Below are 60,948 nucleotides of genomic sequence, written 5' to 3'. Positions count from 1 at the left end.
AGTTCAGCCTGCATTAGCTAACCCTTTTCACTTGTGAGTTGGGTTAGCATTAACAACACTGGTTTCTTGTACAGTTGTAAGGAAAAATGCCTTTACATGAGTCAGCTCTACTTATTTTGGGGTTCATTTGTTTTCCTGGAGGGGAGGGGAAGGGACAATAGTTATCTGGCACATTTTAAAATAGTTATGCTGACACTACCTCTTAGGAAAAAATGAAAATGTTCATTGTACAAATGTGTATATAGTTTTACACAGAGTAGAGGTTAAAAAAAGTTTAATGTAAAACACCAAAATTGAAGCATTTTTGCTTTTAGTTTACAGGCTATTCAACAGATGCCTGCAGATACCTAAGCATCTTTGCAATAGGTGGAATAAACTTGATTTGTGCTCGCCATTCCTCCTTTAATAAACAAGGGCATGGTCCTGCAAACTTTTACTTATGGAAGCTGTCCAAATGTTAGTAAGTAGTGCCATTGTAGTAAATGGGCATGCTCTTTTGAGTAAGTACTTTCATGAATAAAAGTTTATAGGGTCTGGCCCTCGGCCTCCTATAAACACCGAAGAGATCTGTATAATAAGTGCCTTTTTGTAATATTATCCCCTACATTTTTAAAGATTACACAGGGTTTTGGTCTGATTCAGCAAAGTAGTTTTAAGCATATGACTAATTCTATTAACATCAATGTAATTACATGCTTAAAGTTATGCATCTGCTCAAGTATCTTGCTGAATTGAAACCCTACCCATTTATCTTCTCTTGCATGTTCAAATGCATATGAAGAGCTAAAAGTTCCATGGTGGATTCCATAGCTATGGAGTCCTGGCATTCCCAGTAGCTGTCCACCAGATGGCTGGGTTGCACCACACATACAGCATGGAACAGAAGCAAGGGGTTTAATACTGCTTCCAACAGTCTTACCTTGTCAAATGCTTTATCTTTTACCAATTATCTTCATGGCGTGGCATACGACCATCCCTTTTTTGTTGTCATTTGTTTGTTTTTAATCTTTGCATGAAATACTACAAAGAGGCACCCGCGGGTTTTCACTGAATCATATATTTAACACCCCCAAAAAAGAGAAGCTACAAGCTTTTTCCTCGGAGTACAAAGCAACATGCTAATATTTTCTTACATCTTTCTTATGTGATTAACAAGTATAATACAAAAGAAAAGAACATAAGAACCACCATACTGGATCAGACCAAAGGTCTATCTAGTCCAGTATCCTGTCTTCTGACAGTGGCCAATGCCAGTGCCCCAGAGGGAATGAGCAGAACATGTAATTATCGAAGTGATCCATCCCCTAAAACCCATTCCCAGCTTCTGGAAAACAGAGCCTAGGGATACCATCCCTGGCCATCCGGGCCAATAGCCATTGATGGACCTATCCTCCATGAATTTATCTAGTTCTTTTTTGAACCATTATGGTCTTGGCCTTCTCAAATCCTCTGGCAAAGAGTTCCAAAGATGGTGCACTGTGTGAAAAACAAAACAAACAACCCTTTCTTTTGTTTGTTTTAAACCTGCTGCCTATTAATTTCATTTGGTGATTCCTAGTTCTTGTGTTATGAGGAGTAAACACTTCCTTATTTACTTTCTCCACACCAGTCATGATTTTATAGACCTCAGTCATATCCCCCCTTAGTCATCTCTTTTCCTAGCTGAAAAGTCCCAGTCTTAATCTCTCCTCATACGGCAACTGGTCCATACCCCTAGTTATTTTTGTTGCCCTTTTCTGAACCTTTTCCAATTCCACTATATATTTTTTGAGATGGGACAGGAATGGCAGGAGGAGTTAATCTTGAATTATAAGCTAAATCTACACTCAGTGGCCTTCTTGGTGACAGCACAATGACTTGTTACAGCCTCTCTGACATCTTTGGGGGACATAAGCAGGTGCATGTCCTCCTCCTTTTGAGATCTGGATATTCTCAGTTAAATTCCTGATCAAAGGAGATTGGAATTCTTATCCCCTTCAAAACAGGTGTAAGAAGCATCTCATTGTGAGAGATGCTGTCATAACTTAGGCTCTATCTGCATTAAGGAAATGCATTCCATTGTAACAATATTAATATCAATGTACTTATGCCAGCAAACCCCTAAAGCAGACAAGCTGCACTGGTGAAGCTCACTTCAGAGTCACACTGGTATGAATTTTCTTAATATTGACAAAATCCAAATCACAGAAACAAGTTATTAGGCAAAAAACCTTTACAGAAAAGGAATTCTTGATTAAATGAATTGATCCACAGGAGGTCAAATCCAAAGCATGGCCCTTGTACACAGATATTTCTCTCTATGAAGGATGGGCTTACTGCATGCAGGAGTCATTGATAATTAGTATGAAGTTCAATTCTATTATATGCAATCAGAAGAGGAAAGAATCATTCCACATCCAAACAGCTGCGGAGTAGACTAAGCCAGGTAAGTCCATATTACTAGCACATCCAGAAAGGGACCTGCATGAAAAAAAAATATTAAAGGACACAATCGCTGGGACTATTCACAGCATGAGGAACATTTCAGTGTGAATGACGGCATCACCATCTGCCTCTATATTATTTATGACAAAAACTGACGGGGAAATCTTTACATCTGAGAAAATTAAAGAAGAGATCTCTCAGCTTTCTGGTCAATTAGACATGTCAAAATATAACAGCAGAGAGGGTCTCTCTAAACTTTCTGTAATCAAAATTGCTCAATCTACAGCCAACAGGTTTTTTTTTTTTTTTTTTAAATGTTTTGTTGGACAGAAAGACACTTGATAGCTTTGACTAGAAATCTGGATGGAATTTGAACTCTTTCAGAAGTGTGTTGGTTTATAACTAGTTGCTAAGAAATTCTCTTAGTATGTACTAACTTCCCTACTAATGATGAATAGTATTTAGACTTAAATTTTATAAATCCAGACAAATTAAAGTTTGCCAGGGATTTGATATTCTTCCACACCATTTGTATGGAATCTTACCATACTCTAACAAGTAACAATATTTGTGAATATAATTTTGAATGCATCCGATGAAGTGAATTGTAGCTCACAAAAACTTATGCTCAAATAAATTTGTAAGTCTCTAAGGTGCCACAACTACTCCTTTTCTTTTTGCGAATACAGACTAACACGGCTGCTACTTTGAAACCTGTCAAGTAACAATAGTGGAAGGCCTGGATTTTTCTGACCCACGTTCTCTCTCCATGGCACAGAATTCACTGAGGAAAACAGCACTTGTTCATTTTGTGCTTTCCAGGTCACAGCAGTCTCAAATCCAAGACTACCCAAGCTATGTCCCCAATGTTCAGAACAGAAAAAAAAACAAACAGTTTCCTGCTCTTCATCAACAGTAACCTGTGAAAACTGCTAATGAAACCATCAAAAGGATAAAACTACAAAAGGATGCAACTGTGCCATAACCACTATAAATGCTATTTTGTTAAAATGAGATGGAGTATTTAAAGTGAAGTTGCTGAGATTGACATTCTTGTTCAATGATCTGGTCATATAACATTTGGTCATAAATTTGTTATGAATTTGGCCACTAGTCCTTTCAGGAATTAAAGATAATCTGCCAGTATGGTTTTGTGTGGTGTATGGTTGTTGAACTTACTTTTCATTAGCCTCCCAGGCAGCTCAGGATTTAAGTTCTTCAGATTTTTCACTATGAGTTGTTCTCTCATCAAATCTCACAAGCTAAGCAGGGGCAGAATGACTCCGTACTTGGATAGACCTCCAAGGAAAATCCAGGTAATACAGAAATCATTGTAACGATTCAGTAGCTTTTGCTCTTTTGAATCAGTCTTGAACCAAGACTGACTCATGTTACTGATGCATTATACTATTGAAAGTGGTATCTTTCAGTGGAGACTTCATACAAATCCTGGCCAAAACTATTTCACGGCACTTTCACAAGTGAGGGCAATTTAGCATTGTGTCCATGCCCAGTTTCTGTATGCATAATAAAATCCTTCCAACTTCATTTCCTTCTCTCACTCCAGTTGAGTAAGTTCTCTTCAGCTACCCAACATGGATGTGTAATAGTGTTATGCTCTATTTAACAGTTGCCGGCATTTCACCAGATAGTTGGCTATACGATTCCTGTATATAGTGTGACAGAGTCAGACCTGACAGCTACAGGAGTTAAAGCCCTTTTTTCTATGCACTGATAAGAGGTTACCTCAGGTTAATTAGAGTCACACTGGAGCCCAATTAAGGACTTGCTGGTGACCTTTAAAAACCTCTTCTGTTGGAAAAGAGAGGAGAGCAGGGACAAGAAACAAACTGTGGAAGGATGGCAGGGAGAAAAGGTTCCACCTAGGAGGACAGCAGTTCGCCTCCCTACTGGGGAAATACTGAGTTTACTACTGTTTGAGGAGGGGTTGATGACCAGGAGCCAGCATAAGGATCAGTGCTCTGGTGGGAGCAAGGAAATGAATTTGTGTTGGGAGTTATGCTTAAGGAAGCAATTCAGGCCAACTCTGAGGCCTAGTGTGTGAAAACTGTATATAAACTACTGTTAAGAATTATAAACCTCTAGAGAAGGACTGATTTACTCCAGCCACAATCCCCACCCCCAGCTTGCTGCCGGAGTGAGAACTCCTGAGGCTGACGTGGTGATAGAGAGGTCTTGCCACAATTTTATATAAAGTTTGGAAGAGGCAATATGTAAATAAAGGGACACTGTCAAGGTCCAAATATTCCTTCCACTGCACAAATTTCTTGATGGCCTGTGTTGTTCAGGGTGTGAGAGAGTAGATGATCATATTGATCCCTTCTGGCTTTAAATGAAAATCAATATATGCCTATGGTCACATGTGAAAGTGATGGAATCCCTTAATTTAAATGTCAGAATTCTTAGTCTGTTATCGTGAGACACTGAGTGGTGGGCAATATGCTAGATACACATCGGAGTGAAGGGCAGTATCCACAGAGGAGTAACTCCATCTAGCGATGTTGCCTTGCAGCAACTGTGTGTCTACATAAAGGCTAGGGGAGAAATCTCTGAGCCAAATCTGCAGCGGAGAAAAAACATCAGGCAGTTGGCACTGCAAGTCAGCTCTATCCTCCGACATCTCCTGTAGATGTGTTGGCTTCCAAAATGTCTCAGCCTCCAAGCTTTTGGGCTCAGTCAGTATCACCAAGAGGGGCTTTGGTCCTAAGGCGAGCTTCTGCCTCCTTATTTATTTCTGTCTAGGCATACATGCAGCAGGTTCAGGTACAATGGTCGCCTTCTTTAAACTTGCTTGTTGGAATGTGAGGACAATGTACACAGATATGCCAATGACCCTCTGAAGTCCACCATCACAGACTGCGAGCTGGAGAAGCCTGACATTGATGTAGCCCCTCTATCTGAAACCAGACTAGATAACAGGTTCTCTACACGAGATGAGGTACAATTTTTTCAGGTTTGGAAAAAGCAAACAAGACTGCTATGAGCACAGGATAGATTTGGCAGTTAAAAATTCATTAGCACCCAGGGCCAAACATCTTGTTACAACATCAAAATACATCATAGTATTAAGAATATCTACCACAGATGGCTTTGCTAACATCAGGATATATGCCCCAATACTTTCTTTCATCTGTGAACAGAAGGACTTGCTCTGTCAGCAACTGGAGAGTGTTACCAAAAAGCTTCCACTGGGAGATTTCAACATTAGAGTCAGCTCAGCTCATAAGATGTTGCCACTATGCACTGGCCACCACAGAGAGGGAAAAAATGAACCACAATGGGCAAAGACTACAGGAGCTCTGCACTCACTGGGGGCTGTGCATTACAAACTGTAAGGAACTTATGTAGCCTGTGCAAGGCCAATCACTGAATTGATATGGCTTACCCTGGTTCGTCATCGTCCACAAGAAACCGCCCACACAGGCTATACAAGAACTCAACTAGTGCCAGTCTGTGTCTGCCCAACCCAGCAGCAGCCTGACTCCCTACTTGCTAGGTGCTGTGTTGTGCTTTTTGGAATAAAGTCTGATTCTGCTTCAGTTGAAGCAGAGTCTGTTATGAGTGCTATCTTGTCCAATGACATCAACACCTACTTCCAAGATGGTCGTTGCCAGTGCTGGTCATGGAGACACCCCAGATTTGAACACTGGCACCAACTGGATTTAACTGTCACCTGTAGGAAAAACCTACAGGATGTTCTCCATACTTGCAGTTTTCACAGTGAAGACTGGGCTGTGCTATAAAATAAGGCTTTTACTATGGAAAATCCATTGTACCGAACAACACTGCCAACTATGCAATATTAGCTCAAAAGACCAAGCAAGGTGTCTTCAATTCATTGCAAATCTCAGGGAAGCTATGTCATTGATTCCATTTTCTCTGAATGCTGATGCAGCATGGAACACAGTCAGAATGAATATCCATATAACTGCAACTTTGAATTTGGTAAAAAGATTGTAGAAGATAAAGACTGGTTAGCAGCATACTCTGAGAAATATTTCCAGTTACTGAAACAAAATGCACAGCATATCTTTACCACAAAATGAACCCCTCTCCTGAGATATGTGCTAACCTCAGGCTGGCCAAGAGCGCATTGCAATGAACAGCAAGGCAATGTGCACAATGACACTGGATCAAACCGTGAGAGAAGGTAAAAATGTCCTTTGAAAATGGAGAGCTAAGAGGTATGTATGATGGATTCAACCAAGCAATATGTCCTTCAGCCAAATCTCTTAATGGAAGCATATTGTTGACAGAAGCAAACAGATGCTATGCTGGATGGAACACTATCACAAACTCTATGCATGTGAAATCACTGTTTTGGAAAAAGCACTAAATGTGATCCCCAGATTATCGAAGAGCTAGATATAGAATCATCTATGAATGAGCTTGAAAAGGCAATCACTTCCCAGGAAAGGTGACCAGAAAAGATGGAATTCCAGGTGACATAGTGAAACAAGGACGACAGATTGTGCTTAAACATCTGCCAATGTTCTATTTGTCTGTTGGAGGGAAGGAGGTGTGCCACAAGGCATGAAGAATGCCACCATCACAACATTATAGAAAAACCAAAAGGAGATCAAAGTGATTGCAACAGCTACAGAGAAATCGCTCTCCTTAGAGTTGCTGGCAAGACATTAGCACAGGTCGCTCAAAAGACTGCAAGTTCTTTTGCATCTATGCCGGTAGATCAATTATCTATCACTGTTGCACTAGGCAACTGCCAGAAACACTGACACCACCAACTGGGAAGACACAGCTAGCAACAGATCATACTGTGCCAGGAAGTCAGAGAGACCAAAGAAAGAGAGCAAAGAGGAAAGTGGAACAGGCCTCAAACACTAGTCATGCTCCAGCTTCATTTTCTGGCCATGCCCCTTATGCATACATTATCTGTGGCAATTACTGTTGCTCGAGAATTGGACTTTTTAGCCACTCACGATGCTGCAGGAGTGCACACAGAAACTGAACTGTTTTGATAGTTAAACCATTGTCTTTCAAGACAGACAGTTGCCATTCCATTCCTGTCATAAGACAAGTCAAATCTGTGCCTCCCAACTGCCTTGACTCAAGGCTAATGGAAACTCTTGAGCAAGACGAAGTATTTAGCAGATAATTTAGTATTATAGGGTCTTGCGTCTCAAAAAGCTATATTTAAAGAAAGCATCACATTATTAAAAACAAAATAAAGAGAGCTACAAGTAAAATGTCAGAGTTATTTTTCAACATGATGTGGTCATGCTACTTTCAACCTCAATTAGTCAACCAGCAAATGATTTGAATTTGCTATGGAAGCTGGTTATTAGAAATAAAAAACCAGAATAATGTTAAGAACCCCATCACTACCATAATAAGGTTTCACACACATACACATAAATAACTTACAATAATTTTGGAACAGTTTATTGATTTATGACATCTTGCCATATCAAAAACAGTTTAAAACACGGTATAATGAGTATTACATTGTAAATACATTTTGTTTTACCATAGGATTTTATATTTTACTCTGTGCAGTTTCAGTTTCTTTTTAAAATAGCATCCTCAAAATATGAAGTAAATTAAGGTGGCTTTTAAAATATATAATATTCCTTCATTGTGTTGTTCTGACAGTTGTAGTTTGTTCTTCTAAGTATTACATGTATTTTCCTTAAAGGGCAAAAGCCTTTCTTAAAGGGCAAACCACTAAATGTTATTAAGTTAATAAAAGCCACCTTTAGTTTCCTAATTTGTGTAACTGTAGATTGTTTTTTAAACATCCTCCGAAATGTTTACAAAACAGAAGGACAACAGCATCATCATGGGCCCAATAGTTTCATCACGTCAGCCCAGGAGTCACATGTATGAAGTAAGAAGAGATTTTCAATACAATTGCAAAAAAAACCAAAACAAAACAAAAAAAAACTTTATAAAAAAACAAGGTCACAGTAGGACTATTATGTTTTTTGTCCCTTAAAAAAAATCCATTCCTTTCAGCGCTTCAGGCAGATATTCTTGCTCTACAGGTTCCTTGTATATGGGATTATATTTATAATCTTTACCATAGCCCAAGTCCTTCATGAGCCTGGTTGGAGCATTTCTCAAGTGCAGTGGAACTGGTGGAAGTGGTCCCTGGTGGTTTCTCAAACATGCTTTGACATTGCTGTATGCACTGTACACCTCAACAGACTTGGGTGCTCTAGCAAAGTAGACTACACATTGGGCTAGTATGACCTGCAAAACAGAGGGAGAACAATATTATGTGGCTTTTAGATTGTAAACTCTTTGGAACAAGGACCATCATTTAGTTTGTTGTTTGTACAGCACGTAGCACAAGGTACCATGTCCTCGTCTGGCCTGGAGTTGCGATTGCACTATGACTGTTTAATAACAAAAACAAACAAGCCTCTTCCTCTTGCTTTTCGCTAATTAAGAAGCAAAAGAATAGTTAACTTAGAGTACAAAGTTTTAAATATTATACAAAGAAACCAAAGGTGACAAGACAAAATAAAACTGGTTGAAAATGTGTGTATGGTGATACAAACAAGTTTGTGACAGCTTTACCTCACATTCTGGCATTCCAATAAAATGACAGCCTTGGTATGCAGCAACTGCTTGTGTTAATGCCAAAGGATCTCCCAGTCCTACAACAAAAAGGATCATATGTGAGTAAATTAAAAACAGCAAGTACTGTCTTTCTTCAGCTACACTACAAAGTCATACCTCTGCTACTGAAGCGAAGGTATGCATGTCTATTTTGGGGTGGCTTTTTCAGATAACAGGTCATTTTAGATAATATATGTATATGGTTTCCCCAAGACTGCAACCATCACATCTTTACTAATGTACCATAAGGGAAGTTTTGGTGAATCTGTCAGCTGTGAATAAGCCAGCAAAGTATTTACAACTGGGAAAACAGCTAGCAGGCTTTGAAGTTTGAAGTCAGGGTGATTTAGAGAGTTAGTTTCCTCAATTACCAGAAAATATGGGTGTCCCTAACACCCTCTGGATAATTTACGTTCAAATGAAAATAGATTTTTAATCAAAACAGTTTATTTTATTTACCTATCTACTGAAACTTAAATTCAGGGATCTGTGTTTTTCCTGTTTATCAAATCACTACCACTGAAAGTGGAATACTGAATGCAGTCATCCACTTAATCTGAGGTGTCAATTATATCATCATTTGTTGCAAAAGAAAAAGTTTAGCCCTGAACTCTAGTTATGGCAACAGACTTTGATTTATTGTTTTTTTAAACACACAGATTTTTCCAAAAGTAACTGATGCAAACTGAAGAACGTTTAGATATTATTTTTTAAAATGTTCCAGTACTATTATTGTGATGCCCACCTATATCTTCGCTTGCAAATCTCACCAGCCTTCTTGCCACATACAGTGGATCCTCACCACCTTCGAGCATTCGGGCAAGCCAGTAAAGGGAAGCATTTTCATCGGAGCCTCGCATAGATTTATGAAGTGCAGAAATACAGTTGTAATGCTCTTCACCTATTTAGAGAGGGGGAAGAAATGGTGAGAAATGTTATGTACAGAAACGTAACTGAACAAACCCACAAAACATCTGTTTATTACTTGTGCTTTCACTGGTAAATACATTTTAAGGGATTTTTTTTTAAACTGGATAATAACTAGATATTGGCCAAAGCTCCAGATTCAATACCCTAAATCTGTGCGTGTATATTATGTCTGATATGCAGCAGGCTTTTTTTAAGTTTTTACCTTTTTTCTTTATACACTGAAAAAAGAAAACAAAAAATTGTTTTTGTAGTTCTCCTTTAAAATCTGTCTTCAATAAGAAAAATTAAATACATTTTAGGGCAATTAGGAATCAGGAAAGCCATACAGAATAGCTATTCATGAGGGCCAAGAAAGGGAAAACATATTCCAGTCAATTAGCGAGTATTAATGGGGAAGGATTTAGTCAACAAGCTTACTGTACCACCATTTTTGAATATTCATGGAAAACTGGGGAGGTGACAGAAGACTGGACAAAAAACAAACACTGTGCTACTGATCTAACAAAGAGAAAAGGAGCCTAGCAATTATATTCCCATAAATTGAACAATATCTCTGACAACATACAGCAAAAATTAAGGGAAAGTATTTCACTCCTATCCCAATCTTTTCCGATGCAGACAGGGAGAAACCTGGAAAGATGCAATACTGAAAGAGATCTACAGATGACAGAAGACAGTAAATCAGATGTGAATTTGCAGTATTAGATATCAACAAAGAAACCAATGCAATTTATGATGAATACATAGAGATGTCATATCACAAAGTCTGGAGGAAATAGTTTTTCTCTACAGTGCTGGTGCAACTGCATCCTGAAATACTGGATTCAGTTACAGGCACTTTTTTTTACCAGACAGACACTGACAAATGGATGGGAGCTCAGGAGGGAAGAAAGCAATTACATATGGGACTAGAAGGATTGAAATGCAAAGGAAGTTTAATATATAGAGATTGGCTAACTAACTCTTCCAGGGAGATAACTGAGGAACAGAAATTTGAGCAAAGCAAAAGTGGATACAACTAAGAATAAGAAGGCAGAAATTAAGAAAGGGAAAGTTTCTATTTACATATATTTGTCTGTACTTGATTAGCAAGTTTTTTTAAAAAACTATGTGCACGTTAGCCAAAAAAAAATGCAGATGATAAGGAAAGTTAAGTGTCTGGTGCGCTTTGGTTCACAGATACCATAAATATAACATGCATTATTAAGACAACTGACTGCACATAAAAGCAACTGTTACATTTCTCTTCCTCCTCTGCCCCCAAAAATTCACAACCACAGGGCCATATCTTTAGCATTCATAGGTGTTGTGTAATAAAAGCTGTGCACGTTAGTTTGAGTATGGAGGCCCCAAACCTTCTGCCATTGAACTGAAAAGGAAAACACAGACTTTCATGGGAGCAAGACTGGACCCATGTCCCATATGGTTATTGTAATTATCATATTGTTATTCTATCCGGATTTTAGACTCACAAGTATGGTCTTCTGGAACATACAAGCCTGCAGACAGCTATTTTTAATAGTATTCCACACAGAGTTCACTGGTATGCAGTCATTATCATGCCAACATACGCAGCATATCTGTGCTCCACCATAGCACTCAAGCTTTCAACTTCAGCCGGTAGCAATAAACCCAAGCAGCTGAACTCGTATCATGCTCTCGGAAGAGGCGTCTCTTGGTCTCTTATAAGTAAAGACGAGTAAGTAAGTATAAGTAACTTACTTATAAGTAAACACTTGCCCATCTCTTTCCAATGAAAGTACTTTCGTGTGCTGTTTAGGCTGCTAGATGGGAGTTCACTTTGTAATACAACACCAAATGGGGAGAACCCACAAATATATATATAAGCCCTGAAACACAACAAGGTATGTATTTCACAGCAGATGACTAAGTCCTGTTGGCATAGAAAAGGCCATATTACTATTCTACATTTACATTACAGTCACAGCTAGAGACCTCAACCAGGTCAGCGTCTCATTGTGCTAGGCACTGTACAGACAAAACATGCTTACACCCATATTCTGCCCTTTTCAGCCAGAGAAGAAAGTAGCCAGCCTGTGGATAAGGGATAGCAAGTACACGGTAAAAGGGAGACCACAATAATAGAACACTATATACCTAAAGCATCACTGAACTAACAGTGACTGCTAGCATAGAGGGAAATGGTCAAGCAGCAAACATGACACTTCACAGACTAGGGAGAAGGGAAATATTGGAGGAGGATACAGGAGGGCAAACCGCAACTCTTAAAAAAATGCATCATGGGCTCTTAAAAATTGTTTGCTTGTGTGTTAATCTTTCAAAGGCAATATCTGATAAACTCAAACAGGTAAACCAGTGTATTTACCTCAGGGACGAGCAGCTGACCTAATATGCTTATATTTGAACTAGTGGCTTCAGACAGACACATACTATGGCACCTGGATACATTCTAACTAGACAGACAGACGGAAGACTGGAAGTTGAGGGCACTCAACACCCCACAAGACGTGTTGAGCATTTCTAAGGACTGGGCCATAAAGAGACAGCAAAATGATAAAGGGTGGGGAAAGGTATAACATACTAGTGAATCCCGGAACGTGAAATTTGGCATTTGTCTCCTTACTGCCACAATATCCTCTCCTTTCTATCTCTATCCACTGCTTTTATTTATTTAATTTTTTTTTGGGACTGTCTACCACTGGTCTATTGTCTCTCCCCAATCAAATCAGTTGCTGGCTGGGTGTCCTTTACCCAAAGATTGTTTTCTTAGACAACAGTTTCTCTTTGTAACAGAAACCTTAAAAGCATCATACAAGGTTAAAAAACCCCACACCTACAAATCTCTCATTACAAATTTGGTAAGTGTAATTACAGATAATCCATCACATTTGATCTACTGGAAAATTAAGTCAATCTATTTTCCAAAAACTTTTCTTGGCATAATTTTCAGAAGCTAACATGCAGTGTCATTCACATATTTCCAAAACACTAGCATATAAATCATTAAGTATAAGGTAACTCATCTAATCCTTAATACTCAATCTCTAATTCCCACACCGACGGCATAAAAAAGGTACAAATAGCAGCATTTGAGACACAATGTTGCCAAGTCACTAATTTAGCAAGAGCTGGTATCAAATTAGGAATCCTTACACGCAGTTATACATACATGGCCTGACATCAGCAAACTACAAAATTCATTACCTTATAAAGCAACTCCAAAAATAAAGTGAACCATTCAGATTTTAAAACTGCATTTTGTTGCGAATATGAGCACTGAGACTTTTCAGAACAAATAAAAATGCCACTGAAGCATTCCATCTCTCCCACAAAAATAAACTTTTAATTTAAAAAAAGAATCCTTCTCTCTCAAACACCTACCCAACAAATTAACCAAGCAAAATACATAACATTAGTTGACACTGGCCTGCCTAGAGGTCATTTAGAAACTCTACAATAGTTATATTGTTGCTGGTATATAATGTGTAAAGTGCTTCTGGACAGCAGAAGCTGTATACATATAAAATTTCTAAGTACCCTTTGCTCTGCCATTCCAGGCCTTACACATCACCCTGATACAATGCTTCTCCAGGGCTCAGATGAGACCTAGATTTAGTGGAAAGGAAAGTTTCTCTCACTGGCATTGGAAAGACTCCTAACTCTTGCCTGCCTCTACAAACCAGCACTCTGGGATTAGGCAGGGACTCAGAGCACTGGTGTTTCACAGCTGGCAGCCTCTGCCAGATCGACAATTTGCAGGCACCCACATCAGACATGAGCAGTGGACTATTTCACTGAAACCATGCGCTACAATAGGTGCTGGAACTAGGGGTGCTGGCTTGAAGTGGTTTCCATTATATACATCATTTATAGTTTGGTTCAAAGGCTCTCCGCAACCCCACTACACAAATTGTTCCAGCACCGCTGTGTGACATTCTCTTTTGTGAGACCAGCACACTACTTTAGGTGATGTGATTGGGTCATGTAACCAACCAAATTACATTTAAAAAACTGAGGTTAATAAATGTTAGGCTAAGTCTTAAAGTATTTGAAATGGAATCTGTGCTCTGTGACAAAGATGTGCAAACTGCTCCTTCAATTTCCCAGCAACATTTTAACTACTCACAGGATTTTGTTTATTTGAAACAGCATTTTTGGATGCTTACCAGAAAAAAAAATCCATGCAACCCCTGTCAACCCTGATCAAACCTATATATTACCACCTTGCACCAAAATACATAATGGGCTTCAATGGCTTCCTCTAGGCTCCAGATGGAGGAGAGATTTTAGTCACTTGGCTTTAGTCACTTGACCCTCTCTGGCAAATTTTCCACATTGGGGGCATAGGTTTATGCCAACATAAGCCTCGGTGAACCTCATCTGAATTTGGCCCACATGTGAAATGGAAAGAGCCCAGCTTTACTCAGTTCTCAGGACAAGTTTGTAGGGCTGGCAGTTAAAATAAAGTTGGAAACTGAGCACATTTGATCTGGTCATTAAGAGACATAAGAAACCAGAATATCTTTTTTGCGGAAAGTGGGGGGGGGGGGGAAAAAGAGGGGAAAACATTCCTTTTTTCAGAGTAGAACCACAATTCAAGACTAGTTTTTTAATCAGTGACAGCTGGGAAAAAATAAATAATTCAAAAGATATAAAAGTATATCATCATCAGTCCTTGCTGCATAGCACTACCTTCAGGGTAATCGCTCACCTGCTCGGTCATATAGGATATGAGATCGCTGTAGTCCTTCCTTCACATGGTCTTCCGTTATAAAAACTCCATCCACAGAGCAACCTTGTGTGCTAGCCTGATGAGAGGTCTTCGCTGCAGTTAATCTGGCCTGAACAGCCAACTGGAGTCCATTCAGTCCAGTTCTTGCATCACCGTCACAAAGGTAAGCTAGAGTGCTTACAGCTTTTTCCTCTATGTACACAGGGGACCTGCAATAGAATTAGGTCACATTGTTTTCATATTCACATTACATCCTTTTCACTGCAAATTACTCACAATGTTATGTGTTTGTTTTTGTTTGTTTTTTTTACAGCATTCATTGAGAAGTATCTGGGTTTAAGGAGCTGTCCTTTATTTCATGCCATTGTGCTGAAGTATGGCAGGGACTCTGAGAACCGTATGTGACCTATGTGCCATGTGTGTTATAATGCTTAAGCACAATGGCATGTGTAAAAGCTGGAATGGAAGATTTCAACCATCTCTGAACCTCCTTGTTTTTGCAAGATTAGATTCGACAGGGAAGTTTATTTAATGCTTTAAGGCTTTGGATTCTTTGACCATGGGATGGTGTTCCATGAAGGAGGAGTGCTGGGCAGAGACGGGCTCCATCTTACGAAGAGAGGGAAGAACATCTTTGCCAGCAGGCTGGCTAACCTAGTGAGGAGGGCTTTAAACTAGGTTCACCGGGGGAAGGAGACCAAAGCCCTGAGGTAAGTGGGAAAGCGGGATACCGGGAGGAAGCACAGGCAGGAATGTCTGAGAGGGGAGGGCTCCTGCCTCATACTGGGAATGAGGGGCGATCAACAGGTTATCTCAAGTGCTTATATACAAATGCACAAAGCCTTGGAAACAAGCAGGGAGAACTGGAGGTCCTGGTGATGTCAAGGAATTATGACGTGATTGGAATAACAGAGACTTGGTGGGATAACTCACATGACTGGAGTACAGTCATGGATGGTTATAAACTGTTCAGGAAGGACAGGCAGGGCAGAAAAGGTGGGGGAGTAGCACTGTATGTAAGGGAGCAGTATGACTGCTCAGAGCTCCGGTACGAAACTGTGGAAAAACCTGAGTGTCTCTGGATTAAGTTTAGAAGTGTGTGCAACAAGAGTGATGTCATGGTGGGAGTCTGCTATAGACCACCGGACCAGGGGGATGAGGTGGATGAGGCTTTCTTCTGCAACTCACGGAAGCTACTAGATCGCATGCCCTGATTCTCATGGGTGACTTTAATTTTCCTGATATCTGCTGGGAGAGCAATACAGCGGTGCATAGACAATCCAGGAAGTTTTTGGAAAGCGTAGGGGACAATTTCCTGGTGCAAGTGCTAGGGGAGCCAACTAGGGGGAGCGCTTTTCTTGACCTGCTGCTCACAAACCGGGTAGAATTAGTGGGGGAAGCAAAAGTGGATGGGAATCTGGGAGGCAGTGACCATGAGTTGGTTGAGTTCAGGATCCTGACGCAGGGAAGAAAGGTAAGCAGCAGGATACGGACCCTGGACTTCAGGAAAGCAGACTTTGACTCCCTCAGGGAACAGATGGCCAGGATCCCCTGGGGGACTAACATGAAAGGGAAGGGAGTCCAGGAGAGCTGGCTGTATTTCAAGGAATCCCTGTTGAGGTTACAGGGACAAACCATCCCGATGAGTCGAAAGAATAGTAAATATGGCAGGCGACCAGCTTGGCTTAATGGTGAAATCCTAGCGGATCTTAAACATAAAAAAGAAGCTTACAAGAAGTGGAAGGTTGGACATATGACCAGGGAAGAGTATAAAAATATTGCTCGGGCATGTAGGAAAGATATCAGGAGGGCCAAATCGCACCTGGAGCTGCAGCTAGCAAGAGATGTCAAGAGTAACAAGAAGGGTTTCTTCAGGTATGTTGGCAACAAGAAGAAAGCCAAGGAAAGTGTGGGCCCCTTACTGAATGAGGGAGGCAAGCTAGTGACAGAGGATGTGGAAAAAGCTAATGTACTCAATGCTTTTTTTGCCTCTGTTTTCACTAACAAGGTCAGCTCCCAGACTGCTGTGCTGGGCAACACAAAATGGGGAAGAGATGGCCAGCCCTCTGTAGAGATAGAGGTGGTTAGGGACTATTTAGAAAAGCTGGACGTGCACAAGTCCATGGGGCCGGACGAATTGCATCCGAGAGTGCTGAAGGAATTGGCGGCTGTGATTGCAGAGCCCTTGGCCATTATCTTTGAAAACTCGTGGCGAACGGGGGAAGTCCCGGATGACTGGAAAAAGGCTAATGTAGTGCCCATCTTTAAAAAAGGGAAGAAGGAGGATCCTGGGAACTACAGGCCAGTCAGCCTCACCTCAGTCCCTGGAAAAATCATGGAGCAGGTCCTCAAAGAATCAATCCTGAAGCACTTAGAGGAGAGGAAAGTGATCAGGAACAGTCAGCATGGATTCACCAAGGGAAGGTCATGCCTGACTAATCTAATCGCCTTTTATGATGAGATTACTGGTTCTGTGGATGAAGGGAAAGCAGTGGATGTATTGTTTCTTGACTTTAGCAAAGCTTTTGACACGGTCTCCCACAGCATTCTTGTCAGCAAGTTAAGGAAGTATGGGCTGGATGAATGCACTATAAGGTGGGTAGAAAGCTGGCTAGATTGTCGGGCTCAACGGGTAGTGATCAATGGCTCCATGTCTAGTTGGCAGCCGGTGTCAAGTGGAGTGCCCCAGGGGTCGGTCCTGGGGCCCGTTTTGTTCAATATCTTCATAAATGATCTGGAGGATGGTGTGGATTGCACTCTCAGCAAATTTGCGGATGATACTAAACTGGGAGGAGTGGTAGATACGCTGGAGGGGAGGGATAGGATACAGAAGGACCTAGACAAATTGGAGGATTGGGCCAAAGAAATCTAATGAGGTTCAATAAGGATAAGTGCAGGGTCCTGCACTTAGGATGGAAGAATCCAATGCACCGCTACAGACTAGGGACCGAATGGCTCGGCAGCAGTTCTGCGGAAAAGGACCTAGGGGTGACAGTGGACGAGAAGCTGGATATGAGTCAGCAGTGTGCCCTTGTTGCCAAGAAGGCCAATGGCATTTTGGGATGTATAAGTAGGGGCATAGCGAGCAGATCGAGGGACGTGATCGTTCCCCTCTATTCGACACTGGTGAGGCCTCATCTGGAGTACTGTGTCCAGTTTTGGGCCCCACACTACAGGAAGGATGTGGATAAATTGGAAAGAGTACAACGAAGGGCAACGAAAATGATTAGGGGTCTAGAGCACATGACTTATGAGGAGAGGCTGAGGGAGCTGGGATTGTTTAGTCTGCAGAAGAGAAGAATGAGGGGGATTTGATAGCTGCTTTCAACTACCTGAAAGGGGGTTTCAAAGAGGATGGCTCTAGACTGTTCTCAATGGTAGCAGATGACAGAACAAGGAGTAATGGTCTCAAGTTGCAATGGGGGAGGTTTAGATTGGATATTAGGAAAAACTTTTTCACTAAGAGGGTGGTGAAACACTGGAATGCGTTACCTAGGGAGGTGGTAGAATCTCCTTCCTTAGAGGTTTTTAAGGTCAGGCTTGACAAAGCCCTGGCTGGGATGATTTAACTGGGACTTGGTCCTGCTTTGAGCAGGGGGTTGGACTAGATGACCTTCTGGGGTCCCTTCCAACCCTGATATTCTATGATTCTATGATTCTAATGGTAGATTAGATGATTTTAAAGCTCATCCTGTCTGTCCTGGAACTGTTGTGGACTTCACTCAATCAATATTTAATAATACACTGACACCCTTGGATGGAAGGCACTTCAGAACTATTCTTATGCACAAAAATGTGGTACTTTTAGCATGAAATTATCCAACTGCACATTATAGACTAATGAGGCATTATGTAATCATTATGACCTTTGAAACTACTGTAAACGAGAATTGACACCAGATCACTTTTTTAAAGTTAAAAAGTGTAAAAGTGGTATTTAAAGTTCACTTGAAAGTGTATAAAAGCCTTAGACCATAGAAACCAGATAACAGGCAATTCATCTTGGAGCCAAATCTTCATGGGTGTGCATATAAAACTAAGGAATAAAAAAGTCATTATTATGACCATAATTTGTATTATAGTAATTGTATTAACACTGTACAAACACACAGAAAGACATTCCCAGTCCCAAAGACAATATAAACAGACAAGACAGACCGAGGGTTGGAGGAGAATGAGAAGCATAAAGTAAAGTGACTTGCCCCAGGTCACACAGCAGATCAATGGCAAACTGGAAACAGAGCCCTGTTCTCCTCCTGACTTTCAATCAAGTGTCCTATCCAATACATAGAAGAAGCTACCGTAGTTAAAAGTGCAGTATGAACAATGACTAACTGTGCCATTTCCAGGACTCAACTGAAAATAAATAAGTTCATCAACTGGGGATTAACACACGGAGACAGGAGAGAGAGAGATGCGATTCCACACCGAGAGCCCTGACACTCCAAACAATTTAGGATTCTCCCACAGCTCTGTACTTCATTCACTGAAAGATTTATCGCTATTATCAGAAATGATGCATGATGAGGCCAGCTACCAATGCCAGCGTTTCCAGACACACTGATCTGCTAATCTTTATTATTTGACCTGGGTCTTTATAGGGTTATGATAAATATCTTAGCCGAACGGGTAACAGCTGCAAGGGCTCTGAAATTATAGGTACAAGGGCAGCAGTAACTCCCTCTCGTTTTAGCCTAGTCAGAAGCAGACCTGAATGGCAACACCAGAGATAAAAACTTGAGATATATATATTCCTCTGATACTAAACGCTTGCTGCACACCCCCAAACCAGAGGGCCACTTTTGCTAAGAAAAAGATAACATAACACGCACGCCTTCAGCTGTCAACCTCCTCCGCACTTTAGTACTTTTATCTGGGGGACACAAATACAGAACATTAAACAGGTGTTGCTAATGCCTCAATGGTGTAATCTCCTTTATGTGGTGGATTTGAGGGATTGGGAATGGCCTATGGATCTGCATATTCTTATGTCCACACCATCCCCAGTCTCTCCTCCAATGGTGCCCACAGACCCATGCTTTGCAGTGTGCAGGGAATGCACATTTGCCGCATTGAGAACTTTACTTTTTCCAATAACATTTCGGGGGGGGAGGGGGAGCTGTGGAATGAAGGAAGCACTGTACAGTACATCTCATTGTAATAATGCATCATCACACTCTCTTCAAATATTAAGGTATCAGGATTCATCCTTCAGAGCTACAGGTGGCCACTGGGTTTTGTTACGTTTTGAAACAAATCAGTAGGTGTTAATCAGTCGTAGCTGAATAAAAGGTTATTTTTAAAACATAGCAGGCAGGCAGCAAAAGCACTTGTACTACAAGTGCCTATGTCAATGGACAGCAAGAGCAAACAACATGCTGTATGTTTAAAAAACAAAATACTTTGGCTTTCCCAGTGGGGAAGATTAGAGAGGAGGATTCATAGAATAGTTCCTACAGAGACCAGGCATTTGCCTGATTAAAAAATGGCATGAGGCATTTCAGGCTTCTTGCTTTCAGAATATAGGCTGAAACTGAACCCACATCCAGTGGCTAGGGCATCAGACTGGGAGTCAAGAGAGCTCTTAGGGGCAGGGATTATCACTTACTATGTTTGGATAGGCCCCAACCTTGTTGAGGCCTACCAGTCCTATTGCAATGTAATTGTTAAATAAGAATACATTTGAGTACTATTCTTGGCTCTGCTATTGACTCATTGTATGACCTCAGTCTCTCAGTTTTACTGATAAGGTGTTTATATATCCCACTCCGTTCTAACGACAGGGACAATAACCCTTACCCTTCTTGGTAAAGTGCTTTGAGATCTATGGATGGTATAGAAGTAGTGGTCTTATTTTCATGAAAGCAACATTATACCAAATGTGACCCAATATAGCTATTTTAAATAAAAAGGTTCAGTACTGCATTGTAGAAAATTTAGACTGTATTATACAACAAATTCTTATCAGCTCCATTATTATTTATTAAAAGTCAATAATATGCTTAATGCTGTAATATGATCGAGACAACAGGCTCTCTCCCCAAAAGCTTACTATTTATTAGGCTAAAATCCATCAGGGCAATAAGGAGAACACCTTGATTAATGCCAGAAATATCAGTGACACTGCTCTCTTAGTTTTCAGGTGAAGGTATTTTAGTCAGGCAATAATAGGACTCCACAATAGGTCATTGAGAGCACAGACGAGGATGTAAATAAAAAAATATGCTTCAAAAAGGAGAGAAGATAAAAGACTGAAAAATATTATATTTCACTAGGCACATTTAAAAAAATTATTGCATATTGAACGCGAGATAAAACAGAAATGAATGGAGAAACTGCCATGCATGAAACAGTCATGCTTATAATACAGTGCAGTCAGTGGTTTTAAATAAGATTGGGATTCCTTCCCATCCCCCCAAAATATTTCAGTAGAAGAGAATACCCCTTCATCAGAGAAAAATACTTACAGTAATTCATTCAAATGCATTTCTTCCCTTGAGAATGACTATTTCAGTACAAATTGTAGCTGTGATCCAGAGACTCCAGATTAAGAGTTTCATACACAGTACGTTTGCTAATTTTGCATTAGCAGGCAAGATCCTGATTACAAAGTAGTGTTTAATTATGTCAACACTTAGGTTTCCAAAACCAATATTTCACCTTTTTCACCCTGGCCTGCCATCCTATGCTCAAAAGCTCGAATCCATTCTCTGTGTTTTTACAGACTTGCCCCTTACCCTACATGCCGTAATAATTGCAAGGCAGGAATACTACTCTGACCTCTCAACAGATTCATGCTCATCTTACAAATGGACTATCTAGTATTTAACAGGGAACATACTGGATGCCAAGTCTTGATGTTTGTACCTTGTAACTAGAGATACTTGGAGACAAACATATAAACAAAAACAAACAGGGATACCCCAGGAACTATCACTTACTGACAACAAGCTGGTATATCAACTAAGGTGAAGGAAAACCACAGCTAGATAGTTTTTCCCAGAGTAAATATCTCGCTAGCTTGTCTCCACTACGGAATCCATCTGAATCCCAGCATGAACTAGCCTAAAAAACTGTCATCAGACCGAATCCTGAGGTGATGTGCAAGATGCTATAAGTGAGTGCAAGGGAGTCAAAGTGAGTGTAACCTACTCGTGGAAGGGCTGGAAATACAACAAACAGCAGGGTGCAATATAAAGTAGCCCCTCATTTCTTTATTGTCTACCCTCAAACGTTACAGTCCCACAGCAAGTTACAGTAGCGTAGACTCCCTTCTCAACAGAGACATATAACATCAATTTTGAAGCACAATTTTCAAAGAAACAAGTTATTCATAAAAATAATAAAAATAACTGATGGTACAGTACGTAGCTTCCACCACCTTACAAGGTCACTTCTGAATTTGGCCCTTCATCTCAACTACAATGTCTGCAGGAAAGTTGGAGAGAATATTGCAATAAGAGGGGAACAACTTTCTGAAAGGCTTGAGACCAAAAAGGAGATTTTAATCAAGAGGATTAAGATAAAACGAATAAGTGGAAAAATATTTCATTAATTACAATATACTAATTACTTGACTGAATTGCATGGCATCTAGTGGTTGCTAGTGCAGGGGACTAGAAATCAGGACTTCTACATTTTGCTTGACTCAGATACTACCTTGCTCGGTGACCTTTTTATGTGTTTATATACATGGTTATCTAAACAGACAAATTTGGGAGGATTAAAAATTATATATATATATTTGTAAAGTGATTTGATTTCCTGACAATGTTAAATTCACTTATACAATGTATCACTGTATGTAGAACAAGGCAGGAATGAATACAAATATACAATGTGACAATAAAAAGTAAGACCCCAACAAATGAAAGTGTTGGTAGCCTCTCTTTACATTTCAGAAAGATGTCTAATCTTTGGTATTGACTTTTTTTTTCCTTACTTCTCCCCCTCACATTCTTGTCTCTTTTCCTTTTCCTCCTGGCTCAGGTTTACAGTGGCTGAGATAATGGTGCAAAGTTACAAGGGAGTGCTTTACCTGGAGTAGTTTCTTTGAGCACAGAACTAGGACCATAGAATTTGCAACATTTTTCTTCTTAGTATTTATGTTCACAGCTGGCATAAGCAGGGGCAACTTGGCTACAGTGAATTTGGAGCAAGTGTAACACAGACATTATGCTGCAGAACTTTAATAACTAAATTCAAAGGTTGTTAAAATAACATTACGAATCTAACGTAATAATTGACAAAAATAAGGAAATAAAAATTAGGTGGACAAGCCACTTAGTTGTAATTCCAGGAGCGGTCTCTAAAATGCCAGGTGTTAGACACTAAGGCCAAGGTTTCAAACTTGGGTGCCTGTAGTCAGGCCTCTAAATCCATATTTAGGCACTCACATGTAAGGGGCTTGATTTTGATAGGTCCTTAGTACTCCAATGCCTACAGAAGTTGATGGGATCTGTAGCTGCTTTGCATATTTGAAAAGCATTTTACATATAAGAATCTTAACGTGAATTTAGTAGTGCAACTTCATGCACCCAAGTTTGAAAACCTTGGCCCATACATGCCCACTACACATAAAAGAGAGAGTGACTTCAGCAGAGAATCATGCTGATCACTGAAATCTTTCACTTATGCTTTTTTATGACTAATCCCCAGCTTTGTGCTTTAAACTAGTTGTCCCATCACCAACCTCCTTTGTCACCATATACAACATACTGTATCTTTGCATGCATATGCTCATAATGAAAACAGGAGGGAGGCGGGGAGGGAGAAACAGTATAGATCAGTTGGTAGAGCTCTTACCTCTGGGCCAGAAGAACAAGTTCTACACTAGGACCTGGGCTCCTACCCAATAATAAATATTCTATCCAATGCTAGCAAGAGAACAAAAAGATGTTCCTGAGCTTTAATTACCACCCTCATCTATATCACAACAATTTTATTTCTCGAGGGTCATTTATGGCCCAAAGTGGGTTTTAAGAGTTGTATTAAATAGATAGTTTTGTGGACATGGAATTTGGAGGGAACTCTACTGGGACATCCTTCAAGGAGCTCCAGAGGGCACTTCCATTGATGCAGCAGGAGGCAGCCCATCTCCTGAATACAGAAGACCCTCAGATAGAGCAGGGATCCGAGGCCCCTTGGGGGGCTGCAGACAGGTTTTGGGGGGTCTGCCAAGCATGGCCAGTGTTAGACTTGCTAGGACCCAGGGCAGAAAGCCAAAGCCCTGCTGTGAAGGACTGCAACAGGGGCCCTGAGCCCCACCACCCGGAGCTGAAGCCAAAGCCTGAGCAACTTAGCTTTATGGTCTCCCCTGTGGTGTGGGGCAATTGCCCTGCTTGCTATTCTTTAACACCGGCCCTGGCTTTTATATGCAGAAAAAAAGTTGTGGTACAACTGGGCCAAGGAGTTTTGATAGCTTGTTGGGACATGCCTCAGAAAGAAAAAGGTTGAGAACCCCTGAGCTAGACGGCAAAAGGAAGTCCAGCATATGCTGTTATGCATTCACATCGCACTTCCCGTCAGTTCCCACCCAAGCTGGGGAAGCTAATGATCCAACCAGAGGACCAAATTTGGTGATGAATCCTGGTCACGTGCAACCTGAGGCACTAAGACAATGACCCTTTAATTTATACATCTTTTGTGCACCCTAACTAGTCTGTCACATCACTCAACAGGGGGCATGTACTACTTTGGGAAATTTTGCCTTAATCTAAATATCCCCTTCATCCCTCAATTTCAGGGAAAACTTCATTTTATATGAAAAGAAAAACACCACAGAAAACTTTTTAGGCTTCGGGACTGCATCCAAACTTGTGTGCTTATCTCCCAGTGCAGAGTGATGAATTATCAGCTAGCTGCATCTACTGCTAGATGTATTTTGGGGTTGATTGGATTGCTGATGGAGAAGAATGGCAAGCAGGGATGAGATGAAAGTGGCTGGGGTGGGGGGGGGGGGGGGAAGAGGGAACATGCACTGAGAAGAGAATTAGAAGGACAACAGAAAAGCAAACAGAAGAAAAAAGACAAACCAAAGAGGTAAGAGACAAGATGTATAGAAAAGTATTTTTTTGGACCACTAAGAGCATCATTTGTCAGACAGACAAGAAGCAGGAAGTGCCAGGAAAGAGCTAAAGAAAAATCTTTAAAGTTAGAGTTTCATCTTTACTTTTAAAAAGCTGGGCTCCCATTTTTGTCACTGTTTAGGAACACTGTCCCTGATGGACAAATTCCTGAAACTATGCTAGACAGACTTCTTTTGACTCTTTGTGCTGCTTAATTCATCCAGAGCTAGTGGAAGATTACAGATATGGAGTTGAATGAAACCTAAACCCTCACCAAATGCAACTGAAACTATGCCTTGTTCTTTAATCCCATATACAAAGGAAAGCCTCCAAAACCCAGTCAGGGTGTAGTTGAAAACACAGCTGTGCTGTTACATTAAAGTTGACATGCAGCCCTTCCTCCTCCAAGCTACAATTCACATCCCTGTGTAATATATAAAAGCAACAAATGGGTAAACAATGTCAGGAATGGTGCCCTAAATAATGTAACAGAATTCCCTCATTCGCTGCCCTAAACAGTACAATATAGGAATTCACATTGCTCATGTAATACAACAGAAGGACAAAATACATTCTCTGGGGCTATATCTTTCTCACTTTCTATATCTATATTCCTGCACTATTACTTACTGCCTATGAACACACTAAGTTATTAATTATAACACAGTTAAGCATTATTATGGAAACGAATGAAATAATAACAAGCATGATATTTAAACAGCGCTATGCACTATTTTGAAGTCATTAGTTGCCCATTTTAAAATGATGACTGCGAACAGTTTCTAGTGTGGGGAAGAGGGAGCAAAATAGAGAATTTATTTTCTAAGAAAACATTACACTCCTCTCTACCCTTTTCACCCTCAAGATCACTCAGAAATATGTGTAATCTCCATTGTAACTGGGAAGAAATTGTGATTTTAGTTTTTCAGGTACAATACCAAACTTTTAGCATGGCTTTATTTTAATGCAATTGATTTGGATAATTAGAGGAAGGAAACAGGAACTATTTTTAAACATTTTATTGACTTCACACAATGAAGAGATAAAATCGTATGTGGCATATACCAACTTCATCTGCTGTACAGGTTCACAAAGGTTCCCTCTCCAACTCATTCGAACAAGTTATGCAAAATACAGCAGCTATTTAGCTGGTGGGCTCAAATTTAGTAACATGTGATGCCCTATTTACCACTGCACAGTAACATGATGCTTTTACAACCAACAATAAAAAGGACTGCATGAGGGTATGATAGGACCCAGTTAGAGGCTTCCAAAGCAAAGCCTCAGCTGCAGAACAGATTTACATATCCTTTGGGTGAGTCAGAGGTGACAAATCCAAGTATAAAACTCTGTACTAATTCAGACAGTAGGTTTGGGTTTTTTTGATCCACTGGTAGCTAATGCTTTGTATTCTTTCCTCCCCCCACCTCCCCGCTAGCATCCAACATATGTTGCTACTTCTTTTCTTTACTATTAGGAGTGGTTAAGATTTCCTTTCCCACCTTCAGCTCTCTCTGGCAGCCTGTCAATAGATTCCTCAGGTCGTGTGTGTTAACACATGGCAGTTCATAAAGTACTTACTCAGACTTCTTGCTGCTGCTGCCATTCGCAGAATCAGTGTGTTGCTTGTCTTGGACTAAAACCTGGATCCCCAAGGACCTGATAGCCCGCATCAGAATTGTTTCCATCGCCTCAACGGAGAGCTTCTCGAGAACAATAACTCGACATCGACTCAGAAGAGCGGAATTGACCTGGAAGGAAGGGTTTTCTGTGGTTGCCCCGATCAGCGTCACAGTCCCACACTCAACGTGAGGAAGGAAGGTGTCCTGAACATGGGAGGGAAACAGAAAAAATTGATCTTAATCAACGACAACCTGAACCATCCCAAGTGAGTAGGTTATTAGGCATTTTAAAGTACATTTTTCATGGCTTGCTATTTTCCAGGCTTCCAGTTGATACACCTTACGAGCTCACTGACAAGACCGCTCATCAGCCAGTTGCCTAAATGAATTAATTCCACTCACACAGTACATGACTGGTTATTTCACTTTAATAACCTGTCCTTTCTCCAAGAATGAACTGAGATACTGAAAAGAATGGCATTAGGAAAATGCAAGTCATTACCATTTAGTGCTGTGATTTTGTTTCATTGTTAGGCAGGCAGCAGATACCATGAAAAGCTGCCCTCATGGAAAAGTCTTATAGAATTTAGCAGCCAACAAGGATACTTCCTATAGTTTTTTGGATCAAACTTTAGAATTCTTGGAAGGGATAATAATTCTCTATTAAATTCTACAGAATAGGTCAAAAACTACAGAAAGAATTTATGAGAAACAGCTAACCTACCAGTTTTAAGAATGATTTCTATATATTCCATTTCTGTTAAACCCTATTGGTTTGATGCCTACCAGTTTTTGTAGAACTTTTTCCTAAGGGTATCTGAAGTTTTGAAGCTGTGGTATTAAAGTTTTAAAGAATATGAATAAAGGAAATGATGCTCGAGAAAGAAAAATTCATATTGGCTGTGGTGAGGTACTATTCATAAATACATTTCATGTCTCAGTTCGCTTTCTTTTCTCAGCAGAGAACAGTGGGTATGTACAAACAAGGAATGTCTGCAGGCTTCCTAGTGACATGCTTTTAATTAAAAACCTGAATGTAATATCACTGAAATGAAGGCTCTTCTTAATAAGCAGATATATAGGAGAAGTGAAGTTGTAAGACTGCTATAAAGAAGTAAAATTTCAGGAAAAAAAAAAGTCATATGTGACAATGCATGTAAAATTTCTACAAAATCTGATTTGGTTTTGAATTAAAGTTCTTGAAAGGCCCACAATACACAACTGAGACTCCTAAATTAGAAGCCTAATTTAATTTTTAACTTCTACAATGAAGTTTCTGAAGAGATCAAGCAGTGACTTAAAATATAAAAGTAGAAGAAACATTTATTGTTCAGCACCAAGGTACATACATTTTAGGCAAGTAATATGTTGACAGAAACTTTGTTCCTGACAGTTAGGTGGAGCAGTACCTGCTGAGATTTATTGAAACGGTGAATCTCATCAATAAAGAGGATGGTCTTCCTCTTGAGGAGTCTTTTTTCATTCTCAGCTTGCTTGATAACATCTCGGACATCATTTGTCTTGGCACTTGTTGCTGATAAAGTCACAAATCTTGTACCATTCTTCTTGCTGTTGCTGGCTATGATATGTGCTAGGGTAGTCTGAAACAGAGGAAAGAATTAGCTTTTTGAAATCATTTTGGACATATAAAGTATTTGCCTATAGGAAAGAAGCCAAGAACAGAGCAGCATGTTAACCTACGGAGAGTGTTGACACCTTAGAGAACAGGAAGCTCATGTTGTTCTAACACAGGGAAGATGTGAAAACATTCTGCTAGAGATATGTCTGCCAGCTACCATCCTCCACTTTCCAGAGTTGCATGTTAAGTACCTACTTGGTATCAATATAGAAAGAGCCAGTGCCCCAATTTAGCACAGCTTTTGTGACAGCTGTTTTTTTCGCCCACTGAAGAAAAAGGAACCCCTTCCTCCAAATGTGCTACAGAGGACAGGAGATATGCTGCTCTTCATTGGGGGATATTGCTATAAGTTACCACACAGCACAACAGCTGAGGATACTGAGATGCTTACAAAAAGTTACTTGAAATTAGACAGCATTTGAATATTTTTAAAAATCAAATCACAGCATTTGCTGTTCTCATTGCAAGGAAAATGAAACAATACATGAATAAATATTCAGCAAAAAGTAATTCTCCATATGGCCTCAGCATTTTAATAAAGAGATGTTATAATCATACTAAAAAAACCAACAACCACCTGACTCTTTACAATCTAAATAGGATATTTTCTAGGCAACCAAACCTGGCCTTGATAAATGCAATGCAATTACTACCTGCCAAACAAACTTAACTTGTTTTAAAGGATGGTTTTCTTGTTTTCCGATCCATGATCCTCTCTATACCAACCACTCCTTCAGAGCAATTTTTATTTATAGGAATTTAAATTGTGTTCATTTTAGCATGGGAGCAGCCTGCAATGCTACTTTATAGTCTGCAGTGTTGTTGCAGCTGTGTTGGTCCCAGGACACTAGATACACAAGGTGGGTGCCATAATATCTTTTATTGGACCAACTTCAGGACCTGAAGAAAAGCTCTGTGTAGCTCAAGAGCTTGTCTCTTTCACCAACAGAAGCTGTTCCAATAAAAGGTATTACCTCACCCACCTTGTCTTTTAATTCCACTTTATAGGCAGACACACTCAAGTGAATGTGCACATTTCAGAATTTTTTTTTTTCCCCAGAACCACCTTTGCTTCCTGAGCAAAGGCAGGTATATTGGTGTGTCCCAAGCAGAGCAGGCAGCTCTGTGTTCTGGAACACTGCAACAAAAAGCTGAGAGTTTTTTTCCCTGAGCTGCCTCCTCCTTCACTAATGGTGCAGGGGACAAGTGCCAGCAAGCCAAAGATTGTCTTGAAGATATATTCCAAGGATCAAAATTAGTGTAGCAGGTGCACTGAACCCGATCCTCTTGCAGGGAAAGATGTGGAAACAGAGTCATCTACCAGTGTAAGAGTGACCCATTGCGCCAGCAGAAATCTGTTTGCGGTTCGTTCAGTAACAGCGCTCTCTTCCTTTAAATGGCTCCTCTCCTTGCACCAAGGTGGGTCTAAATCCGACTGTCCTCAAGTAAGAGAGGAATGACTAAAGGGGATAATACACCCTTATTGGGGCAATAAGGTATCTCTTGCTTGCTCTAGTCATTGTGTGCTGATGGAAGGTGCCTTCCCCATTTTCTTTAGATGAGATTTGGTTTCAGTGTGCCTGATGTTCTGAAACCAACACAGAGTAATCTCACATGCTGAGTCCACACCTCTGCCCATCCCCATTGAGCTGGTTCACTAGAGGAGGAGGAAGATGAGGGGAGAAGTATTAATTTCCCTGTTTGAGTGCTCTAGAAGACTATGCTAGAACACTGTAAACTGCCTGTCCTGCTCTGCTCAGGAGATCATCTCCAAAGCTGCCCTCAGACCTGCCTTCAGTCAGGAAGCAAAAACATCCAAACAAACAAAAAACAAAACAGAGACACACGCACATTATCGCCTTAGAAATTAAGTTGCCAAAGTAAAACCAAAGTTGGTGTGTCCCTACAAGTGGGATGATAGATTCACAAAGTGTCGAAGGAGAGTATGCCCACACTTTAAAATGCTGGGTGCACTGACTCATTGGCTCATCCAGTCTAAAGGCTGAAAACAAAAACCGATCTCCCATTTTCTTTGAAAGCAGCAGAAGAAATGGATGACTTGACCAGCTGGCTGTTGACTTTCCTGAATTTGTCCTTTAGCTCCACTCAGCGAGGTATCCCCCACAGTGAATTTAGGCAGTGATTCCACACGTTAATGGGACCACTCACACACTTAAGATTGACATATGCTTAAGAAACTTGCTAAATCAAAGCCTGGCAGAAGAATGCAGGGGAAGCTAGTTTTCATTTCTAACTTCTACAATTGTCAGTCAATGTATCCAGGATTCATAAACGCAGGTCAGATATGCCACTTGTTTGCAAGGGAGGGACATAAATACAACTTTTAAAAAAACATTCATTTTTGGTATAAAAAAAAGTTTGCAATTACTGTATTTTCCTGTGAAGCAAATCTGAGCTAGGTTCCTTGAACATGCCACCTTCAAAACAAAACAATCTTGCCCCATTCCAGGCTCTTCTCCCCTGATATATAAATATTTTTGGATGTTCTGAAAAATTATTTAGATAAAGAAAAACACTTGGGGGGAATAAACTTGAGGGTAACATTAGAGTCACAGATTTCAACTGAGAACTTGGTAACAGTTTTCAAGCTGATGAATCTGGATACTACTCTCTTCCCCCCCAAAGGTCAGAGGTCATGCGATTAGGATAGGGTAAACTGCATTTGAAAATTAATGCTGAAAGCAATCATATTCTTGGCCTCTTCCTTATTATTTTATGCCATCAGTCCTTTAGAATTAAACTGCCAATCACAGAGATGTGGAACGTTTCCTTACTTCCCCATCAGTTTCCTCTGAGTTCACTTCATTTTCATTTATGCATTTTGATCTAATGCCTGTAGCCAGAGCTAACAACATACTATACATTTTTTGTAGTGTATTAAGCTACAATGAAGCCAGGAAATATATACTGTAGTGGAAACATAATAGGAGCCCAAAGTACAACTACTCCCAAGAATGCCGTTGCTTGCACAGACAAGCTCGAGGAAATGTGCCAAACTAGTATGGCATTTTACAACAAATTTAGTTATAGCGTATTCTGGGGATGAGATGAAATCTGACTATTACTAAAAATCCAGTATGGTACAAGGAGAAAAAAGCACCAGATATTATAAGGACATCTGAAATGAAATTAAGTTCCTAGATTTTTACAACATAAGCAGGCTATATTGTTAGTGTTACACTGAAGCTTGCTTTTAGATGAATTAACAGTATTTCCCATCAGAACACAACACAATAAATTAGAGGAGACATTTAAGCAAGGTAATAGTCTGCTTCCTCATACTGGCACAATGTACAAGTACTTCTTGTTTAGATAGTGTTCTTTACTAATAGCCAACATGAGCACTGCTCCCACACCTATTTAATTCAATAGCATTACTTAAGTAAGAAGAGGATTGGTCCCATAGTTCGAAGTCTACAACTTTAGCACAAACGCGAAGCAAGGGGCAGGACTGGGAGCAAATGTTATTATAGACCAAGACAGCCAGCTGGGATGGAGCAGCATAGAAAGGAACTAAATGTGCTCATTTCATAGCCTTGCAACAGATACCTACCCGGCCAACAGCCCTGGGACACCAGCAAGGAGAGCAGTTCCCTGGGATGGGTTTACAAAACCTGTGATCTGCCCCAGATGAACTATGGGTTACCAGATATATTACTGAACTAACCTTGTAGCACCCCATTCTGTCTGGGAGACACAAGGTCAAGTCAGCTTCAGACTAAAGGAAGCTGGCAGGATAGGAGATGAGCATGGCTCAACTGTGGCAATGGCTATCGAAATAATAAAAAATTTAAAAATTGATAACACTTAGCTATGGGGAGATTCCAATATGCTTACTCACCTTGGATGGTATCCAACTCCAAAAATAGCCTACTATGGACTACTTGAGGAGTAAGGTATTATCACTGTGAACAACAGTTTCAGAATCTGGCCGATAGCACCTATAGAACCCAATTCAGATCAGGTGTAAACAGGCACAAGGCCACTGAATTATACTTACCGAAAGCAGAGCTGTGCCTGCTTACATTAGGTCTGAATTTGTCCCTTTATATTGAAACTGCTTTACAAATACAATGGTCCGATTCTGATCTCACTTTCACCCGTATCATTCCATTGACCTCAATGAAGTTACCCCTAATAAGAGCTGGGTATGATTTTTTGTCCAAAATTTTTTTTGGCAAACAGAACACAAAAAACAACAAATCAGATTTGGTGATACCAAAACGCTCTATGAATTTATGTTGGTTTCCCAATTGTTTGTGTCCAGCTCCCGCCCCCCACCTCAAAAAAAAAAGTTATGAAAAAGTTGAAACATTTTCTTTAACATTTTGATTTTTTGTTTCCATATGACTGTTTCAAAATTGCCTTCATTTTAAAAATTCAAAAATGTACAAATTGCTCAAAATCTAAAATGACACATTTCATTTTGACCACAGCATTTCTTTCAACCCCAAATGCAATGTTTTCCAACTTCTCAATTATCCAAAATTTTTGCTTTTGGTCTGACCTTAAATTATTTTTTTTCCCCTGGAATTGCCAGCAAACTGAAAAATCCCTTATTTGCAGAACTCTACTCCTGATTTACACCAGTGCAAGATCAGAATCAAGCCCATTATGTTTGGAGACTGGTTCCTAATGGCAGCAGAGATCATCACTTTTCCATATCTGTTTTTAATTTTAAACTCTGTGCTGTTGTAGAAACCATCTTGATTCTTAGTTAAGATCTGAACTAAAGCTCACTGAAAGACTTTCATTGACTTCAGTGGGCTTTAGCTTAGGCCCCAAAGGATTAGGAAGGGACATAAAATGTAACCAAATATTCAAATAGTTCAGATAACTCAATTGCTAATTAGAAGGGCGAGGGAGGGGGAAAGAGAGGAAATCAGTTACAGCACATTTTACAACCAAGAGACCAGAATCCCTATCTGCAAATATTTTGTGTCTTGTCATGATGAAGTTTTGAATAAAGCACATACAAGGGATTGGTTAAAAATAGATAAAAATAAACCCAATGAAATTTAATACAAATTGCAAGGACAGCTTGCTATGTTTTGATGTTACACGTTCCTGTCAACATTACCTACATTAACCTAGTATAGGATTGCACACACAAACCCAAGCAACAGTGGCTAAATGCTCTCTGCCCTAAAATTCTCTAAGCAACAGTGTCCCAGATACCCACTTACTTACATTTTTCCCCCCATAGGTTAACAGCATGCTTAACCTTCCTTTTTTTTTTTTTTTTTTAAAAACACATTGATGTTTTAATTGTTAATTTAATTTAACACAAAATTGTTCAGGATTTTGCAGCCCCAAAAATCTATCTGTAACAGCAAAGTTATTCTGTGCTTGAGCTACTGGTATGGACGTCCCCCTGCTGTCTCTTTACTAAAATTGGGTGTTCCATGGCAGACAAGCAAAAATCTAAATCCCCACATTAAAGTGTCATAAATCACAGCACAGCTTACTCAACTTGCAAACTTGGATTTAAGCAGCTCGGCCATTATAGACATTCATAAGAGGGTTGTTTTTTTTTTTTTTTTTTTTTTTAATTTTAACAGTCAGGGTCCATTGGTAGAAAATCATGGCATTTCTTTGAAAGGTGCTATTTACATGCTCTCTGCTCATTCTTTGAAGAGCAATGTTATTGAAATATATAAAAGAACATAAGTTACTAGCACACTTGTAAAATATAAATAATACATAATAAAATAAAAGATGAGTTAGCAAGAGAGTCAGTATTTTTTTGTTTATAAAAAAAAACAGAGCAGAAGGACAAAGCTGCAAACACATCCATGACCTTATCAAACCCAACTGAGAGAGCAGGCTTTTAAAGACTGTACTCCTTTTGGAAAGCATGACAAACCTTTCAGTAGCAGGGAAACTTAAAAAAACAATTCATCCTAAAGGTACATTAATTTGGTCCCATCAATTTTGACCACACCCCCTCGAACATAAAAATTCAGTCAAGGCTGAATTCAACATAATTAGTCTAGTCACACACACACACACACCCCACCACCACCATTTGTCAGCAACAGATCCCCCTGAACTGGGACCAAATGTAAATGGGATAAAAACAATTTGAGATCTGAGAGTGGGTGGATATTAACTATCCTTCTGGGTACTCCCTTTTTCTTGTTGATAAGAAAAATAATGGGATAAGACTCTTTATGGAATGTTTTTCATATACCTTAATTGTGTGTATGCTCATATTATTCAACTTCAGTTGAATGACATGATTGGGGTTTTCATGAGGATTTTAATATTGTTGCTATTTAGTTGGTTTGGTAGGCTTGAAAAGACTTATTTTTCTTAGCAAGAAGGATATTGAGGCTTTTCTATGAATAGGAGATGTTACAGCCCATTCTGAAGTTTACAATTTCTGTTAAGCATTCTTGATATTGCTAGTTTTAGTTTTAAGGAGGTAATGTAAGACTGCTACCCTATTTCACAGGACTGAAAAAACAATGATGAGGCTTCTTCAGAAAAATTCTTAACTCAAAGTTTCATGACAATTAAGAGGCCTACAGAAATGTTGTAGGATCCTGCAACAACTGCATTCCCTGTTATGACTTACCACGGTAGTGTAGACAACCTATGCAACGCAACTCTAGCTATGTGAATACGTACCTTAGGTTGTGTTACCGCGGTGTCTCCACCGCAGGGGGGTCAACGGGAGAAAATCTCCCATCAATTTACCTTACTCTTCTCATTGGGGGTAGAGTACAGGGGTCGACTGGAGAGTAATCTGCAGTCAATTTGTCGGGTCTTTACTAGACCTGCTGAATCAACCACCAATGGATTGATCTCAGAGCCTCTATTCTGGCTGTAGTGTAGACATGGGTAGAAGTTGTTAATAGGTCTAGGAGTCTAACTTACACCACCTTATGTATCACTTCTGAATTTAGCCTAAGGTACCTGATGCTATTCCTATTTCAACACATGAACACTTGAGATGATTTCTCTGGTATCTAGGGCTTAGAATCAAGATTTGATACACTTGAAGCTAAATTACATATAGCGTCTGTTAATATTTCTCCACTGGAAAACCCAGCTAAGATGGTGGAGCAAAGTCTTAAGGAAACACAAGGAAGTCTGTACTGGAGACAAGACCAAAGGACAAAAAAAAAAGCTTAGTGGAGAATTCTGATTAAAGGCAATTCTCCTCCTCAACTCCCAAAAAGACAGAAATATGTCAAAGCTATATTGAAGTTTTCAATATCCATGTGTTATGTTTTCTTTTGACATTTAAAAAGGGGAACTTTGTGATTTTTACACTCTTTGTTGAGCTTCTTGGACAATTTTGATATTCCTCTCTGGATAATAAAGATTTTCAGGATTATTAATAAAAGAAAAGGTCCTACACTTGTGTCTTTTAATTAATTATTTTTCAGATATGATGATGCAAAAAATCAAACAAGACTGAGAAACCATAATGAGGTCAATTTGAAAAAAAAAAAGGGGAATATTTTCTTCAATAACAGAAAAAGCTAACACCTTTCCTGAAGTTTCAAAGGATACTCAAGCTAGATGAAAAAACTATATTGCTTTGGGATGAATTTATTCCTTTAGTCTTTTCTGCTTTTGTATCCTTTCCAGCCAAAAGAAAGCTAGGGAATAATCAGAAATAAATATGTTAAGAATATGTTAATGGTAAAATGTTGTTTTGTGTTTTACTTAAATTAATAATACCAAGTGTGCCTCTGAAAAATGGGAAATACAATATTATCTGGTTCTTTGCTGCAAAATACACTTTTTGATTTACATTGCTTAGGTTACAAATAAATATTTTAAGATAATCAGTCTTCTTTTTTCTCAAGATGTTTTGAGGTCTTTTAAGCTTTGATAAGATTTTGATGATGTGCCGAATGATTTTACCTTTATCTGCTATATTGTCCAAGTAAACTGATACTGAATTATTTATTAATTTAAATGATTTTTAAAAGCTAGAAAAAGAAACGTTTAATCCTGAAGAGGTGCTTATTGGTAGACAGAGACTTTGAACAACAGAAAGCTTTCACCGTCTGACCAGTCACTGTGTGGTGTGAGCAAACATCTTTCTCCCTAAGGTCTTTTTGATTTTGAATGCTGATTGAGGTTCTCCCTTCCCTTCTCTGAAGAGGTAGTTTTCCCCCATCCGACTAGTTTCTTAAAAGTACTGTATCCACACACAGTAAGATCCCCCATTATTTCTTTATCAAATAATTCTTAGACTATATTTAGGTCTATCAAAGACAAAAAGCCAAGGAGGATGACAGACAGCTGTTTCTCATCATTAGAGTCATCTTGGTTTAGCAGTGTGGACCACCTGAAGTTTACAGACCAGGAATTTAGGGAAGAACATTTAAAAAAAAAAAAAAACACACAAAAATTTTCCAGCAATTTATATGAGAAGTGATTGAGGCATATTTTAAGATAAAGCTGAATTCTACCAATATTCTGGAAATAGCATTAGGCAGATCTGAACACAAGGAAAATGGATGACTTAAAGGTAATGGGGCTTTGTGTGGGTACAGAAAAATGTTGCAAGACTGCAGACGGTCCCAAAGAGTTTACAATTCACATAGCTTTTTGAAATTAATCAGTCAGTGAATAAAAGGGATGGAAGAAGCGTGGAAGCAGGAAGAAAGAGAGAGAGAACAGTGAGACCAGAAAAAGGTGAAAGTTAACTAACTTAGAAATACATCAAATTTATTTACAAACAGAAGGGCTTGAACAAAATCAAAAGAAAACAATCCCACCTCCCAAAAAAACCTCTCTCATCTCAAGATTCATACAGTGCATTTCAGGTCCTATCTCTAATAGAAACTTAATTATTATTCACACAATAAGTACATTTATAAGATGTAAATTTTAATAAGGATAAATTTTTTTATCCACAGGAGCAACTAACCATAGGAAGAATTTACCAAAGGTCATGGTGGATTCTCCGTAACTGCCATTTTTTAAAATCAAGATTGGATTTTTTCTAAACGATACGCTCCAGGAATTATTTTGGGGGAAGTTTTATGGCCTGTTATAAAGGAGGTCAGATTAGATGATCACAATGGTCCCTTCTGGCCTTGGAATCTATAAATTAGAAGCAACTAATTGATCTATTAGGAGACTTTTTGAGGTGAGGGAACATACTGTTGGTTAAGCGCTCAGCTCAGCACCTTACAGAAGGTGAACACAGCCTTTTTCTATAAGATGTCCTACCAGGATCTGATAGAGAGACTCCATCAGGTGTTCTGCTTATTATCACCAGTTGTTCAAGGGAAGGCCATGGAATTACCCTGGTAAGCACTGCCCCATGGCACTGAAGGCAGCACTGAGCCCTAAGGAAATGCACAGAACAATTAGAATAGCTGGAGGAGCTGGACTGCAAGGAACTATTTCTCCCGCAGTTACAGCCCTGTCCATCCCAAGAGAGACAAGGTGCGGGAGACTATCTTTTATTGGACCAACTTCTGTGCTGGTGACAGAGACAAGTTTTGGAGCCAGACACACCTGAAGAGCTCTGTGTGGCTCAAGAGCTTGTCTCTCTCCCCAACAGAAGTTGGTCCAATAAAACATATCACCTCCCTCACTTGGCCTCCCTAGTGCGGCTATTCATTTAGCCAGGTGAGGAGAGAAATTCAGAGCAGGAGCAGAGAATGGGCGGGAAGCTGCGTTTGGGTAAAACCGCCCCCCCCCCCCCGACCTTGCGTGCGGGCCGGGATTTGTGAGGCCCGGGTCAGTGTGCTGGTGCCCCCGGGTGACGCCTGGGGAGGAAGCTGCGCTGCCCTAGTGACATTGGGGCCGGGGCTCCCTTGGGCCGCGCAAGCAGCCCCGGCGCCACTCACCTTGCCGCAGCCAGGGGGCCCCCAGAGGACGAGCGAGGGGATTTCGTCGGCCTCCAGCAGGGACCGCAGCAGGGTCTGTTCTCCCAGCACCTGATCCTGCCCCACGTAGTCCCCCAAGGTGCCCGGCCGCAGCTTATCGGCCAGGGGCTTCCCCTCCAGCTTCTGGGCCACGGTCTCCCCGCTCAGGGCAGCCGGCTCTGGGCAGGCGGGGGCCGGGCTTGCCCCTCGCTCCTGGCCTCGGGCTGCAGCAGCAGCAGCTGCAGGAGGAGCTCCCCTGTGAGCCCCCGCTGCCCCGCCCGGAGTTCCCGGGGGGGCTGCGGCCGTCCGGCCCTTGTGGAACAGGGGGAACACGGGGGTGGCGGGGCCGCTCCCGCCCTCCGGCTCCTCTTCCTCGCTGCTCTCCCCCGGGGTCCCGGAGAGGCGCATTTTCTTGCTGGGGGGCTGCGGGCTCCGCTCCGCCTCCCAGTCCTGCAAGCACCCGTCCAGGTGCGAGTTGATGTGCAGGGCGGGCAGCTCCCACAGGCACACGGGGCAGCGCACCAGCGGCGCGGCCTGCGGCGCCCCGGCCCCCTCCATGCCCCTGCGGCGCCCCGCGCGGGCCGGAGCAGCAGCAGCAGCAGCAGCTGCCGCCGCCGGCCCCACCCACAAGCGGCCTCCCTTGCTAGAAGCCGGTAAATGCTCCCCCCTCGCTCACAGCTACCGGCCCGGGCCGGCAGATTTCTTCCTCCCCCCCGCCGCTGCCCCTGGACGCGGGAAGCGAATGTCACCAGCCCGTGTCCTTCTCGTGTAGGCGGTCGCAGCGTGTAGACCTTCGGGAGCTGTAGTCCTGTGGCTGTGCGGGGGGGGGGGGGGTTCACTTCACTTCACTTCTTTCCTGCTCTAAAAGAGAGATAGAAAGTTGTAACCCACATTCTCCTCTCCCTCCGATTTATTTAGACCTGCTCCCTAGCAAACTTGCTGCATGGGGAGGGTTGTAAAAATTTGTGCAGTGGGGGTGCTGAGAGCCTTGGAACCAAACTGTAAACCCTGCACATGATGGAAGCCACTGCAAGGCGGGCGGAGGGGGTGCCGTTGCACCGGTGGTTCTCTGTGTGTCCTTTCAGGTATCTGCCGGTGAAAGAGACCAGCTTTCCAGCTGCACAGAGCTCTTAGTCTTCTTCAGGGCTGGGCGCTGGGTCAGGGGTGTCCTTGGTATCACACACAGAGCTTCCCCCAAGGGAATATGGCCCAGGGTTTTATAAAGAGGAGGCGGGGGTTTGCTGGGTCTTAAGAATTGTTGGGTTGTGCCCAAAAATCCATACTATTTGAATGTGTTCGAAACATATTTTTATTCCAGATTATTTTGTTTGGGGTTACTTCCGGTGCTAGTCCCTAATGCTACTCAATAGTATTTTGAAAAATTAGGAAGCAGAATCCTTAAAACAAATTCTATTTGTTCCTTTTTTAAAGCGCTCAGTCTTTTAAACTGTCACATATTGAAATATTTCTAGTAGTAATTTGTCTCCGATTTAGGCCCTGATCTGCACAAGTGCACATGCAAGTGGTCTCACTTTTCTTTTTTTCTTTTCATCTCCACTCTTTCCTTTCTTTCATTATGCTATGCACTTCTGAGCAATAACTATTGTTACCACTAATACTTGTACCAATAAAACTCACTATCATACCTCAGCTTCAAACAGTGAAAAATCATAAACTTTATTAAACATCCCTGAGATGTGTAATATCACCATTGAAATTCACCAAAAGCCTGAGTTGTGGCTGCAGGCTTCAGACATTTTAAAAATAAAACCTGACTCCAGGCAAATCATGAAGTGTAACTTCATAGAGTTTCTCTGATTTCACACTGGTGTAAGTGAAATCAGAACTGGGCCCTGTGTGTTTGCTTTGTTAGATTCACAGGCCATTTATCAAAATATCTTGATGTTTGTTTGTTTTTCTTGAGAAGAGTCAGAAATGTTAGTTTTTTTTAAAAAAGTCTTCTCATTATCCAACAGTGTATAAAACATAGCATGATTTTAATATATAGGAAAGTGTAATAACTAGTACAGTTAACATCATAGTTCATCAGCTAAAGTTGACCTAATGGTAAATCTTTCCAGGTTATATTGGTTTTTCCTCCTGTTATACATTTATTAATTATTATATAACTGTTCCTATCTTGTAAATTTCCAGGTCAGTCTAATGTTAAAGATGTACTGTGCTGGGTACTGAAATGTAAACAAGTCTGGCTACTGGCTACAGGTAATAGTACCTGTCTTCTGACTTAAATCTTCAAAGTGTCTGGCAAAATACTAGTATATAGAAAAGGTAACAGATGAAGTTTTGGTTTGAACACATGATGAAGGCTTATAGATTATTATTAATATAGTGCCTAGAAGTTTGCAAGGCACGTTACAGAATATGGAGTAAAGCAAGTCCTATCTGAAGAGCTTACAATCTAAAGAAACAGACTGAGAAAGAAAAAGGATATTCATTTTCTTAGCAGTGCCTGTATGCCTATATTATATTCCTGCCCAGCTCTGAACACTCTCTACCTTATTTCACCTGGGTTATGGATATGTTGCTATTATGCAAATGATAGAGATAACATTATACATGCCCCTTTCCCACATAATCATGCGAGTCTCTGTGGCTCTGTGCAGTTGAAAATAGCTGTGGCCTTTAGGCCTTTGTATCCCATGAAGACAGCAAATGCTAGCTCTGAGGTAAGCTATCCTGGCCAAAGTGGAATGCTGGCCTACTGAGGAAGACTGAAAGGAAAAACCCCTCAGGAATGAGTTGGAGCAACACTTAATTCTAGGTCCATCTTCTCCCTTCTCACCAAGACAGCCCAGCCCACAGAGATTTTTTTTATTTATTTAAATAACATGTATATTTTCTGAATTATTTGACAGTAAAATTATGCAGGACAGACAGATTTTTTTATTGCACATGTTAGCTGTTGGGACAGAGTTACAAGGTAGATTTAGAGCAGATTAAACCTGTTTCTGTGGTAACAGATGGCTTTAGGCCCAGTCTCACAGGTTTCTGCTTTGTCAGATTACCAAAGAGTGCTGGGGATGCTCTGCTGTCTATTTTATCAGTGTTGTAGTGGTGGTCACTCGCTGCTGTTGAATTCCATAATTGAACCCTTGAAGCCTTCCCTTGTTTACCATGTTGTTCTAGGAAGGTGTGAAGATAATAATGGAAAGGAGTGATGTAACGTGGGCAGTGGGGCCCCCCTCTTCTTTTCTTTCCTTGCTACCTGCCTCTCTGTACCAGAAAGATAATGGAGCAAATAATTAAGCAATCAATTTTTAAACAACTAGAAGATAATAAGGTGATAAGTAGCAGTTCTGATAGCTTTCTTGGACAAAGAAAAGGAGTTCTTGGACAGGGTAACAAGCCTTGTTGATGGGGGGAAGCAGTAGATTTTTTAAGAGCAGGTTAGACAAATACCTGTCAGAAATGGTCTAGAGATAATACTTAATCCTGCCATGAGTGCAGGGGACTGGACTAGGTGACCTCTTGAGGTCCCTTCCAGTCCTATGATTCTAAAACACAGCCATGAGGATCACAGCATCTTTAGGCTTGTCACCCCTTTAACATTTTCCCCAGATGATTGAACATCAGTCAACTAGGGAAAAATGTGCCCTTTTCATTAGGACATGTCACTCTCATTAGACAGATTGTTACATTTGGTGATCATGGGCTGGGGAAGGATGTGGTCTTTAAGTGATTACAGAGAGACGTAGGCTTTCTGTTGCCATTGAGGTACTTCTCTCTCACAGTAGGAAGCACTCTTTGCAGCTGTGTAGTCCAAAAGCATTTAAGAGTCTATGAGTAATGGGAACCATGGGATTATTTTTACCTGGATTACAGCCTGTCATTTGTCTAACAGCTTTTAAATATTTTCCTCAAAATATATTGTGGGCTAGATTCAGTCCTGGAATATACCAGCTAACGTAGCTAATCGTAGACTATCAGGGTTGGAAGGGACCTCAGGAGGTCATCTAGTCCAACCCCCTGCTCAAAGCAGTACCAATCCCCAACTAAATCATCCCAGCCAGGGCTTTGTCAAGCCTGACCTTAAAAAACCTCTAAGGAAGGAGATTCCACCACCTCTCTAGGCAACCCATTCCAGCACTTCACCACCCTCCTAGTGAAAAAGTTTTTCCTAATATCCAACCTAAACCTCCCCCACTGTAACTTGAGACCATTAATCCTTGTTCTGTCATCTGCTACCACTGAGAACAGTTTAGATCCATCCTCTTTGGAACCCCCTTTCATGTAGTTGAAAGCAGATATCAAATCCCTCCTCATTCTTCTCTTCTGCAGACTAAATGATCCCAGTTCCCTCAGTCTTTCCTCATTAATCATGTGCTCCTGCCCCCTAATCATTTTTGTTGCCCTCCGCTTGACTCTCCAATTTTTCCACATCCTTCTTGTAGTGTGGGGCCCAAAACTGGACACAGTACTCCAGATCAGGCCTCACCAATGTTGAGTAGAGGGGAATGATCACGTCCCTCGATCTGCTGGCAATGCTCCTACTTGTACAGCCCAAATGCCGTTAGCCTTCTTGGCAACAAGGGCACACTGTTGACTCGTATCCAGCTTCTCGTCCACTGTAACCCCTAGGTCCTCTTCTGCAGAACTTCTGCCTAGACACTCGGTCGCTAGTCTGTGGCAGTGCATGGGATTCTTCCGTCCTTAGTGCAGGATCCTGCACTTGTCCTTATTGAACCTCATCAGATTTCTTTTGGCCCAATCCTCTAATTTGTCTAGGTCCCTCTGTATCCTGTCCCTACCCTCCAGCATATCTACCATTCCTCCCAGTTTAGTGTCATCTGCACACTTGCTGAGGGTGCAATCCATGCCATCCTACAGATCATAAATGAAGATATTGAACAAAACCTGCTTTGGGGCACTCTGCTGGATACGTGCTGCCAACTAGACGTGGAGCCATTGGTCACTACCTGATGATCTAGCCAGCTTTCTATCCACATTATAGTCTAGTCATCCAGCCCATATTTCTTTAACTTGCTGGCAAGAATACTGTGGGAGACCGTATCAAAAGCTTTGTAAAGTCAAGGAATAACACGTCCACTGCTTTCCCCTCATCCACGGAGCCAGTTATCTCATCATAGAAGGCTATTAGGTTAGTCAGACAGGAGTTGCCCTGGGTGAATCCATGCCTGCTGTTCCTGATCACTTTCCTTTCTTCTAAGTGCTTCAAAATTGATTCCTTGAGGACCTGCTCCATGATTTTTCCAGGGACTGAGGTGAGGCTGACTAGCCTGTAGTTCTCCGAATCCTCCTCTTTCCCTTTTTAAAAGATGGGCACTACATTATCCTTTTTCCAGTTATCTGGGACCTCCCCTGATTGCCATAAGTTTTCAAAGATAATGGCTAATGGCTCTGCAATCACATCCGCCAGCTCCTTTAGCACCCTCGGATGCAGTGCAGCCAGCCCCGTGGACTTGTGCTTGTCCAGCTTTTCTAAATATTCCCGAACCACTTCTTTCTCCATAGGGGGCTGGTCACCTCCTCCCCATACTGTGCTGCCCAGTGCAGTAGTCTGGGAGCTGACCTTGTTCATGAAGACAGAGGCAAAAAAAGCATGGAGTACAATAGCTTTTTCCACATCCTCTGTTACTAGTTTGCCTCCCCATTCAGTAAGGGGCCCACACTTTCCCTGACTTTCTTCTTGTTGCTAACATACTTGTAGAAACCCTTCTTGTTACTCTTAACACCCCTTGCTAGCTGCAACTCCAAGTGTGATTTGGCCTTCCTGATTTCACTCCTGCATGCCTGAGCAATATTTTTATACTCCTCCCTGGTCATTTGTCCAAGCTTCCACTTCTTGTAAGCTTCTTTTTTGTGTTTAAGATGAGCAAGGATTTCACTGTTAAGCCAAGCTGGTCGCCTGCCATATTTACTATTCTTTCAACACATCGGGATGGTTTGTTCCTGCAACCTCAATAAGGATTCTTTAAAATACAGGTTTCAGAGTAGCAGCCGTGTTAGTCTGTATTCGCAAAAAGAAAAGGAGTACTTGTGGCACCTTAGAGACTAACAAATTTATTAGAGCATAAGCATGCATCCGATGAAGTGAGCTGTAGCTCACGAAAGCTTATGCTCTAATAAATTTGTTAGTCTCTAAGGTGCCACAAGTACTCCTTTTTTTTTTTTTTTTAAAATACAGCCATCTCTCCTTTTCCCCCTCATGTTATTCTCCCGTCCTGCCCATCAGTTCCCTGAGGGAGTCAAAGTCTGCTTTTCTGAAGTCCAGGATCCATATTCCGCTGCTCTCCTTCCTTCTTTGTGTCAGGATCCTGAACTTGACCATCTCATGGTCACTGCCTCCCAGGTTCCCATCCACTTTTTCTTCCCCTACTAATTCTTCCCGGTTTGTGAGCAGCAGGTCAAGAAGAGCTCTGCCCCTACTTGGTTCCTCCAGCACTTGCACCAGGAAATTGTCCCCCACACTTTCTAAAAACTAACTGGATTGTCTGTGCACTGCTGTATTGCTCTCTCTGCAGATATCAGGGTGATTGAAGCCCCTATGAGAACCAGGGCCTGTGATCTAGTAACTTCTGTTAGTTGCCTGAAGAAAGCTTCGTCCACCTCATCCCCCTGGTCTGGTGGTCTAGAGCAGACTCCCACCACGACATCACCCTTGTTGCTCTCACTTCTAAACTTAATCCAGAGACTCTCAGGTTTTTCTGCAGTTTCATACTGGAGCTCTGAGCAGCCATACTGCTCTCTTACATTCAGTGCAACTCCCCCACCTTTTCTGCCCTGCCTGTCCTTCCTGAACAGTACTCCAGTCATGTGAGTTATCCCACCAAGTCTCTGTTATTCCAATCACGTCATAATTCCTTGACTGTGCCAGGACTTCCATTTCTCCCTGCTTGTTTCCCAGGCTTCTTGAATTTGTATACAGGGCACTTAAGATAACTCGCTGGTTTTCCTGCTTTCTCAGTATGAGGTAGGAGTCCTCCCCCTTGCACTCTCCTGGTCGTGCTTCCTTCTGGTATCCCACTTCCCCACTTACCTCAGGGCTTTGGTCTCCTTCCCCCAATGAATCTAGTTTAAAGCCCTCCTCACTAGGTTAGCCAGCCTGCTTACAAAGATGCTCTTCCCTCTTTTCATTAGGTGGAACCCGTCTCTGCCTAGCAATCCTTCTTGGAGCACCATCCCATGGTCAAAGAATCCAAAGCCTTCTCTCCAGACCACCTGCATAGCCATTCATTGACTTCCACATTTCGATGGTCTCTACCTGGGCTTTTTCCTTCCACAGGGAGGATGGACGAGACCACCATTTGCGCCACAAACTCCTTTATCCGTCTTCCCAGAGCCACATAGTCTGCAGTGAGCCGCTCAAGGTCATTCTTGGCAGTATCATTGGTGCCCACGTGGAGAAGCAGGAAGGAGTAGCAATCTGAGGGCTTGATGAGTCTCGGCAGTCTCTCCGTCACATCATGAATCCTAGCTCCTGGCAATCAGCACACTTCTCGGTTTTCCCGGTCGGGACGGCAGATAAATGACTCAGTCCCCCTTAGGAGGGATGCTAAGGTACATGGATGCTCCTCTTTCTTCTTCTGGAGGTCACATGCTGCTAATTTTCTTTACCGTCCTTTTTTCCCCGCTGTGCAGCCTGCTCTGATTCTTCAGAATGTTGTGCCCATAGAAGCATATCCTGACGTCTGTCCAGGAAATCTTCATTTTCTCTTATGTAACGCAGGGTTGATACTTGTTTCTCCAGACTTTGAACCTTCTCTTCCAATATGGAGACCAGCTTGCACTTTGTACAGACAAAGTCGCTTCTGTCCTGTGAAAGAAAGACAAACATGGCACATCCTGTGCAGGTCACAACAGCTGATCACTCACCATCCATATTACCTTCTAAGAGCGTCTTCAGCTGTTGCAGTAACAACTCAGAGAAGCCTGCAAGATGAAAGCCTCAGTAGGCTCTCCCCAGGCGAAATCCAAGTCAAAATCCCTCTGTTCAACTCTCCGCTGGTTCGCAGCTGGCTGCCTTTTTATAACAATCAGGCCCACTCAAGGCCCACCTGGAACAAAATACTCCCAATTCACACTTTTCAAACAATCAAGCACACGGACAAACTGTCCCTGCAACAGACACTCAGATACTCACCAACACAGCCTCTTAATGCAGCTTTTAGTGTACCTCCTCTCGGACAGATCCCAGTGAAACTCCCTCTGTTAGCCTCGCTGCTGTTCGCAGAGAAAAAAGGCTCCAAGAATCTCTTTCCTGCACTGGGGAGTCACAACACAGCAACAAGGCACTGCTCCAGGAATGAGTGGGGCAAGGTCAACTGGAAGATATGCTGACCTAACACAGCCTAGTTTAAATGTTGTCAAATAAATTTTCTATTAAAGGGAAAGTGTTCACATGAACATCACATATTTAATTTCTTACATAATCCTATATTATACAAAATTACTTATCTATGTTACTAGTAACAGTGAAAGAATAATTAAATTTTAATTCTAATTTAATTTTAATCTAATTTACTTTGTATAATTTATGGTGTTTGTCCAGGTTGAGCAAAATGCAAGCAATAAACAATGCAACTGGATTGGTTTGTTTCGGCTTTCTTGTGCTCATGAGCTAGCACAATGCTATTGTATTTGGGTTTACATCACTGCTAGACAAGGCTTACAAAAATAATTCAAACATTTTATTCACTTTAGATTTTAAGTCTAAAATAAATTGAGAATCCCTTTCCTTTACTACTGAAATGTTAGATTCCACTGCTCCCCATCAAAATCTGTGGTACTAGGAGACATTTTTTCAATGTGTGAGTGCAACACATTTGTATACAGATGTGAAAATGGAATTTAGGGCTTGTCTACACAGGGAAGTTGACTGGCATAGCTTGCTGTGTGGACATTATTTTAGAATATAAATCACTTTATTCCAGAATAATGAGTGTGCTTTGAAATAGCTATTGCAGAGTAGCTTAATCTGCAATAGCTATTCTAGTCAATTTCCCTGTGAAATCAAGACTTTAGGTTCCTAAATCACTAAAAAACTGGTAACGATATCTAAGACTGGCAAGGTTACTAATGTCAGCAATGTTTCTTTTTTGAGCCTAGCTAGTTATAGCTACTAAAAAATACCGCCACAGATTTTAAGAGGAAAAAATGTGTAACATTTGTATTGCACAGTTGACTTGTTTTTAAACTAAAAATGCAAGAGTCATGCTAATGTTTCATCTGTTTCTCTTCATTACAGACAAGAAAAGGAAGATGTCAAATGTCATGAGTATTCACTGATTTATGAAACCAAGCTGGAGAGAGATCAAGATGGTAACCTTATTGGATACAACACAAAGCTATTTAAGATTAACAAGCTGGAAGAAATCAATACACAGTACAGCAGTACCAAACTAGGCAAAGTGGCTTTTTTTCAGTGCTTGGAAAAGGTGGAGAGGGTGAGAAGCTTTTGGGAAGAAAGAATCAGTGAACCAGAGCCTGGTACAGAAGATAAAGAGGTAACCAACTACAGAGATATTACCCTCTGTCCTGTGCTTCCCGCATATGTATAGCTTAGTACAGTGAAATTTCACTTTCCGTGCTATTTTTCATATTTCCATTAAAATATAATGCAGTTACTGTAGTTTTGAGAGATTTTTGAACTTGGGTGCCTAAAGTTAGGCAATTAAATCTGTATTTAGGCACATTCCCTGATTTTCAGAAGACTCATGGAAGTTGTGAGACTTCAGTCCCTCTGAAAAAGCAGGCTGCTTATTTAAATGTGGATTTAATTGTCCCTCAAGTTTAGCAGGTTCCCAATTTAGAAAATTCTGGAATAATTTTTTGAAAAATATGTACATTTTCCATGCCACTTAGTTAAAAATGAGACAAATGTATTAACATCATAGGTGGTGATCCTGCATGATTGAAGCTGGTGGGAGCTTATTGACTTCTATAGGAGCAGGAGCAGGCCCAGAGCGTAAAGGTTTTGTGCAGAAAGATGGTTGCATGTTCAGCTAAAATTCTCCTTTCCGGTGGATTGAAAGGATAAAATATTTCCTGACATCATTACATTTTACTAATGGGAAAAGCCAGAGAAGCTACTGACATTACTGACCTATAGTTCAGACAATAGTTAGGGAGTAGTACTTAGAACCAATGCAGTGAGAAATTATTTGTTTACATACCAGTTTGTGAAAAATTACATATATTTTAATTTTTATTTGTGGGAGTAGAGTTCAGGGAAATGTAAATATTCAAAGGTTATAAATGGCAACCTGAGACATTTGTATAATTTTAAAGTTATTCTGAGATGTTTTGCTTTTATATTCAAACACCAAGAAATTTAGTTTTTAATTATTTTAATCATTATTTTCATCATGATATATTTGGGGGAACTAATTATTTTACTATTAAGTGTGCTGCACTGTTGTTAGTCATTTTTAAAAAGAAAATATCTATGTATTACAAAAAAACCCATCTCCTTTGTATAAAATGCATTTCCAGTCAATTTCAAGATAAAATCAAGACTTTTCTGACACGTTTCTGGGTCTCTATATAGGATTCACACATTCTATTAAAACAGCATTGTCAAAGCTATTAGGCCCCATGACTACAAGGTTAATTTCTGGGTGGTGGGTTGTTGTTTTTTTGTTTAGTTTTTTTTGGGGGGGAGCGGGGGAAGGGAATCTACTAACTCCCCAAAATGAGGGTTGTGTCAATATTAAAGTCACAATTACTGGGTTGGAGTGTGGAAGCAGAAACCAGTATTGTTGACATGCACCCAACCGCGTCCGTTCTTTCTGCCTGCTGCAATATTTTTATCTGCAGGGATTTGGAATGAAGAGTTGTTCTGAAGATTCTCATTCATTTCAGTCCACAGCCATGTAACAAAAATATGGCAGGCAGGAATAGGAGGGCAGGATGAACTGTTAGCCAGTACTACAGTAAACCCAACATGTCTAGCATCGTCAGTTTATTGCAAGCAGGTTGTCCATTCTAAATTGGCATTTTAAGTTTTTTGCTGGTGTCCTATATATTTTACAAATATTGCTGATTGCCCAGGTAATACAAGTAAAATATTGCTCAAGGGTAAAACTAGTTGTCGAGATTGTTATAATAACTTGGAACTAAAGAACTTGTTTTAATTAACTGGGTGGCCACTATCATTGCTAAGCACTCTTTTCTTCCTAGTGGCCTGTGAGAGTCAAAAAAAGGAATCAAAACCAAATCTTTTGCTTAGTAGGGAAGAGCCCTAGAGTTTCTGAGCCTTCCTGCATATAGCAGGTAGTAGTCTGGATGGTTGCAAGCTTGTTTCCCATTTCTTGGGGGGGGGAGAAGGGGGCTCCATTAATCGTATGTTTCAAGAGTTAGTGATTTGTTAGAAGTGTTGCTGGAACTGGTGCAAAAACTTTTGAAGCTCATTGAAAGAGGTGTAACTGACTGCAGGCCTCCAGGAGGAAAAAGAGCAAGTGCAAAAGCAAGGTTGTGTCGTCCTACTCTAGCCTAACAGTCTAGTCAAAAGAACAGTCTTGCTCAAGCTAAAAGGTAGTTCTAATGTCAGTTCTAATGACATTCTACCATCTTTCCTGAGCAAGAATTCCAAATACATTAACTTGAATTATGTTTTTCCTAATACTGGTCCTAAATTAACTCACATAAAACTCGTTGGCAAAACTCCCAGATCCTAATTCAGCACAGCACGTAGGCATGTGGTTAAATTTAATGCCTAAAAGTTTTGCTGAACTGATTGGGTGTAAGCCATGGTGTAGGTATAGAAGAAAAGTGAGCCCTGTATACAAAAGCCTGTAGTTTTATCCCCAAGCCTGTTGAACACTATCATAGTTTTACTATATTATACAATGAGAGGAGGAAGGAATAATTTTCTCTGCAGGAACAGGTGGCTGTGCAGGGAAAAGCAGGAGGTGGGAGCGTAGACTTAATTTCAGCAAGTGGGATCTCACTCAGATTGAATTCAATGGTAAAGCTCCTATTCATTTCAGTGGGAGCAGTACAAAGCCCAGAAAATATGCCAGTGAGGTTGTGGGGGGGAAATGTACAATATTCAGAATATTTATAAAAGATGTGTTCATTTGAAAGGTAAATGTTATCAGAGGCTAATTGGGCATAATTATAGAAGAAAATACACATCCCACATCCCCGGAAATAGCTGTCTTTCTAGAGATGTTACTTTTCTAAAATAAACATTATCTTATTTTCAATATTACTTATATTTTATAAAAAAAAAAGCTTAATCTGAAGACAAACACCCAAAGAACCATTAGAACAATGGAAAACAAATAACTGTGCTGCAAATTCAGTTATGTGTAATAGCTCAAAGAAAATCACTGGGAGAAAGCTGTGGTGTGCATTCCCCTGGTTGGCACTCTTCTTCAGATCCTCGGAGGGATGAAAAGTTACTAACTGAATACAAAAAGGGTTGTTCTGGCAAATTAGATTTTCTTTCTCTGTTCTTTGTATATATTTTTGTTCCCTCTGGTCCAGTGTTCAGAACATGCCCTTCCTATTATTTTTGCAACTATATGGGTTCAAATTAAAGAACATTGAGCTACCAACGAAGAAAAGATGAAAAGCATGAGAGTTAACAAGAAAAAAAAAAGGGTAGTTTTCTGATCAACTTTTATATGCAGAATGTTCTATTGCCCTCCCTCTTTTACCTATGGATCAAATTCTGCCTTTGGATGTGTGCACAATAGCACAAAAGTTGCGCAACTGCAGTCAGGCAGAATTTGGCCCTCCAAACTATTTCTATATCTGAAGACTATTTATAGTCTGGCAATTATTTATGCCACCAGAGTTCAAGAATTTTGGAGTTAACTGATGGCATGATTATTTTAGTCAATCACAGTCAAGTTCAACCCTGTCTGATTAACTTGATTGACTTCAGACTGCTCCAATTACAGGATGACATCCTGGCTCATTGAATTTCACCCTCAGTCTCTGCCCCTGGCCCTCAGCTGGTAGAGAAGTGTGGTTTGACAGCAAATGGAGCTGAAATCCACATGTTTAAATTGGTTGCAGAGATTCAAAATGAGGGGAACCAAGCATAAAAACAGAGCACACTGTTTTAAATGATATGGGATTAGTTTCTTTAGTTGTAAACATGTTCTTTAATCTCATTTCCATGATTCTGGTGCAAGTAATTTATTTATGATGTATTTGTTAATTTTATTGATTTTTTTCAATGCCCACTGCTCTAGCTGTTAGGCACTTTTTTACAGAATTCATAAAACAATAAAACCACGCATGATGGATGGTATTAAAAGACTATTTCTTTAGGACTACAAAATCAGACAAACAGCTAACCCAGTCTTAAACTCAAACTCTCTAAACTCTGCCAGACTACCCAGGGGAACAAGTTTTAAAGGCAGGGCCCTTCAACTTTAAGAGAGCTCTGCTCTTGGTCCTGGAGTGATGTAATTCACCCCACAGCCTGAAATCAGATTTCAATGCAGCAGCTCTCTAGCTATTATGGTCTGGAGTGGTGGCTGCAACTAGTCCAGGCTTCAGTGCAAGGTTTCTGGATTGTATGATCTTGGGCCTGGCCAACCCCCTAATTTCCTTTTCCTACCAGCTTATTTAGGGTCAGTGCAGAGTTCATCTTTGCAGTACACTGAAGATGCAGAGACCCCTCCATGCAGCCACTCTGTCAGCAGTTCCCCACAGTCTCACTGTGGCGTATCAGTGATGTGGAAGGCTTTGGAGTAGTCTTCCATCCCATGAGTCATGTTCACCCAGCTTGACTAATGCAGTCATGGGTCCTAGCATTTGATAAACAATCGAACTATGTCATTTGCAACTGATTACTACATAAGCAATACCATAACTCATAACACCACTACCCAGGCCTTCTTCCCTGCAAAAACAGTTACGACAGGACCATGGTTGTTATATTCTGATTGTTATAATTCAGTGCCTCTTAGTATTGCATTGGTAAAGGGACTAGGACAATAAAGGTCACACGAGAGCTTTCTGATGGCGTTTAGTGGATGGGGGCAACCGTTTCATGATAAACTCATTTTTATTCTTGAAAGATGATGTCAGAGTCCCCCTCTAAATGCCAAAGCAGCAGGTATATTTTTATAGTCATGCAACATCCATCAGCAAGGTTTGTTGAATAGACAGTTGCCAGGGCAGTCCATCATGGAGTTAGTTGGAAAACATATATTTTTTTCCCCTGACAGGCAATCAAAATAAGTTTTCATTGACATTTTTTAGAGGATTTTGACTTTTCCATCAAAAACCTGAACTTCGTAAAGTTCTTTGCGGGGTTGATCTGTTTTCCAACAAAAAATCAGCATTTTTTCACAGAAAGCTGACAGGTTTTTTGGAAAAATTAGTTTAATCAAAGCTCCAATTTTCTGTTGAAAAGTTTTCCTTGAAACTGTTTTTCAACTAGCCCTAGTTCCAATATAGATATAGGACCTAATTGTAACTGGTGCACAAACTAGGCATTTGGCATTCAAACTAGCTGCTCCATTGGTACAGCAGGTGGGGGCTGCTCATCATTCTCTCTTCTTACTCCCTGTGTGGGAAAAGAGGCCAGTGGATGATCAGTGGGTCCTTCTCTTTTAAGTCATGTCAGTGATGATTGAGGGAATGGTGGAAGCAAAGAGTCTCTTTCCAGGGCTTTGTCTATTGGGGAGAACAAATGCCTTGGGCCAGCGACTCCCCTGCAAACTCCTACACTAATGGCAGCCATGTTGCCATGATAAGTCCAACATTATTGTTTGTTTTACTTAATTGCCCCAGTTCTTGGAGTCATTCCATGAGAATCTCAGCTTTCATTTCTGTGTGTGTGTGTGTGTGTGTGTGTATCTCTCATGGTTGCGGAGAAGAGTCTGAAATGTGACCTGAGTGCATCCTAAAGGCTCACAAGCTAGAAGGCAAATAAAAAGAATGCAATATTTTTTTAAAAAAATCTCTTGATTTTTAAGCCAATCTCATAATTTTGGGGGACCATATTCATGATTTTTGAATGTTTGGGGTTGGTATACTGTAATTGCTGTCCTATAGAATCATAGAAGTATAGCACTGGAAGGAACCTCAAGACGTCATCTAGTCCAGTCCCCTGCACTCAAGGCAGGAGTAAGTATCAACTATACCAGTGGTTCCCAAATTTGTTCCGCCACTTGTGCAGGGAAAGCCCCTGGTGGGCCGGGCCGGTTTGTTTATCTGTCGCGTCCGCAGGTTCAGCCGATCTCGGCTCCCAGTGGCCGCAGTTCGCTGCTCCAGGCCAATGGGAGCTGCTGGAAGCGGCAGCCAGTACGTCCTTCGGTCCGTGCCGCTTCCGGCAGTTCCCATTGGCCTGGAGCAGTGAACCGCAGCCACTGGGAGCCGCGCTCGGCCGAACCTGCAGACGCGACAGATAAACAAACCAGCCCAGCCTGCCAGGGGCTTTCCCTGCACAAGTGGCGGAACAAGTTTGGGAGCCACTGAACTAGACCATCCCTGATAGGTGTTTGTCTAACCTCTTCTTAAAAACCTCCAATGATGGAGATTCCACAACCTCCCTAGGCAATTTGTTGCAGTGCTTAACTACCCTGACAGTTAGGACGTTTTTCTAATGTCTACCCTAAATCTTCCTTGCTGCAGTTTAAGCCCATTGAACCTATCCTCAGAGGTTAACAAGAACAATTTTTCACCTTCCTCTTGTAACAATCTTTTATGTACTTGAAAGCTGTCGGTAGAGAAGATAATAAAGTCCTTTTCCTGCCAATCTCTGGAGAAGTGTATATACCTAAGCACAGGGAGAATTACAGTATTCTACATTCACACTGCCCTACCCTGCCCAATTAATCCTCTTTCATGTTTTTTGTCCATTTTATTTATATGCACCTGCTATGCAGTTAAGGCTTTAGCTCCAGCCAACTGAACTGCAGCTCTTATCTAACTCTACATGACATCCTTTGTCCTCTAATTTCAGCTTCTCATCCCTGGAATCCAAACAGTTTCTGTGCTTTAATTAGAGGTAGATCTGGTAGCACCGTTTGTTGTTAAGGTTGCCTAACACTTCCCTGTATACGGCCCTGTTTTTGGTTGCTTATAACTTTGCCAAACTTTACCTGCTTAGGCCAAAAAATTTTCATCCTCGGTGTCTATCTCAAGCTGATTTTTTGTTGTTGAAAATTTCAGCTAAAATAGTCAGGCTGTTTCTAAGAATGATATTTCAAATATGTTGTTTTGCTCATGTTAAAAAGAAAAATGTACTATTGCTTTGCTGAGAAACTCCAGCACCTCTGTGCTTTGTAGCAGGGACTTTAAACTGGTCAGGAAGGTGTATATTGGATAAGGGGAGAGAGCCAGGAGTCAGTGTGGGGAGGTGAATAGAAGAAGAGTGGGGACACATTGTGTGTACTTGGTCAGAACAGTCTATAACCACAAGAGAATACTCCCCTACAGAGCCTGGAATGGAACCCAGGAATCATTGTTCTCTCTAGTCCTCTCCTGTAAGCAAATAGTGGTGAAACTCACAGGCAAAATATGTGTCTCCTTCCCCCATAGTGGCTAGTCCACATAGAAGATAACAGCCTACTATCATTACCAATAGCTCAAGTGGTAGAGATTTGTTCTGTGGCTCTAAAGATCTGAACCCTGCTGTTGGGGGTGGTATAGTGCAACAAGATATAATTTCTGGTTTTTCATTTTTTTGAGGGGGGTTGTTTTGGTTTGGTTATATTAGAAGAATGACGAGTTTGCAAAGTCAAGCACTCAAAAGTGATGAAATATCAGAAGGTGGCCATATAGCCTTAATTCAGCCTCCTTGTGCATATGCATTACCATAGTCTTTAATTACATGACACATACTATTTTTTCCCACAGTTTTACCATCCAAATGTGGTCTTTGTGTATATTTTTTATCCCTTGCAAATTAAAAGGCAAAAAGGGACTAGCAGATGACTGACAGCATGAACTATTAACTATTATGGCTGCTGCTAATAGTTTTGGCTCATATGAGAAGTGCTGGGATGTCAGAGTAAATTACCTTGCAAGCAATCTTATCTGTAGGCCCCCACACCTGTTTCTTTCTGTCAGTAGGCTGTCACTTTTTTTTCCCTTATAGGTCCAGGGAATGTGTTGAATTATGTGACAGGATCCAACCTACCCAGCAGCATGCCCATCCCTTCTCCAACTAGGTAGTGCTTACTGAGCTGGGGAGGACATTTGATTGTCTAGCAAATTACTTCTAATAAACCAAGAGACCAAAGTAAATGAGCTTAAAAAAATGGATCAATCCTTGAAAGTAGATGTCTGGATTGCAGGTAGTTTCTGCGTCTTGGCTTCATTCCTCTGGCACATGTTATGGGCTGTGCTAACCCTTGGAAAAAACAGGGAGACCTCTGCAAATGAAGATACACAGGTAGTAGAAATACTTTTAAATGAGGTGGATTCATTTCACATATCAGCCTTGATAGTTTTAACCAGGCAAATACTGCTTGTAAAGAGCGTTAGAATGTATATTCTATTCATCCCCCAATGGATGTTCCTTAAGGAAAAAAGAGAGATAAATATAAGAGCATCATTCCCTTGGACCACATTCACTTCTTTCATAATCTGCAGTAAATCCTAGTAGCATTACTGTAAATTTTAAAAAAGCTACATCTCCTCTTTCATGCTATTTGTTAGTTCCTATTGAAACATTGTTCTAATGACCTTTGCTTGGTGAGACAAATAGGACTCCTTGTCTTCTTTGGCCACTGACTGAATAAGCATGTCAGGCCCTCTACTAGCTGCAGTATTATTGTCACATGACCAATGCAGGCACCCACACAAGATCCCGAAAGAGGTTTGTAAGAATTTCAACCCTTTGGGTGAACATCTGTTATTTTCCCACTATTAGCAGGTGAAGATATCATCTTCCCAAAGATCCAGGAGCTGATTGATTGATTGTAGTAGATTATAATTAAATTATTGGTTGTTGCAACCTAACCACTAAGTTAAATATGTGATTTCACAATGGGGAAATGAGAACAGCACGTACCAGCTGGGGTTTAGCTTGAGAATTTTTAAAAATAACTTACAAAAAAATTGTGTCTTAAATAAAAACAGATGAATTTAGGTTTAGAAAGGAAAATATAAGGGCTCTTCTCAAGTAGCTTCTATCATCCAGTTTGTCAGGATGATTAGATTTAATTACATCACTACAAACTGCTGAATTCTGTTCATGAATGCATTTGTGCAGTCTCAGAATTAGTTTCCTGTGTATAATCTTTGAGTTCTAAAATGTTGCCAGACTCCAGTTTGTCATATTCTTCTTTCCTGTTGTTATGAGCTGCAAGAGGCAATTATCTCATGCTTAATACTACAGAGTTTTACATTTTGGGAAGAAAGTCAGAGGACAGGGATAAATAAAGGATAAGCTAAATTGTGTGTCGTCAAATCTCTTTATGTTGTATTTTTAATTTAAAAAAACATTAAAAAAATTGATATAAACAGAAAGTAAAGCCAAAAAGTCAACTGAAATTGTTCCTAAAAGCTTTTCAATTATTTTTGTATTTCTATAATTATATCATTTCTGTGATAAGCTGAAATGACAACTCTGAGTTAGTGTCTTATTCATCACACTTTCATATATTGTATTAGTGACACTCAGTGAATTTCATGGAAAAGTAGTTCTTATGCTATGAAAGTTTTTGATACAATACATTAAAATAAGTTAAAAAACATGATGCTTCCATTTACCCTACCTCTGCTTCAAAGGCAATTATGAGGAGAAAAAGTATAAAATTATACTTTCAGGGTAAAATATATTTAAAATACTTCTTTATGCAATGATTAATAGATCTGATTAAATACTATTTGTTGAATAATATATACTGTTTTTAATCAACTACCTGGTTTTATTATTTTATGTGTGTGCATTATTTGACCAGCTTAATAGCTGATTGAAAAATAGCCTTTGAAGGATATATGAGGCAAATAAGATATTATTCATCACATATAACATCAATTAATCCAGTGTTTCATTAGTTTTAATTACTAACCCCACTTAAAAATATATTTACTTTTCAAGTTGTATTCTGTTTATCTCATATTCAGTTTATGCAATGAAAACGGATGATTTCACTTTGTTTATAGTTACATTCTAAACAATTTGATTTTGCATTTCTCATGCACTAGCACAATGCTGCAGTTTTTGAATGTAAATGCTACAGGAATATGTTAGAATCAAGGAAACATTTCAATTGCTTATAGGTTTTGTAAGATCTTCTTTTTCCAAAATTGAAATTTTGGAAGAAATTTGATTTGATAATGTCTCTTTAAAACCATATTATTGGGATGTTCTTTAGCTATAATTTTAAAACATTTTCTCTATTATTCTGTAGCATTTTCATCTTTCTATGTTTACATCATACAGATTAACTTGGTGTAAAGATAAAACTGGAAATCTTTGTACTGGAAATTTCAGAACAGTATGAAGAAATTTAGACAGGGTAAATAAGATTTTTGTAACTGAATACAACCATGCACTGCATTCCCAATCCCATGTTCCTCAATGAGAGTATCTTTTCCTGAGATGACAGGCACACACAGACTTGATATTGCATTTGCAGCGCTGTTTGACATGATACCAAGCGGTATAACATTGACTTTGAAGACATTACATACTTTTCATTGTCTTTGAATTTGTCTATCTGTTCAGTGGGTGTAGTTACTGGCGTAATGAAGAGGCTTTATTATTTATTGTTATTTGTATTACTGGAGTGTCTAGAGGCCCCATTTGAGATTTGCTAGGCACTGTACCAACTCATATTAGGAGACAATCCCTTCTCCCAAGGGTTTTTAATATTAATAGACAAGTTAGAAAGTGGAAGGGGAAACAGACATATAGATGAGTGAAGTGATTTCCCCAAGGCCATATAGTAGGTCAGCGGCAGAGACGTATATACAATGAAATTGAGGTTGTTGACTCCCTGTCCAGGGTCTTGTCCCCTGGACTATAATTTGATGTGGGGAGGGACAGTTATGTGTTATCAGAATTCTCAACCTGTTAGGTCTAAGCTTTTATCCAAGCCATTTTATCAATGTAAATGTATTTTGTGCACATCCTTCACATCAATTGTGCTAGATTATGTTGTATTTTCTTGGTTAGTGAAATCAGATACAGCAAAAAGTGGAGAAAAATATAGCTTCAAAAATGTTTACCAACTTGATAGATCAAGAATGTACGAATGTTGATAAGAATGTAAAGAAAGGTGAAATGCAGAGTGTCATCCTATTAGATGCTATTAGATGTATAGCATAGTGAAGATTCCCCCTCTCCCCCCCCCACTAAATGGTCAACAGTGTCCTGTTGCAGTTATCTCACCAGCCAAACTGTAATATACACTGGGAGATATATGCAGACTGCTAACCATGACCTTTCTCTCTGGCATTCATTATAGCTGTGTGATGTCTCACTGAACACGTTTAGTGATGGCCATGGTGCAGTAAAAATTACATTCTAATGCTGAGTGAATGGTCAAGGATTCTGACCAAGGGCTTTTCACATTGGAGAGGTCACATTAGACAGGGGATGAATCTTCCTCTTGGGTGATGAACAACAGAAGAAGCTGATTCTCATTTTCCCCTTTAAATAGTCAGTCCACTATAGCTCTCCGTGTTTTCTCCTACAGTTGCTTAAATTCCAGCTTCACCACTAGATTTCTCTCTTTCCAGTGCTTAATTTGTAATGAAAGAGGTGTTGGGGCTCAGGCAATTTTTTTACTTTCATAACGGACACAGCAAGCCCAGGGGTGCTGGGGCAATGAACTGCCAAGCCTAGAGGTGCTGTGGATCAGCCCTGGCAAAAATTAAGCACCGTCTCTTTCACCCTCCAGTGGGCCAAATTCTGGTTTCAGAAACTCATGCGTGGTTCCCAGCTGATTTGAGTGAGAATTACTCATATGTGTCTATATATAAAGGTTTCAGAGTAGCAGCCGTGTTAGTCTGTATCCGTAAAAAGAAAAGGAGGACTTGTGGCATCTTAGAGACTAACAAATTTATTAGAGCATAAGCTTTCGAGAGCTACAGCTCACTTCTTCAGATGAATACGAAAGCTTATGCTCTAATAAATTTGTTAGTCTCTAAGGTGCCACAAGTCCTCCTTTTCTTTTTATGTATATAAAGGATGAGTTTTCTTCTTCATATGTATGGAAGGATCAGGATCTCTGCTTCTCCAGAACAGATGGCGGAATATTGTGGGTAAGTCTCTGGCATAGTGTGATCCTTGGTGGGAGTGTAGAAAACTGAAGTGAATAATTAAGCAATAAACCTATCCTCTCTAAGGGCAAGTTTACATTACAGTGCTACATTGATACAGCCGTGCTGCTGTAGCACGTCTGGTGGAGACGCGCTATGCCGACGAGAGAGTGCTCTCCTGTCAGCATAATTACTCCACCTCTCCTGCCGACATAGCGCCAGTGTGGACAGCATGAAACTTGCGTCTCTCGCGGAGGTGCAGGCTTTTTCATACCCCTGAGCGATGTAAGTTAGATGGACTTAAGCGATAGGGTAGACCTGCCCTTAGTAATCCTTTCCATCCTAGATATTCCCCATTAGCACAGTATGAATACCACAGATACCTAAAATACTTAATATTTATCTAGCTCATCTTCAATCCAATGGAAAGCGTGGACATGTCTGATGCAGTGACATGTTAATATTACTCAAACTTTTAACTATTTTGTATTATTGGAGTTTACAAATGAAACCATTGGTAGGGGGGACATGCATATGGAGTAGTTTAGGACACTGTTGTTCATGATAGAGAAAGGACAGGACTAGATTATAATTCACAACAAGGGATTTGTTACTGAAGTTTTTGAACCCAGTGCGAACCCAGTATTTTTCCCTAGCTCTTTAGCTTCCCAGCTAACCAACCACAGCTGTGTTGCCTAATGTCACCACACAAGGAGGCCTTCCTACATCCAAGCCAGAACTAAGCAGTCATTGAAAGGGCATGTGGATCGATTTAATTTCATTTGTCACCCCCATCTAATTATGAGCATATTTATTTGAGCTCGTATATTAAATACTGACTGGAGTTGAAGATCATAGAAGAAAACTATGGCCTATTTGCTTAATTAATGGCAGGGAGACCATAGAAGATATAGGCTGGTTTTCTATTGGCTTGTGATGACACTACAGCCCCTAACACCCTCACTACGCTTTTAGGGGGAATGCAAACCTAAAGATACTTTGGTTTTGCCAAACCAAACTCTTCTCTTATCTGCCAAAATCTATGTGAGGCCCATGCTTGATATGTCTGAGCCTGGAGAAATTTGCTAAAACACATCCAGATCCTGTCTATCCTAGATGCTCCATAAGGTCTCTCTGTTCTTTTACACACTCTAGATTCCTTCCAACAGTAGGTTCAGGTATTAACATAAGCTTATTACGATTTCTAGACGTGCAGAGACTTACTGTATGGGCGGTGTAGCATGCTTCTGAGTGTATCTGAAGTGATCTGGAAAGTGCAAACATGAAATTAATGGGTCCCACTAATCAATCAAGGGTGGCCCCCTATTTCATCTCATATCTTGAAGGCAGTATCCTTGTATGTATTACAGAGCAGGATCTTTCTCCCATTCTGGACATCTTAGCACTGCCTTGTGAAAACTCATGCTCTGATGTGCACCAGTTGCTTTTCTGTAATTTTAAAAGTAATTTCCCTCATTTTAAAATGGGGGAAACATGCATGAAACCAATAGTTCACTGCAGAAGGGTGGATTTATTCAAATACTCTCATTGCCCAAGTGGTTGCCTTCATTGTCATGCTTCACAGCATGCTTGAGATGAGATGTGAGGATAACTAATATATAACCATCTATCTTGTAATCTTTTATTGGTTAACTACACAGTACTATTTCCCTATAAGGATAGTGACAATATACACACACTATATCATTTGTATATAAAAACAAATCTGTACCACAAAGATGTCATAAATGCAAATCTATCTTCAGAAGGTTTTAACTGGTCATCTAGAGCTTGATTCTCCTTTACACTAAGGCCGCTTTACAGTGTTCTGCCTGGGCCTTTTGTGTGAATGAGGATCAGGTACAAGTCTGGTGGGTAGAAAAATCTCAAGGTAGAAAAGATGAATAGATTG

General features: G+C 40.5%; 1 protein-coding gene across 2 annotated transcripts; it reads right to left on the bottom strand.

Moving 5' to 3' along the window:
• Positions 1 to 7,822: 7,822 nt before the first annotated feature.
• Positions 7,823 to 38,571, bottom strand: WRNIP1 (WRN helicase interacting protein 1). Of its 2 annotated transcripts, none has more exons than XM_038393183.2 (7): positions 37,851 to 38,564; positions 27,773 to 27,964; positions 26,323 to 26,567; positions 14,654 to 14,883; positions 9,776 to 9,931; positions 8,989 to 9,068; positions 7,823 to 8,658 (listed from the first exon to the last, which is right to left on the bottom strand). In XM_038393183.2, the coding sequence occupies exons 1-7, from the start codon at positions 38,424 to 38,426 to the stop codon at positions 8,398 to 8,400; spliced, it is 1,740 nt and encodes a 579-aa protein (XP_038249111.1). In that variant the 5' UTR covers positions 38,427 to 38,564; the 3' UTR covers positions 7,823 to 8,397. The 2 variants fall into 2 exon arrangements, 1 of the variants encoding a protein (XP_038249111.1); XR_006279055.1 differs by having other exon boundaries at positions 8,516 to 8,658; positions 9,801 to 9,931; positions 37,851 to 38,571.
• Between the last annotated feature and the right edge of the window lie 22,377 nt (positions 38,572 to 60,948).

Source organism: Dermochelys coriacea, chromosome 2 (assembly GCF_009764565.3).
Source record: "Dermochelys coriacea isolate rDerCor1 chromosome 2, rDerCor1.pri.v4, whole genome shotgun sequence".
NCBI lineage: Eukaryota > Metazoa > Chordata > Testudines > Dermochelyidae > Dermochelys > Dermochelys coriacea.
This window is presented reverse-complemented; position numbering and strand designations above follow the sequence as displayed.

Coding starts and splice junctions, on each gene's coding strand:
- WRNIP1 (XM_038393183.2), bottom strand. CDS start 38,426: ATGGAGGGGGCCGGGGCGCCGCAGGCCGCGCCGCTGGTGCGCTGCCCC. Junction 26,568..27,772: donor GTTTCAATAAATCTCAGCAG/GTACTGCTCCAC, acceptor TCCCATGTTCAG/GACACCTTCCTTCCTCACGT. Junction 8,659..8,988: donor TTGGAATGCCAGAATGTGAG/GTAAAGCTGTCA, acceptor TCTGTTTTGCAG/GTCATACTAGCCCAATGTGT.